Below are 72,089 nucleotides of genomic sequence, written 5' to 3' on the forward strand. Positions count from 1 at the left end.
CTCTATACTTTGCCATAAGATTCCCAAATATACGGTTATAGAAGTGAGAACCGTTATCACTGATGATGGCTTTCGGTGCTCCGAATCTTGGTAGAATGTTCTTATTCAAAAAGTCCACGATGACTTTATGATCGGTCGGTCTTTGTAGGAACTGCTTCAATCCACTTTGAAACACAGTCCATAGCCAGTAGAATGTAGGTGTAACCAAAAGAAGGCATAAATGGTCCCATGAAGTCTATACCCCATACATCAAATATTTCTAAGATAAAGATCGATTGTTGAGGCCACTCGAACCTTTTCGAGGTCTTACCCAAAAATTGGCATCTCGGACATGCTTTGCAATAAACATTTACATCTTTAAAAAGAGTAGACCAATAGAATCCAGCTTGTAATACCTCGTCTGTAGTACGCTGCAGGCCAAAGAGTCCTCTGCAAGGCTGATCATGCCAGAATGATAGAATGGATTCCTGTTCCGATTTTGGGATGCATCTTCGAATAATCTGATCCGAACACTTCTTGAATAAGTATGGATCATCCCAAAAATAATATCTGGCCTTTGAGTAGAATAAATCTTTTTCTTGCTTGCTCCAATGCAATGGTACCTTGTTGATCACAAGATAATTTGCGATGTGGCCGTACCATGGTACTTCTGATATATTGAACAAATGTTCATCAGGAAAAGTCTCACAGATTTGTAAGCTGTCTTTCGCACTCTCCACTAGCAATCTAGAAAGGTAATCAGCAATGACATTCTATGTTCCTTTCTTATCACGTATCTCCAAATCAAATTCTTGTAAAAGTAGTATCCATCGGATCAACCTAGGCTTGGCATCCTACTTAGCGAGTAAATGACGCAAGACAGCATGGTCAGTATAGATAATCACCTTTGAACCTATCAGATATTGTCAAAATTTGTCAAGAGAATAGACAATGGCTAAGAGTTCCTTCTCAGTGGTAGAATAATTAATCTGAGCTCCATTTAGAGTATTGCTAGCATAATAGATTACGTATTGCACTTTCTTGTCTCTTTGTCCTAGAATGGCTCCTATAGCATAATCAGATGCATCACACATGATCTCAAACGGCTGGCTCTAATTAGGCGCATGAATGATTGGTGCTGAAGTAAGTGTTTCCTTTAACTTCATAAAAGCTTCGACACTTGAGGTATCAAAATCAAAGACAATATCTTTTCCTAACAGATGTGACAGCGGTCTTGTAATTCTCCTGAAATCCTTGATAAATCGACGGTAGAATCCCACGTGACCTAGGAAGGCACGGATATCTTTGACAGTTATCGGCTTGGATAGATCCTTTATAATATCAATTTTTGCTCGATCTACTAGAATTCTTTCCTTTGAAACTTGGTGACCCAACACTATCCCTTCTTGTACCATGAAGTGACACTTTTCCTAGTTCAGAACTAAGTTGATATCGCAACAACGTTTAAGGACTAAGGAGAGATGGTGTAGGCAATCCTCAAAAGATGATCCAAAAACTGAAAAATTGTCCATAAAAACTTCTATGTATTTCTCCACCATGTCGTCAAAAATACTCATCATGGATCGCTGAAAAGTGGCCGGCGTATTGCATAGACCAAAAGGCATACGACGGTAGGCGAATGTTCCGAACGGACATGTGAATGTGGTATTCTCTTGGTCCTCAGGGTGAATATGGATTTGAAAATATCCTGAGTAACCATCAAGAAAGCAGTAGTAAGCTTGTCTAGCTAATCTTTCTAATATCTGATCGATGAATGGCAATGGAAAATGGTCTTTCCTTGATGCGCTATTCAGCTTCCTGTAATGGATGCAAACTTTCCATCCTGTCTGAATCCTAGTTGGAATCAACTCATTGTTCTCATTCTCGATCACTGTGGTTCCGGACTTCTTCGACACAACTTGAACTGGACTAACCCATTGACTATCAGAAATAGGGTAGATAATGCCGGCGTCAAGGAGTTTGATGACCTCTTCTCAAACTACTTCCTTCATCTTCGGATTATGCCTCCTCTGTGGTTGCTTAGAAGTCTTGGAATCCTCTTCCAAATGAATCCTATGTTGAACTATCATAGGTCTAATCCCCTTGATATCATCAATTGTCCAACCTATAGCTGACTTGTGTTCCTTTAAAAGTGCTACTAAACTGGATTTCTGCTCTTCAGTCAAATCTGATGCAATGACTACTGGGTAGGTTCCCAAATCTCCCAAGAAAACGTACTTGAGTGTAGACGGCAAAGGCTTCAATTCTAGCTTAGGTGGCTCCTTTTTTAGCTCTTTAGATGGTCCATCAGGCATAGGCGATTCAAACTTTTCTTTGAACTTGCTGTCATCCATTACAAGTGATGAATCCAAAATCGTATTGATTGCCTCGACACTAAGTTCCTCATAGTCTAAGTCTGTTAGATCTTTCAATAACTCGTCAGCAGGATATAAATGAGTCAGATAATCCTATGCTAACACTTCAATCATGCATACCTCGTTCACAGCACACACCTCCTGTGGTTATTGTAACATATGGAAAACATTGGTCTCGACTCTCATATTACCAAAGGATAACATCATATTATCGTGTCGGCAATTGATGAGTGCATTTTCAGTGGCCAAGAATGGTCTACCTAGAATGATTGGTATCTGCCTACCAGATGTAGGTTCTGTGTCGAGTACTATGAAATCAACCGGATAATAGAAATCTTCGATCTTGACTATGACATCTTCAATGATTCCTCTAGGTATCTTCACTAATCTATCTGCCAGCTGTAAAGTAACATCAGTTGGTTTAAGATCCTTCAAGCCCAACTTCTCGTAGACGAAATATGGTAGAAGATTCACACTGGTACCCAAATCTAATAAAGCTTGCTCCTCTAAAGAATTTTCAATTCTGCATGTAACAGTTGGACTTCCAGGATCTTTCAGTTTCACAACCGCTAGATTCTGTAGGTACGATGAACATCTTTGAGCGATAAAAGCTTCTTTCGGAATGTTGGTCTTCTTCTTCACTAGATCTCATGAATTTGGCATACAAGGGAACTTGCTTGATGCCGGTCAGAAATGGGATATTAATATGCAAATTTTGAAATACAACGCAAATCTCCTTGTACTGGTCATCCTTTCTGGTATTCACTAGTTTCAAAGGGAACGGTGCTGGCGGATTCTTCAATATCGGTTCTCTTCTTTTGGCTTCGGTTGGCTTGGTAATAGATAGTGGAGTGATAGGTGGAGTCACACGTGATGGCTTCTTCTTACTTACTTCCACAGTAGTTCATTCAGCTTCTTTTTCAATTGTTAGTTCAGCTGGTGGCACAACACTATATATATCTGGATTGTTAGAACTGGGTGGGATAGTGGGAACATAAGGTACCTCAGGCTCTGCAAAATCTTTCCCTGGTTCATAGAAAATTTTGTTATCAATTTTCTTGCCTGACCTCAAAGTGGTGACAGAATTAAGTTGGTCATTCGACTGAGTAATCTCCAGGTTATCCACCTGCAGACACCTCTTCCTTTTGGATTTGGCTATTGCTAGCTTGGTAATCTTCCTTTCGTTCTTTCCGTCAAGGCAGCAGTGATTTGCCCTATCTAACCTTGAATGACACTAAAGTTATTCTCCAGCTTCTGGGTTTTTTGATTTGTTTGTTTCATCTCATTGACAATGGTGGTGATAGCTTTTTCTAGATGTGGGATAATTGCTTTGCTCGACTAAGGCGTAGGGGTAATGTATCCACTCATAAGATATGGTACTAACTCTCTATTTGTGTTGGCTTGGTATTGCTGGTTATGGTATGACTGTTGATTTCTGTATGGTTGCTGGCGGTCTTGGAACTGATATTGGTTATTCTAGAACTGAGTAGACTGATTCTGGAAACTTGGAGGAAAATTCCTCTGATTTGTATTTTGTGGCTTCCAATAATTCTGTCTCTGATTGAATTGGTTATTTCTTCCTAAAGAGTTGATACTACATGCCTCTGCATTAATATCCAAATAGTACGAACACTCTTCAGTGGTGTGACCTTCATCAAAACATAGCTCACAAATGACATAACAATGCTTGGATGGCTGCGGTTTAGCTTTGAAATTATTTGGTTTTGGAGGACTCATATAGAACTGATCAAACTTCTTATTCAGAGTTTCAAAACCTGTTGATAAGCTTGCCATAATTGGTAGCATCGCTTGATCTGGGTCTTCACAAACTTGGTTACCAAATTGCTTCGGCACCCCCTCCACTCTAGCTACGTCCTCATTGCTAGTACTCCATTGTTGAGTGTCTTCAGCTAAATTCTTGAGAAAGTTGTAGGCTTCCTCTCCATCCAATGATGTAAACTTACCTTGATGCATCGACTGAATCATCTGCTTGTTCATAGTAGAAAGTTCTCGAAAGAAAAAATGTGCCAGTGTGCTCTTATCATAACCATGATGTGGACATGAGACTAGCAAATTATTGAATTTCTCCCAGCTTTGATGATATTCTTCAGTCACCTCCCCTTTAAAATTGTTGATGGCTTGATGCATAACATCTGTCTTCTGGGGTGGGTAAAACTTGTTCATAAACTTTGTTCTCAACTTCTCCTAGTTGTTGATTGAATTGATCGGCTATGCAGTTAACCATTCAGATGTTTTACCTTCGAGTGAGAGTGGAAAAAGAATTAACTTGATACTCTCATCCCTGATATTCTAGTTCTTGAAAGTTCTGAGAACTGATAGAAATTTGTTCATGTGAACATAAGGCTGAACCATTGAACTTTGGAAGCATAGAGATTACTGATGCTCTAAGTTCAAACTGGTTAGCTTCTGTCTCTGGAAAAATAATACTACTGGGTAGGTCTCCATTGATTGGCAAATAGAAATCACTCAGCTTCTTTCTCTGTTGTGCTTGCATGGGTGGGATAGCTTTAGGATTATTTGGGTCCATAACACCTCCATCATTGCGTGCGGCCATTGTATCAATCTCATATAGTATTCTCGTGAGTCGGTTGTAAAACCTTGTCCACTATTGTGTTCTTACTGGACGATGATATGGACAATAGGGCATACACTAAAAAATGCTATGCGAAAATGATGAAAAACTATCCTACTATGCTTGCATGCAATTAAACTAATATGCAACTATTATAAATTATACGAAAATGCAAAACTACTTTCCCTCAACTGGGTTGGGCTTTACATTTAGTATCTCGCCCGTTGTCTAAAACTGTTTCTTCTAGGGTTATGGTGAATCACTTGGATTGCTTAAGTACCACGACCCACAAACGATAGTCCGTTTGTCAAGATTCTGACAAGAAACACTAGAGTTTGATGTTTCGCTGTGTTGGCTTACAACTTCAATTGTTGAAAAGGTCCTAAATGCAATTATACTAGAAAACAATAATATTAAACTACGATGCACTATACTAAGAATGAAATAAAAAGAATGAAGATTCGACTAACCTGGATGATAAATCTTGTCTTCGAGATGTCCTTCAAGCTTCTTTATTTCTTAAAAGGATGGATAATGCGGCTAAAATTACCTCAAGATCCAAAGTTCTAATCTTGAAAGAAAACGTTAAACGTAAACAACTTAAAACGGCAGCAGCGCCATTTGACCTTGCTTCTTTTTGTGTTTATGAGATGCTATATAGATGATGTAGATAGATGATGGTCGTTAAACAAATAGAAGTGTATCAAAACCTAATTATCCCTCAATAAGTAAATGATGAGTAGGGTATCGTTCCACTTTTAAGTGTATGTTATGTGAAAGACAGGACTGGAAAGTGGGTTTGAGGGATTAAAAACTATGATTGTAGAGATTTTAGATTATAATGCTAAACTGAACTAAACTAACAAAACTATTGAGAATTTATAAGAGAGGGAATTCAAGAGATTAGAATCCCCCAATACTTTTGATCTATGACCTTCTTCTTCATGGTTGTTCTTACAAGTAGACTACAATTAGGCAATCGAGCGAGTGTCGATGCCCTCTTGGACGAAATATCGTTAACAATTAACTCTACTTAAGGTTGTTTCTATGTTTATGCTATTAATATCTTCTTTCCTTTTATGTAAGCTCGGGCAGCCATTCAATGTATTACTGAGAGTAACATCAAGGAGTACTTCCTAATGGGGCGGCCATTCAATGAATCACCACTTAAGGCAAACACAAAGAATACTTCCCCTAGGCAACCATTCCCTGAGCTACCCCTTCTAAGGAAACGCAAAGATTACTTCCCTAACTCTAAATAACTATACTACTAGAAGAAAAGTCAAGAACACCAGCATGATATTAATAGTGCAAAACATAAACCCTATTTTTTACTTCCATCCCTTGGTGTGGGCAATGGAACTAATAACTAAAAACATAAAGAACTAACTTGATTGAAGAGCACCATGAACTAGAATAATCATTAAACCTTAAGCACCGGCTTCATCTCCTCCCTTGAAGGAGAAGATTAGCCTTCCATGAAGAAGGAAGAACACGAAGAACGAGAAGAAGAAGAGTCAAAGAACATAAGACTAGAAAGACTAACTTATTAAGACTCGACTAGTTAAAACCGAATTTTTTATTATTAATCTCTCTCTGCCTCAAGTTTTGGAGACAAGAATATAAGTGAATTGGCGAGTTACATGAGACACTTAGGTCCTATATATATAGGGGTTACAATGAGTTCTAGAAGCATTCCAAACCGCCATTTATTTCCTAATACAAATCAACTTCTTTCAGAGTCTAACTTCGTCTCCAAAACTGAGAAGGAAGTAGCTACAGTGTCGGTTCATGCATCCGGGCCTTACGATCCTTGTGTCTCGAGGCGTGAGCATTAAGGTCACGGACCTTACGATCCTTGTGTCTCGAGCGAAAAGTCTATTTTCCCTCTTTTGCTCTATCCTTCTATCCTCTTTTGTGGGCTTTGGTCCAAGCAACGAATCCTTTTGCCTTGAGCTTCCAAATAGGTTTTAAAATAGGTCCAAGTCACATCTTTAATAGCTTCAATTCCTTGGCCTTCTCCATGATTGTCCACGGGATTCCCATGTGATCATTAAAGCTCCGAATTGCTCCGTTTTACCTCTTTTTATCTAATATTCCACAAAACTCTCTTTTTCATTTGTAGAATCATAAAACGTAACTTACAAATACTATTAGTCCACTAAGATGGCTAAAAAAGAGGCATAATCGAGGGTTAAATTGCACTTTTTGAACACTTATCACTATCTTCATACTTGATAACTTCATTCGACATGTCGATATCACTAGAAACAATACATTTTTTTATTAAAATTATATCATTCATCGATACTGCTATCGCTATATTCAGTACAATTGTATATTATATTATTTATTATACATGATAAGAGCCCAAAATTGTAGTTTGAACCCATTAACAGTATTACATTTATACCAACTATGTTTATAATAAATAAGAGTTAGTAATGCTTACGTGTTTTTGTGTATTTCAGGTCTTGGAATTAATTATGTGAAGAAATACGTCACTTTTGCAAGAGAAAAGAGTCAAATTGATTGCTAGAGAAATTATATGATTAAAGCCCAAGTTTTAAAGAGAAAAAGCCTAGTCAAAGTTGAAAAGTCAAAGTCAACGCGGGTAGAAAAAGAGTAGAAAAGTCAACAAAAATTTTGCAAGCTATATATTTGGACTCAGACTTCAGAATTGGGCTTATTATATGTCAAAATGACCAGCTTAGAAAGAGATTTCTAATGGTAAAAGCCTTGACCAAATCAGAGCTGTAAAAGTGGACAAAAAGGGTGTTTCAATAAATTCCCACAAATAAACCCTTTTTGGACTTAAGTAATTAGGTTTTAGGCTTGATTTAGTGGCCCAAAACACAGCTCCAAAGCCCATGCATGAAATTGTAAACATAACCTTCTCCTATATAAAGAGAGTTAAAGCTAAACAAAACTTAGCTACTCCCCTCTTTAGTTTAGTTGTAAATTAGGGTTCTCTCTCTCTCTCTCCCCTTTCTTTAGTTTAATATAGTTTAAGTAATTAGGGTTTATAATTGTAGCCTCCATAAAACCTCCATTAAAATACCTTCAAGTTATTATTATTATTCGATTCAATTGCTTCTCTTTCTATTATGTCTTATTCTCATTCTTTTATTTATGATAGTCCCATGAATCAAAGCTAAACTCCCATTAAAGGGAGTTTGAATGAAGCTTTGAGAGTACTTGATTTGTTATTATAGATTTGTTGTTTAGGGTTTCAAGTTTAGGTTTTTCTTGACTTAGAGATAAGAAGAGTTTAACCTAAACTATATAATAGTGAGTTTGCCATGAGAATGAGAACAAGCTTTCTCTTATGCTAATTAGTTTATGACTAGAGATAGTATAAAGCAATTAGGGATCATTAAAGGTCTAGCCTTTATATTTTAACCTTGTGTGAGAATATCTATTCTAGAGTTTTCTATACAAATCTATGCTAGCATGTTAAGAAATTAAAAAGTGGATTTCAATCTCTCTCTATTCTTCTCTGTATTTTATTCAAATCATATTCAATTGTTTTAATTAAATTAGTATAAGTTAAATTCATATATTTAGTTACGTAGCCTAAATTCACATCCATAAATATTGCTCTCACTATTGTTTCCTTGTGTTTGATTAGTTGAATTCGTTTAGTCTAGAGAGTTAAGAGTGGAACGATTCCATACTCTATATATTACATGAATATACATGTGAGAGTAGGAAATAAATAATTGATAACGTAAGAGTAAGGTTAGAGAAATCTAGTATTGATTTTATAGGTTATCGAGATTTTGTGGTGACAATGATGGGTTTCGAGGTGATAATGTGTGTCTCAAAAGCATACGTTCTTGACGTCGAAGCCAGGATCGTTTCGAGATTGTTCGCCTAAAATTAACACAAGTTTTTCTCCTAGCCATACTAAAACAAATCAAAATATATAATTTATAAATATAATTAATATAGTGGTTGTACAAATAAAACGTTCAAGTTCAAACCTTAACCCTAACCCTCTTAATTTAAGAAGAGGAACAGACGCGATATTAAGGATAAACAGATAAAAGGAAAAGCGATTATAATAGCAAATAAACATATTAAAGTTTTATTCTAACTAACCTGTCAAGGTTGCAGGAAAATTTGGTGAAGAGGACAGCGAGTAATTCCAAATCGAAGCTTTTCAGGTTTGTTAATGGTGGTGGGGTTTGAATGTTTCGAGATTTTTGCGAATAAGTGAGAGAAAGTGAAGGCGAGTTTTTATATTAGATATTTTGATGTGACTTTTTTGTTCCAACAGTAACCGTTTGATAATTTGAATTTTGAATTTGAGTATTTCAGATTGAATTTTTGGTTTTTCCCAGTTGTTTCTCGGAACATTCAAATTTTCGAGATCAAAATTTGAAAGTTTTGAGAGGGGGCGATGTCGTGGGAAAATATTGTCAACCCGATATTCCAGCCCGAATATCGTAACTAACTCGAGACATCGACATGACTGTCAGTATCTTGCGCATAAGTTTATGTTTTACAGGAACAAGCGGGAAAATGAAGGATAAGAATGAGAATGGACACGCGTCAGGATAGGATTAGGCACCACTATAGCTAGAGGACTATATAAAGCAATGATCAAGAGAAAGAAGGGAGATTCGGTTCATTATAGAAATACTTGTAAAATCAGAGCGAAATAGAGAGAGAGAGAGAGAGAGAGAGAGAGAGAGAGAGAGAGAGAGAGAGAGAGACTTTGTAACCTCTATTAATGATGAATACAAAAGCTTAAGTTTCACTTCTTTCCGATTATCAATTCAATCCAAACCTATTCAATTCACAGCTGATCTTAGAAGAAGACATTGATCACTACACTGCTTACGTACCCTTGCAGTATAGGATCAAATATCAAATTAGTTGATGATATTATTAGTCTTACTTGGTAGTTCGGCTTGGGTTTGCTCTATGATATTTGTAGGGAAATTTGACCGACTAATTGTTTGAAGGAATTCCAATGAAACTTGATTTTGTTTTTATTGGATTTCGATCTTGCTTCAACAGCAATATTGGAATAAAATCATTTTAGGTTTTGCTAATTTGGTTCAGATTCTTTCCCAACTCGTACAAGGGCTTTTCCCAGTAGGTTGGATGAATCTGGTCATGGGACTAGGGTGTTCCATGCCTGATCGATATGTTATCACTTATGAATTTGTTAATTAACGAATCTGTTGGGGGCCTACACAAGAGGAACCCAAGCAACTACAATGAATTTTCATTTTGTTTCAATTGATAAATTCTGTCAAATTAATTAGACTACATATTTATATTTACTAGAAAGTAGACCCGTCCATACGCACCGACTCTTTTAAAAACTTGTTCAACAATCATAACTATACATATAGAAATTTTCTAACAATTCATGATTCTTGTTTTCGTCTCTAACCCGTTTTAATTTTCTAATAAATTGTTTTAATCAAGTCTTAAAATTTTGTTTTAATTTCTCAACAAATTATTTTAATTAAATTTTAAAAATTTATTTTTAAATTGGGGGAGGGATCCCATTTTAATTTAGAAGTGTGATTCCCGTTTTTAATAGGAGAAAAATTCTCGTTTTAATTAGAAGTGCTAGATTTTTCTTTTCAATAGGAGAGAAATTCTCATTATAATAGGATAAGGATTTCCGTTTTAGTTAGAGGTGCTAGAATTTCTCTTTTCAATAGAAGAGGAATTTCCATTTTAATAGGAGTTGATGACGTGGAATTTTAAGAGAGCTAGAAAAATACCTCTAGTGGGAGCTTTAATATTAATAAGGTTTTTGACCCGGCCATATGGCCAGACTCATTTAGATATTTTCCATGATAGAAAAAGGCTTATGAAAATCACATCCTAATATACTAATTGCCATCAAACATATCTGGTTTCAGCCCCTTACAAAATAGTTGTTTTTGTATTGAATAATAAACCTTATCTAGCACTTGTTCCAACATTATTACACAGAGCTTTTCTTATATCCTCGACTCAATGTGGCTAAAAAAATTCTACTTTATCTAGTCCCTAGTGGTCTTGACTTTTGGTTCAGATGATTTTCATACTGTGTATTCTAAACTTGCATTTGTTGACGTTGAATAGTGAAGACTATATCATCAACATAACATATGATTCTTTTCTTCCAAACCTCCACTATTAAATGTGAATACCGCTTTTTTCCCAAAAAAACATAGACAGAGACATGCTAGATTATACTTGAACACAATAGATCTTATAATAAGGTACAAACTATCTTACATGTTCTCCTCGACATAATGACAATACTCATTAAATATCAATATTACTTTTTTCTATTTAAGTATGCCAAACTGATCTAATTCATTGAGTAATGCATATTTGAGTAAAATGATCTTTAGTAACATTATCTAGAATTGAACAATCCAAAATCTTTCTTGTTTCTTGTTTCCTATAATCGTATCACTCTAGAAGATGAATTGTACTCCTGCGTTCAAGGCCTTATAACCCCTGTTGCTTATATTTTCTCAATTGGTGCGGACTTGAGCATTACTTTGTTTAGAAGTCTAGAAATAGTATCATGAAGCGACAATATTTTTTACAATTCAAATTAACTATACTATATTTTGTCTAAATTTTGTAGTGGCATAAATTTTGTCTAAAGATTGTAGGGACAGTAGCATATACCACAATTCTTTAACTTAATTCAATAATATACATAGCCACTATGAGATTCGCAATACATCCTAACAATGCACTCCCACAATTAGAATCCTAGAATACATTAAAAATCCCCAAGAATCAATCACGATAAAACTTTTTTGAGCATAATCACAAAAACTTTATGTAGATTCATGAAAATGACATGAAACAATTATATGAAATTCACACACAAAATCGATATCATAAACATAAACAAAGAAAATACAGTACATTCAACTAATTAACAAAATATGTGACATCTTTTCCAGTATTTCTGTTATGCACGATGTGTCAATATCTAACATGCTTAACTAACCTTTCACCTCAAGAACATATAGCTTCAAACCAAGTTCTAATAAATCGATCAAACATGTACATATAATAGGCTTGCCACTGTTTACTTGGAGCTAAGTTATTATCTAATAATTCTGGTTTCATCATGGCACACATGCTTTATTCAAGTTGCCATCTAGGAATAACCTTGAATATTACTGAAATGAGCTTTTTGCTTGGTATTCAAGATGACAAAAGTAAAGGTTCAGTCTAGATGATAAAATGGACAATGTAACTTGATCTTGCATTCCCTAGCCATCTCTATCTATTTCAAAATGTAAATGCATGGCTCTGATATCTATAATTTATGTTTTCTTAGATATAGGAATTTACTTGCTAGCCAAGCAAAAGTCATCAAAGGATCATACTCGAGTGAATTTAATATCCCTTTGCACCACCATACACCTAAGAATGATTTTTGTTCTATCATGCCATATATTTGTTTTGTATTTATCATGCACACACCCAAAATATCTTTTTCATATTCAACATATAAGTTCCACGACTCATTTTGTTCTAAACATGATGTAACCACGAAAGATAGGTTCAAGCATGCATATGTTAGGTGGACTGAAATCCAAGTTTAAACTATACCTTTCAGCTGAGCACGATGGATAACATTTGAGTCATTTGCACCATTGCAAATGGCATAGTTCTTAAAGTAGTGCAAACCTGGAAAAAATGTACAAAATTATTAATTGATCCCTTCATGCAAGGAATAATATATTTATCACATGAACGTGTTCTTCGATGAATTAATGCACACAGAGTTATTTTTTTTAGGGCACTTCTCTTTTTAGTTGTGGTAAAACCTGATATTTAATTAACTATGTTAAACAATTAGTTATATGGTCTATTTAAAGAGAAGACACATTTGAGTTACCTAAAATTCTTTAATATTGCTTTCTAAAATATCAGAAACGGAGGAATGTTGTGATGGTTGACTTTCACTACAAAGATCTGCTAGCGCAATTTAATATTCATGACAGATAAACATAATATCACCTAGTGGAACTGAACCCTTAAAGTCAGATTGTTAGTAAAATATATTGAAAGTTCAAACAACAGTATCATCAATAATAGATCTAATCACCACATAAGTCCTAAAACTTTTTGCATTTTGAGTCTTGACCAACCCTTGCTTCCCACATTCCAAATTCAACATCAAGAGGAACACCTACTCCAGTCGGGTTTAACCAAACCATCTTCCTCGCACTTCCAGAACCTTCCTCAACATCAAAACTTCCACCAACTTCCATAGTTTTCTTCCTTTAAATTGCTTTGTGTTTGAAGAATCCTCTGCTACTCGAAGAATTCAAATTTTTAATAGTTGGAATAGCTAGGTATTTTGGGATTCATATGTGGTTATAAAATATTTAAGAGTTTGACGTATCAACACAGACAATCCTAACTACAAAAGCAAAATAGAGTAAATATCTTACCAATATAAGATCAATATATGCAAGTGAAGCTTTAGTAGTGGTGGAAGTATACTTCAGAAGAGTTTAGATAGAAATTGAGGTTCATCCTAAATTGTTTAGAGTTTGAGTAAGGGAGATAGAAGAAGAAAAGTAGACTCTTGAATATTAGAATGGTCCTAAGCTAATGAACTTGAAAGCTTTGATTGTTGATTAAAATGACTTGAAAACATGAAAGGAAGATTGATTAAAACATCGAAATGAAACAAGCAAACAAGATGAAGATTGAAACAAAGAACAATAACAAGTTGATTGAAATAAAGGAAATGAAATAACAAGAAATTAAAAACATAAACTGAAAAAAAAAAAAGACAAGAAAATAAACAAACAAACAAAATGGTTTGGATCCTAAGACAATGGATGAGTTCTCTCTCTTTTGCTTTTTGATTATATACCCTCTACTTTTGCCATTTACATATTTGTTCTCATCCATTCTAAACTAGACACCTCACCCCTTTCACTTTTACTTTTTCTTTTGCTTTATGGGTGTCTTCTTAACCAAGGTAGGTTTAGGGATAAGTCTTCATAATTTGAAATAAGGGCCTCCATCTTTGGTCTTCTGATTTGAGTCCTTTGACTATTGACTTTGACCAGTTGACTTTGACTTTTTTAGCACTTTTCCACAGCAGCTACTGGTCTTCATAATAAGTGTGATTAATGCTCCTTTTGGTGCTAAGACGCAGCTTTTATGATAAGTGGTCTGAAATACTCTTTAACCTGAAAAAGGCAGTAAAAGCTATGAGTTGTCTTTTCGTTAAGCGTAAAAAAGAATGTAATACAGTAAAATACGAGAAATAAAATGCACATTTGGGAGTTGATCACCACCCCCAAATAACATCTTTCTTGTCCTCAATCAAGGATGAGAGAGAGAAAAAAACTAAGATCACAAATAAGTGATTTATTATCAGTTATACTAATATCGTTTCATAGAGTGAGATTGCATTAACCATATGCAACAAGGCCTTAAAACCACTAGGAATTTTCTAGTGGACGAGCTTTAAGTCTCGTGGGAGTTTTCTAGTGAAGGTACTCACAAAATTCTTCTATTTAGTACAAAGAGTCTTGTTTCCTTATTTATTCTTAGAAGTTCATACATCTCATTAGAGGTGAATAAGGACAAGCTCCTTTGAACTTAGAATAACATATGTACAGTAATTTAAGCATCTAAAGATAATTATACAAAACATAAGCAATGAAATGCAAAAGCAGAGTTGTTTCCAAGGCTTTTGGAGAGCTTCCTTAAGTTGGGTTCTCACAGGGGTGTGTTGCAATCATAACTCTCTGATAGATTCACTCAAGGTTCATTTCTCTCAAGTGTAGTGGGCACTTATATTCCTCTCATACTCAAATGATGTCTAAAGGAACCGGGGTTGATTGATCACGCTTGCCACTTACTATCACACCATCTTATTCCTAATCGAGCTAGCGGTCTTTTATTAGGAGTTACGGGGCTAGGGTGATGGTTTAGAAAGAAAAAGGAAGGGAAAAACAAAATCTAATAAGATGAGAAACTGGGTCTTCAAGATACTTGTAACCAGAGAAGAACCTCGTTTTGTTCTTTTGCTTCCAAATTATAATACATTCTTTTATCCCTTTGATTTTGTGTCTCCATATGATTTTGAATTTTTGGGAGTTCTAACTTTACTTTTGATTCTTTTTGTTTTTGATATCGTCTCCTTTTGATTTTGAACTTTTGGGAGATTCGATTTTTTACTCCTTTAGATTTTTAGAGCTTTGGTTTTTTATAGGTATTTCTTTTCTTTTATTTCTTTTCTTTTTCCTTTGAAGAAAATAATTGTTCTGTTTTTGTACAAGGTCTTCTCTTCTCTTTTTCTGATAACTATCCAGTTCTCAACTCATCAGCTGGATAAGCTTTTTATTGTGTGTTGTGATGGGTTATGAATTATTGGTGAAGAATAAAAAGGCTTTTAGAAAGAGTGAAAGCTCAAGAGGGGTAACTAGAGGAAAAATATCTTTTTGGGTTTTTAACATTTATTTGGCTATATCAATCCAAAAATAGCCTAAATTCCCTCATAGGATATGGCGTGGTGATCAAGCAGGTGGACGTGTGGTCTTTCTATCCGGACATCCTTTGTGTCATCACTCAATAATCATTCAGATAAGGCTTTTGGCTAGATTCTCACAAGGTATGGGACTTAATTGTTCTAACCTTGGCTTCGGAAACTCACTGCTATATACACACAAACATTGATGCATGCCATTCATAAAAGGAAACAAAAACTATTGTACGTATATTAGTCTTAGTACGAATAACAAGTCCTTACTCTATTGCTAAAATGAGACTTCTAAACTTTTTATTCATCATAGAAAAAAGAAACAAGACTTTTTAGTACTAAACAGAAAAATATTTTTGGTCTTTTTCGAGATATTTTTTGGAAAAGAAGAAATATAACATTATATATACTATATAGAAAATGCCTAGTTTTTGCAAAATGATATTATACCAACTCTATGATAGAACTATGATTGTCATCAAAGTATGAAGATATAAGGAAAGCGATTACCATAGAAACATGAGCAAACACGGCGATAGACCTATATTCTGTTCTTCATGATGAAAATACGCCACCCCCAAATAAGTTTGGGGCGTGGGTTGTTTGATATAGAACGAGAAATACATAGTTTATTATACTAGGGATATTTATTTTACTATAAAATCTTTTTGGGTTTTTTGTATTTTTTTTGAAACATGCAAGAAAGAAAATGGAAAATTTTGGATGATGTATTTGTTTTACCTTCTATTCATAAACCAAATTCCACAAGAAAAACAAAATAAAACAGCAGATAATATTAAACATAAAGTTAAACTTGTACTACGTCATACACGTGAAAAAAAACATAAAAATAAATAGATCCAACTATATGGACACTAGGATTCCTAGTCAGAATCCGTGTGTGACTCGTCTCGACGTCGAGAAGATCCTTCTCCTAGCTGACGTCGAGGCCTAGCATATCTATCACTACGTATGAGTGCATCTCTGATGTGTTGCAGTGTTCTAGTGACACTGTGCTGAAAACCTCGTTGCTCCTGCTGGAAGGATCGTTGCTCCTCTCTAAGGGTACATTGTTCCGCTCTGATATTCCGCTGTTCCACTATGATATTACCCTGAGTTTCCCTGAGCTGGTAGAGATATGAGTGTAGAATCCTCTGGCCTCCATGGAGGAAGTGAATTCCGTCCATGGGCTGAGTGAACTGTCGAGTGACATATTCAGCAAAGTAATCCACCTTCTCAGTCGGGCGTGCTTGCTTAGCGACTCTGGCTTCAGGTGGAAGCCATATCTTCTGGACGCAGTGAGTACAGATAGGACTTGTGGTAGTGTCCTTGACCTCCACTAGGGCGTCTGGTGCTTGGAACCCCCAATGCTGCATGATCTTGGTGACCAGCACTGGTAGAGGGCAATTGTCTTCTTCGGTTTACAGAGTTGCTCGAAGATAAAGGAGACGATGCAGAAGCTGTTCTTCTGCTCTTGAAGAACCCATAAAAGATGAAGCATCACCTTACCTATATCTGAAGGCTTGGCTGAGCCTAGCAGGTTGTATGTTGTCCACTGAGATACTGCTAGATGGTTCCTTCGTAGCTAACTCTGATAAGCGCAATGAGACTTGGGGTTTTTAACCCCCTCGATAAGTGTCTCTACCATCATCACGTTGATGGTCTTACCGTCTGGAGACTATTCCGTCTGAACATAGGCTTTCAGAGGAATCCCTATAACACCATTCACCACCTCCTTGGTGAGCTCCAGTGAGCGGCCATCCTTAACAACCATAATGTGGTCATCCTCCCCTCTAATCATGCAATTATAAAATGAAAGAGTAAGAGAGGGAGAATATACTGCATCTTCAAACAAAACCAAGAGTTCATATCCTCTTCTTCTGATATCAGCCCTGAAGTGCACTTCAAACATATCGGAATAGAAGAGATCTTAAAAATTCTGATCCGGCACAATTTTGAAAATTCGAGCCATTTAAAGTAAAGATTTGAAAATTTGGGGTTTTGAGTTGGAATGGGGGTTGAAAATGGGGAAGGTTGTGAAAAAATTGTATGGTGGTGTGTTGGGGTGAGGCCGTAACCGCGAGTTAAGTGGGGCGGCTAGGGTTGGGAATTTGTGGGATGGAGAAGAAGGGAAGGGGCGATCGTGTGGTCTTAAGGGTTTGATGGAACGTGCCTCACACGTGTCTCTTTTAAGAATTTGAAATTTTGGCCCAAGCCCAAATGAATTAGGAAATTCCAATCTTGTCCTTAGTGCCTTACCAACTTCAAGAGCCGATTCATGCTTCGTTACTCATCCGATATTGACTCGTGAGGTACGAAAATGATCATCATAAAAAATGCAACATAACGGTATAGGATACACTCACATCTAATGGTAGATGAGAAACAAATGATGGAAAGAACTGTACAAGAACTATAGAAAAATATGTACAGATAACAGAAAGAAAATTTAAATTAATTTTTTTGGGTTTTGAATAAGTTGATAAATTTTTTAAAAATATGGGTCGTTTAAAGTCAGATTTCCAAGACTTGGAAGTTTTTGAAAACTCGAGTCAATCCCAACCAGCTGGCTGGATTACTCTCTTCAGTTGTGCTCGATGAGCAGGTGGCTGGCACATAAAAACAGTAAAAACTAAATTGTTATGAGGTTGAAGACCGGGGCAAGTTGGTGTTTGACAATTCAAGCACCAGCCTTCTCTCTTAGCTCGTCTCTTACGTGCATATGAACGTACTCTTACCTAAACCAGGAATAATTTTCAGTATATGTGTTCATATCTTAAGCTATAGTTCTCTAGGAAGTGCTTGCACATGATCATTGAAAATGATCCATCTAGTCTTTCTAGGTGGAGGGTTTTTGTTTGCTACAAAAGACATTTTTTTAAAAAATTTCATAAACGAGAGAGATTTAGAAGGGAAAAATATTTAAACGGAAGGGGAAAGATTTTTTAGAAAGAAAATTTTTGAAATTTTTTAGTCTTTTAACGTCAGATTCTCGACAAAATAGAGAGGTGGAGGCAAAAATATATAATTAAACTGAGAATAATATCACTTTGGGTTACTCTATTTGTTTAATTCTCGTTTGGAGGCACCACGCCTTTTTTTTTTTTTTTTTTTTTTTTTTATCATTCAAAATTTATCTCTATCCATATAGAGGTTTTGCCAAGAAGTGAAAATTATACGTTAATCCGGTATCATTTTGGTTACTCTGGACGTATAACTTTCATTGTTTATACCTTCTGGTTTTGAAAACTATGGAGAGATGTTTTAAGAAACTCATACTCAACAGCTGTGATTCTAGATGTTACTACTTTAAAACAAATCATAACAGATATTCTTAGGCAACTTTCGTGTCGGCTCTATGGCGAACCCAATTTAGACAGACAGAGCTTCAACTATGTGAATTGGGGGATTTACTGCGTAAGACATGGAATGTCATGACCTGGGTGAATAGCTCGGTGATATAGGCGACCCTTAGTAAGCAAAGTTGATCTCAAACCACCCCTAGATTGCGTAGTTCTAAGGGTTGGTCTGTGTAAAATCCATTGCCCGTTTTGAAAAAATCACTTAACTATTGATGTATCGAGAATCTATCATTAGTAGCACAAAGAAATCAAACATTTTTGAAAAAGAAGTGTAAAATAAAGAAAAGAAAATGTGTATACTCGCTCCATAGGTTCACACTTACTCCAACGACGAGTAAAAAGTGTTTTACAAAGAATATGCGAGATATATTATGGACTAAGGCTCTGGCACTTACAACCACACCCTCCAAGTGGCGAGATCCGGTTACCTTATTGATGTATCCCTTAAAGCAAAAAATGGAATGGAAAGGGAAAGGAATACATCAAAAATGAGGATTCAATCCTTGTAGATGAGATGATTAAGAAATCGTTTTTAGCACTCCATCTTCGTTCACGTCACTTGTTGCTTCAAAGGCTGTGTTTGTTGGTTTAGGATTAAGAATAGCTTGACTTAGGAATACACCTTTCTGGGTTTTATCTTGAGGTAACAAGTTTAGAGATTGTTACATGGATGCTAGGATTTGGGTTTGTTGTTGCATAAAAGATAGCATTATTTTGGTGAGCTTATCTGTTTGGACACTAGTTGTTGGTGTAACAGGGACTAGGTCTCTTTGGTTGTTGATAGGTGGGTTTTGATAGTTCTGGTTAAACTGGGATGGAACCAATGCTCTGTTCTGATTGTTATAGGTACCTTGTCATTGTCCTTGTTTGAAGGTATTTGTTGGTTTATTGAAACTTGGTGGTGTTTGTTTTTGTGGAATGTTGGTCCATGCGAAGTTTGGATGTTGTCTCCATGGTGCATTTGGTACATTAAAAGCACATACTTCTTCTGGCTGAAGTGATGATAGATTTGTGATCAAAGGACAGGTGACATCTATATGATTTAAGCTTAGACAGAAATTGCATGGTAATGTATTTACGTTCATGATAGAATAAGGGGTTTGGTCTTTTTGTTTGGTTAGTTGTGAGGGCATCTATCTTTCTTGTGAGGGTTTCTATTTGGTTTTGATTTCTGGATCTGATTTCACCTCAAAAATACCACTAGCCTTACTTGTACTGGGTTGGGCTATTCTGGAATTGTTTATGTCGCCCCAATGGGTACTACTCTTTTCAGCTTGGCTTTCAAGAAAGGTTAAAGCTTCGGTTGCACCTCTATCCAAAAAATTACTATTACTCATGATGTCGAGGGTTACTTTGTGTTATGGGAGAAGGCCCTTGAAGAAACATTGGACAAGAGTGGATTTTTCTAGTTTATGGTGAGGACATGAATGGAGTAGGTCAGAGAATCTATCTCATGCTTCGGAAAATGTCTCACTCAGACTTTGTCTGAAGAACTGTATCTTGCTTATTATCTCTTCTATTTTCTTCAGCAGAAAGTACTTCTTCATGAAGGAGAACATAACATTTTCCCATGTATCAAAAGAGTCGGCCTTCTATAAGAGAAGCCAAGCGTGACACTTGCCAATTAGAGTGAAAGAAAACACTCATAGCTTAACCCGATCGTCGGTGATGCCCGGATGATGAAAGGTATTACATACTTCATGTATCCGGCGTAGATGCTCGTACGGTAACTCATGTTCTAACCCGTGGAAGATGGGTAGAAGATTGAACACGTTCGGTGGAATCTTAAAATCGCTCGTTAACGGTGTGAGTCGTATACATGATGGAGGTCCATCTTGCAACGGTGTGCAGAAGTTGGAGAGAGGCTCTTCAGCTTGCACTACTTCATCAGCCATCTTAAGAGATGGAGGACTAGAAACAGGAGATTGTCTAGGGCGATGAACTCTCCTACGTGAGTAAGTTTTATTCTTGCTAATACTAGAAGTGCATGAACGCAGTATCATACACTTTTAACAAGACCCCAAAACTATCCTAACATGCGCAAACGGTGCAATGTATGCTCAAGCAATCGAAATTCGTTTTTGCAGATATGGAGTTTTGAAAACTTTGCTTTTGGTCTATAATTTACTATGCCCTGTTCAAAGAAACATTTGGGCGTGTAACTAGGATGGCTCTACTACACGTCTCAGAAGAGCAAGCAGTTACTTCACCAAGTGGTGTGCTACCAAGAATCTCACTCTTGATGAATCTATGGGAGGGGAGTGAGGAAGGTAGTTGGTCTATCAGAATCTGGTAACTGATTACTCTAAATCCTCGTGGCTATATTTTTGTCCTTTTCTGGAAGAGCGTGACTACTCGGGCTCTAGTTGATTGATTTTAATTAATTTTTTTGGTCTAGGGCTTTCAAGAATCAAGCAATGTCTAATTTACCTACATTGGGTAACGACTTCCCAATGGTTATTATGGCTTGGGTTCAGCCTTATATGCGAATGTAAATTGCAGTGCGGAAAGTAAATTTCAAACAATCAAGTAAGCATGCTTTAACACACAAGTATCCTCTTATTTGGGCTTCGAGGAAGTTTAGAATTTACCTATCAAGTCGTGCTTACACACTGCTTGAGGAGAAGGCGACGTCGGTTGGACTTAATCTGAGAATCAGGCCCAACCTTTCAAGCTTTACCCTGTTTTAAGTTACAAATAAAGGCCCACTTAAAAAGCCCACAAGTTGGGTTTTTGACAATTTATACAACTTTTCCTTCAAGGGCTTAAACTTTAAACTAAACTAAGATTATACTAATCTAATTAACTAGTTTTAGATTAATCTTCTAGATTAACTAGAGTCAATTGGACTTAGAATGTTCATTACCAAGTTGATTCAAAGTGTGTGAGCTATGATCCACAACTTGACTCACACACATGAACTACCCAAGGCAATCAAAAATCAAGTTTTTTTTTTTTTTCGTTTTTCTTTTTATCACTAACTATTAAAAACAAGTTCCACTGTTTTCTCCTACTCTATTACAAAATCTAGGCTCAGAGTACAACTGTGTGTCACAAATGAACTGGACCTCAAAAAAATTGCACACACTTGTGTTGAGGTGACCCAGCAGTCGCGCTCGTGCCGCCCACGCGGTTGCTTGCCGGCTCCGATAGACGGAGGTCGTCTTTTGCCTGTTGGATCAGCTCCCCTCCACCTTTGTTGTCCCGCAACCTAATTTGCAAAAAAGTATCTCAGTACAAAGAAACAATAAAAATAAAATGACAAAAAATTTAAAAAAAAAAATAGAAATAGAGAGGTGAGAATGATGCTCCCTTCTTAGATTCTCAACTAATCACTCTCACTCCTTCAATCAATGATGACAGCGCCATTTGAAGCTTTAGTAGTGGTGGAAGTATACTTCAAAAGAGTTTAGATAGACGTTAAGGTTCATCCTAAATTGTTTAGAGTTTGAGTGAGGGAGATAGAAAAAGAAAGGTAGACTCTTGAATATTATAATGGTTCTAAGCTAATGAACTTGAAAGCTTTGATTGTTGATTAAAATGACTTGAAAACATAAAAGGAAGATTGATTAAAACATTGAAATGAAACAAGCAAACAAGTTGAAGATTGAAACAAAGAATAATAACAAGTTGATTAAAATAAAGAAAATGAAATAACAAGAAATTAAAAGCATAAATTGAAAAACAATACAAGAAAATAAACAAACCAAATGGTTTGGATCCTAAGACAATGGATGAGTTCTCTCTCCTTTGCTTTTTTATTATATACCCCTACTTTTGCCATTTACAGATTTGCCCTCAACCATTCTAAACTAGACACCTCACCCCTTTCACTTTTGCTTTTGCTTTATGGGTGTCTTCTTGACCAAGGTAGGTTTAGGAATAAGTCTTCATAATTTGAAATAAGGGCCTCCATCTTTAGTCTTCTGATTTGAGTCCCTTGACTATTGACTTTGACCGTTGACTTTGACTTTTTAGCACTTTTCCACAGCAACTACTAGTCTTCATAATAAGCGTGATTAATGCTCCTTTTGGTGCTAAGATGTAGTTTTTATGATAAGTGGTCTGAAATACTCCTTAACCTGAAAAGGGTAGTAAAAGCTATGAGTTATCTTTTCGTCAAGCGTAAGATGGAATGTAATACGGATAATAAAACATACATTTGGGAGCTGATCACCAAGTCAGGTACATTGTTCATAAACTGGTCTTGTCCGGGCGTCCAACCTCCTTGAATAGTTTAATCACCCTGATTTGTAAGATAGACAGTTTTCTACCTCCGTTCCCACTTGCAATGGAGATATATGTTAGATTGGGCAGCATTGCATGGTAGCAAAAGAATTTGCACTAATTGAAAATGGAAATAACTCAGCAACTCCAACTCACAATATTAATCATTGTACAAAAATAGTTCGTTGTTAATTTAACTAACTTGATAATTGTCTCTTTTAAGATATTTACTTCAACTCAAGTTGTGTATTTTTCAATTATATCAAACTTGGGTGGCTTGACAACCTCATCTTGTATGGTATGTGGTATATACATCAGTATGTGATCAAACTTGCAACAACTTTAAAGTCATTTCAAGTGAAAATTGTTCCAAAATAACATTGATTACTATATGATTATGGCTACCATGTTAATATGAGTTTAATAATGTGAGCACATAGATAAAACCATACCTCATAATATATTCGAACTTCTTAATTATTACTTTTCAGGACACCTAAACCCAGAAGCAATGATTCCAAAATTTGTCAAGTAAGAAAAAAAGTTCGTTCAGCAAAATAGATTAGCCTACCTTAATAATCATGCATGAACTCATCCACAAATTCATATGATAGAAGTAACAAATCATCATGGCAGTATGAGCAAAATAGATTAGCCTACCTTAATAATCATGCATGAACTCATCCACAAATTCATATGATAGAAGTAACAAATCATCATGGCAGTATGCAAGTACAAAGCTTGAAAGCGAAATCCTATCAAATAATAAATAGTTAAACACTCAAATAAAGAAGCGAATTCTGCCAAACAATCGAATACACTTTTGAAAATTTTATATATTGATATCTTCAAACAGTTATTTAGTGAAGAAAATTGGAAAATAAATTCAAATGATTTAAAGGGAAAAAAATGAATACCTTGATGCTAGAAACCTAGACCAATATAATCATCTGAACCCATGACCGAAAAATCGTGTGTCCAGCAACCCCAGATCTTACTGTCGTGCCCATCAACAGATCTCTTACTTCCACCGGGAACTACTTTTCCCAAATTAGGCTTAGGTTGTTTAGGTCTTCTACGCGCAGGCATATTAATAAGAGCCTAAAACTATAGTTTTAACCCCTTAATAATACTACATTTAGACCAATTATTTAGACCAATTACGTGTATAATAAATAAGAGTTAGTATTGTTTACGTGCTTTTGTGTATTCCAAGTCTTGGAGTTAAATATGTGAAGAAATATGTCACTTTTGCAAGAGAAAGGAGCAAAGGTTGGTTGTTAAGAAGTTCTATGATTAAAGCCAAAGTTTCAAAGAGAAAAAGCCTTTTTAAAGCCCGATCAAAGCTAAAAAGTCAAAGTTAACGCGGGCAGAATTAGAGCATAAAAAATTAACAAAACTTCCGTAGGTCGTATCTTTGGACTCAGACCTCGACATTGGGCCTACTATATGTCAAAATGACCGGATTGGATAAAACTTTATAATGGTCTAGGCCTTGATCCAATCAGAGGAGTAAAAGTAAATGAAAATGCTGTTGCAGTAATTTTCAGCAGAGAAACCCTTTTTGGATTTAAGTAATTAGGTTTTGGGCTTGATTTAATGGCCCAAAATATAGCTCCAAAGCCCATGCACGAAATTGTAAATCTAGCCCTCTCCTATATAAAGAAGACTAATGCTAAACTCAGAAGATCCTTTCTAAGTTAATAAATTAGTTTTCTTCTTTAGTCAAAACCCTAGTTATTGTTTTATTAGCCTAATCACCATTAATAAAGCCAAGTTATTATATTGTTTAAATTATGTCTTATTCTTATTCTAGCTTATTCTTCTATTGATGATAGTCTAATGAATCTTAGCTAAACCTCCATTAGAGGGGTTTGATGAAGCCTTGATGAAGACTTGATGTGTTAGTGTATAATAAGTTGTAGTAATCTATTCCACTCTAGAAGGTAGTTAATTTACCATGAGAATGGGTTTAAATTGCCTCACATGCTAATTATTAGTTGGTAGAGATTGTCATGAATAATTACGGATTAAAAAGACCCAATCTTTATATGAAAACATAAAGATTAGGATTACAACAAATCTATGCTAGCTTATTAAGTGTTAATCAAGGTGGAATCAAATCCCCCTAATACCTCTCTTCTCATTCACATCTTATAATCAAATTGCCATAGTATAAATTAGCATATCGTAATTAGCTATTTTCACCATATTAATATAATTCAATTATTGCTCTCATTGATATTATAGAATTGTTAATTTAGTGAAACTATTACGTCTAAGAAACTAGGAATGGAACGAATTCTTTACTCCACCATATCGCAAGATAATCGAGAGTAGAAACTTTGATAACAAACTAGTATAAATTCACGTGTTTACTTATTTTTAGCATAATTAGTCAAAAGTTTAGGTAAAACATATCTTTTTACTTTTATCAAATGGCGCCGCTGCCATCTTTGTTTTGTTAGACTAGTTTCCCATTGTGTTTAAAATTCTACCAATATCCCATTTCACCCACCCACCCGATTGTTTGGTTCTAACTGTGTTGGTTTTTTTTCTTCTAAATTTTTTTTCTAGACATAGTGATCTTCACACTTTGCGGGTCTTAGAGATTTGATTTATCTACTCCGTTCGGTGTAAACTCAATCTTTCCTTACTCATGTGTCTTCGTGCGTTAGTTTGAGTAAGGATTCTTTCCACCTAAAGTCTAGGACAGCATACAACTTTCTTATGCTCATATTGAAGAGCAAAATACAAGTTTTTGACGGAAAACTTATCCTCTCTTCTCCATTATACCTTCCTTTCCAGGTAAATTCCTCCACTGCTCTACAGTGTGAGTTTTGGAAAGTTGGTACATTTCTCCTCTGCTTTTGGGCAAAATCCTCCACTGCGAACAATGTGAGTTCTAAAAGCCTGGAGATTTCGACTTTGCTTCTTCTATCTCTTTTCTTCCAGGATCCATCGCCTTTCATGTAAAATCCCACACTGATACACAGTGTGTGTTCTGAAAAGGTTCAAGCATGGACCTTTACGAGTTTGAGAAGCCCATACAACAGTTGAACGAATCTCAGCCAAAACATAACCAAACAACTCTTCCAGAGAAAGGCGCTGATGAAGTTCATACAGGAACTCAGAGAGTTTCATATGCGGAGGCCGCATCCCATCATCTTCGGCAACCGGTGGAATTCCAGGAACTCCCAATTCCAAAGAAAATGGGAGAATACCCAGCAATCACCATCCCAAAGAAAGCTTATGAAAAGGGATTGTTATATTGCAAACATTGTTTGGTGGGAAGAATAGATTTGCAAAAAGTTTTGCTGGAGAGAGTTCGAGCAATTGCTACGCAACTTTGGAAACCAATAGGAGAATGGCTTATCACGCCCATTGGAAAAGGATTCCTTTTTATCCGGCTTTCGAATGCAGACGATCTTAATCTAGTCTGGGCGAAAGGATCATGGGAGTTTGATAAAATGCCTATGAGAATAAGCCAATGGACTACAAACTTCAATCCTGACAGCCAAAGGCAATCTCACGACTTGGTATTGATTAGACTGCCTGGGATCGGACAGGAATACTGGGAGCCGGAGGCACTTATGTCCATTGCTCCAGGAGTGGGGTACTCTATGCAACTCGATGAGAAAACACTCAACAGAGAGTACGGATACTACACTAACATTTTGGTTGACGTGGACCTCTCTGAACCGATCCCAGATCAGATTGAGGACGAAGAATACCAACTTCTGGCAAACTATTGAGGTAGGCGAACTTCCTAAGATGTGCAATCATTGCAAGATTGTGGGGCATTTGGTAATGGAATGTCGTAGGCTTAGGAGTGATATGTAGCATAACAAAGATAAGGGAAACAAGGATAAAGAGGTTGTAGTGGATGCAACTCCCCCTTTGGAACCTGTGGGCAGAAAAAGAACTAGAAGACATGGGAAGAAAAAGAATTCGGGAGTCGAGTAAGCAAGGGGAGGCAATATGGAGGGAGAAACACACTGCAAAGCCCAATGAAATGTAGACAAAAAATCGGTTTGAGGGGCTTGAAGTGGATGAGATTCACACGGTCGTTGACCATGAACATGAGGGTGATGCTGATCATGAGGGAGCTGATGCCGAACATGAGGGGGCTGCTGAGATTTCTAGTGCTGCCAAACATGAGAGGGTTGCTGACGAACATGAGGGGGCTGCTGCTGAACATGAGGGGGCTGCTGCTGCGAATTTTAGCGCTATGGTTGAGGATCAGGAGGATCTTGAGCACGAGCATGAGGGTAGTGCTGATGCTGTCCATGAGGGCACTGCGGTACATTAGGGCATTGTTGTCCATGAGGATGCGGAGCGCAACCCGACAGAGAAAGCTTTGGAGATAGCTACGGAGAAGGCAGTGGTGAATTCCACTGCAGAGAAATCTCACTCAGAGTGTCTGCGACAACTGCAGCGTCTGAAGGGGAGTATAACACTGCAGAGAAACACTCTTCAGAGGGAGTCACTGAGTATTTAACTTTAGAGGGTGCGAATTCTGCAGAGGGAGTTACTGCTGAGTGTTTTCCCTCTAACGTGCACACATTGGTAGCAAGCAAATTGCATGAAATCAGGAGGGTAAAGTCAATAGTGGATGTTTTAAAACTGCGAGTAGCTTGTGAGGTGGATGCTACGGCACTAACAGAGGGAGTTACTGCTGAGATTTTTTCCTCAGAAGCGCATAAATGGGCAGCAATTGTAAAGAATGATGTCAGGAGGGCAAATACAGTAGTGGACAATGATTTAAATCCTCGAGCAACATGTGAGGTGGCTAATTTGACACTGAATGAGACTGAGCCCTCTCGGGATGAGGCTACTGCGGCAGTTTTTGGGGGTAAGGCTACTGCGGCTGCAGCACCGCTAATATCTCCAGCTGCGGGGATTCCGGCCTTTCTAGTTTCAAAACAACTCACAACCAATATAGTGCCTAACTTTAGATCTAATTATGAAGAGGCTGTTGGTTTACAAGTATTGAATACTCCTAATGTGGGCGAGATCTCCGTCTCACCCCCAGCTCATGGGCATTCCCCCAATATAGTGTCTAACTTCACTCATGAAGAGGCTGTTGGAGCTCAGGCATCGCAAAGTAGAGTCTTTGATTCCTATTCAGCATCGTCAACAAGAGCAGAGTCCTCGTTCTCCATCTCAGATGCGGACAATAGTATAAAAGTAGTGAATGAAACCAACTTTATATCGAGTGCGGTGAATTGGGCTGACTTGATTGACGAGGAAGAAATATCGGATGACAGTGACGAGCCATGGCAGACGATACCCAAGAAGAAATATAAGCCACAATGGATGTTGCAGGAACACTCTCCTCTATCCACAAAGGCAAGAAAAACTCCAAAACAGAAGAAATGAATATTCTCTTCTGGAATGTTCGCGGCTTGAGTAGAACCTCGCCGAACAATTATCTAGAAGAAATAATCTAGGAGTATAAGCCTGACCTCATTGGATTGGCTGAACCTCTTATTGCCCCCACAGTGACTCCAAAGGTCTTTTCAAAATATGGTTACAGTAAAGATTTTGCCCATAACCATACGCTGCTTCGTAAAGGCAATATTTGGATTTTTTGGAAGCAAGAGTTAATGGTGAATGTGATTGCTTCATCCAGCCAGCAAATCACGGTGGCAATAGATTTGCATACCATCTCCTTTATACACGCCAAATGCTTTTATATTCAAAGAAGAGCCCTTTGGGAGGAGCTTGGTGTTTTTGGTGCTCTAAACCGGTCTTGGATGGCAATTGGGGACTTTACTATTGTTGCTACCAGTTTGGAGAAGAAAGGAGGTCGTCATCCGAATCAGAGAGCTAGGAATGAGTTCGTTGACTTCATTAATAATAACTCCCTTCGGGATACTACCACCCTTGGCCTCAGGTACTCTTGGTGCAATAGGAAGATAGGGAATAAGAGGATTTTGGCAAAGCTAGATAGAGCTTTGGTAAATAACATCTGGCTTTTAGAGAATAAGAACTGGAGATGCCAAATTCTACCAAGGAAATTTTCTGATCATTCTCCAGTTATCGGATGGTGGAAAACCAGGGCCAGTTATACTTTAGGTTTCCTTAGAGTGTAGCAAGAAGCCTTATTGTACCCTTTTGTTCCTTATGTAGCAAGTCACTCTTGTAAGTAACCTTATATTTATAATATATTCATATTTGCTTGCAAAAAAAAAAGTTTCATATTGATTTGCTAGCTAAGTTTTGCTTTGTTTAAATCCTAACAGATGCTTAAAATATGAAATACAAAAAACGAAAAAACTAAGATTTTTCACAAGATATTCAAAGAGAAAGAAGGGGTAGAGGATTATGCTACTCATGCAAAGTCTCATTATCATCTCTTGGAATCGGATTACTACCATCTCTAAGCTATTTTGGGTTCATTATCAAACCCGAAACAGATTGAGCGTCGATCCCTAGCAAGATAAACTCATCTCTAAGTCCATTTCCCTAGCATAAGGAGTTGAACTGGGATTTCATCTCTGAAATACCATCTCAACTCCTGGACTCATATAACATATTCCTGTCAAATATGGAAATAAGAGGTTAAATAAGACTCGTGTGCGTGGCTAGCCCAGGCATGAAAAGGGAAGCGCACGCAAATCCTTCTTAACTTCCAGGCCTCAAGTTTGGCCGGACACTACCATTTTGGGGTAGTGTGCTACATGTGTTCTTAAGTCTAGGAAGTGAATCCTACTTCTAAGAAATTTATACGAATCCTCACATGAGCATCATTAACCCTCCACCTTTGAGGGTTTTAGCTCATGATCCTTGGATTGTTTGAAAGTTATAAGATATATAGGTTAAAGAGAGAAAGAAAGAAGAAAGGAATGCAAACAAACTGATTACCTAAAGAAAATGATGAACTTTTATTTAATAACTAATAATGTTCTCCATTAACACTATTACAAGCTTTTTCATCAAACTAAAAACTAAAACAAGACAAGGAACAAAAAAAGGAATCTAAAAACTGAGAAGTTAATGCTCCAAAATCAGCCCCCTTATACATAAGAGAGTTTTCTCTCCTCCCACGTGAAACACCCCCCTCATTCACTTTCCTCTTATCCAAACACTAAACCCCCTTTTGACACCTTGCACTTTTACATAATTCTCACCTAATTCCAACTAATTTCATTAATTGCATGCAAGGTGTCAACTTTGTGCCAATTATTTACACCTTTGTCTTAACTTATATGATGACTCATTAAATCTTACGGGCCTGCATAGTGGGTCCATGTGTAGTGTCTAGTAGTGGTCTGGTCTTTTGGCATTTTTACAACTTCCCGCCTATGCATAGAGTTCATCTCACTGATTTTCTGAGCAGCTCACTTGTCACATTTGGAGTCCTAGTTCAAGAGATATGAGCTTCGGAAGTTTGATGCTTCTATGCACGTAATCCTGTTTCTGACTTGATTTTGTACTGTTTGAGTCTTTAGGCTTTAGTCCGGATTTGTTGGGCTTCACATGGGCTTAATCGGAAAGCTTCCCTATTCCATGCTTAAATGCTGGCTTTATCATTATTTTTTAGTTAGTTTCTCCAACCTGCATAAGCACGAAAATGTGATTATTTCCTGATTATTAAACACCTAATTAACCAAATTGCTATGTCTCTATGGGGTCTAATATTACAGTTTTGGGTGCTTATCACATAGTACTCGGAGCGCGCCCGCGCCCTCTTAACTCTATCATTTGAGCGAGCCCGCCCTCTTGTTACTGGAAAATTTTTTGCGAACAGTACCTTGAGCGCGCCCGCGCCCCTTTGAAGAATAGCCCGATTTTTGCAGATTAATCACCGACTCTCGTTTTGTTCAAATTATTTTTACTATTCAGTGTTTTCAACTTCTTAAATATACTAGGATTACATATACAAGATGTTATTCATACGCGAAACAAGGAGGCTTTCAGGTACTCTTTCCTTCACTCCTCGCCTTTTCTGTTTGAGGATTTTTCATTCTAGCATATCAGGGTTGTTTGACTGCTGTTAGTGGTTTGTATTCATATTGGCCTTAGCCTTGCACGAGATTAAGGTCCGATAAGAATAAACCATCTTCTGTTATTTATTGTAAACGTCAACGCACACGCCTATCTAGAATATCACACACTACACCTGCATTAATGGCTGATGAAACAGAGACTCCTCTCTCTGACTTTTACAAAGCCCTATCACCTTAAGTCATGCATCGTTATTGCAGAACCAGTGGGGGATTTTCTAATTCCCCCGAATATATTTAATTTGTTACCGATTTTTCATGGGTTAGACCATGAGAAACCTTATCAGCATATGCATAGGATAAAATAAGTTCTTACCACATTTCATCATCTTACCGTAGGTTCAGAACAAATTAAACTAGGAGTGTTTCCTTTCACCCTAGCCGATAAGGCAGCATCTTGCTTAACTGCCCAAACGCCAAATTCTGTGGACTCAGGGGCCAAACTTGTTCAATTATTCATAGAACAGTTTTACCCACTTATGAAGACATATGAAATGCTTCAAAAGATTCATTTCTTCTGCCAGAATCCTTATGAATTCTTTTCAGAGGCCTGGAATCGTTTCACTAATCTTCTTATCGAGTGTCCACATCATAACCTTGTGAAAGACACGTTTGCTCGTGTCTTTTTCAAAGGGCTTTTACATCACCATAAAGAGGTTCTTAATATAATGACTAGGAGTAGCCTCCTTAGTAAAGGAGCCTCCGAGGTTTATAGGTTTTTAGAAGATCAATCTAAGCATAATAAAAACTGGGTGGTAATAACATCCCCTGCTCCGCTAATTCTTCTTTTACAGTTAAGGCTGCCAGTATGTTTGAGGTTAAATCTGATCCCGAGCTTAGAACTTTAATAGAATCTCTCACAAAAAAGGTCGAAACCATTTCTATTCAACATAAGCCTGCTCCAGTCATGAACATCAACTCTCTTCCATGTAATTTCTATTACAGCCTTGAGCATACCGACTCCTATTGTCCTCTCATCTATGAACAACCATCCGCATAGCCGAATAATGTTTGATCAATTAATAGCGAACCTAACGCACCTTGGAGACAAAACCCTAACTTTGGTTGGCGAAATAATCAATAAGTTACACCTCCGAGGTTTAATAATCAATATGTTAGGCCAGCAAACAATGACAACCAAGCTCCACCGAGACAAGAACAAGGTAATTATAATAATGATAATAATAATAGAGGTATCGTTCTGGTTAATAACAACTATCGCAACCCACTAGTTAATAATCAACGTGAGATAGTTCCAACCACACCACCTGTGGCCACTACACATCCGCAACCAGATCGTTTTGATGCCTACATGCAAGCTCAATAATAGATTCTACAACAGATTCAACGATCAATACAACAGTTAACCCAAGAGAAAGCTTAACCAAAAGGTGTGTTTCCAGGTCAAGTTATCCCAAATCTTAAAATGCCAAACACAACCTTTGAAGTAATCGGTATTACTAGTAATAATAATTTTATCGTAGGTGAGCTAAATGCCATCACCACTCTCCGTTCGAGTGGTTGATAACGCCATAACTATGCCCGTTGTTACCCCACCAGTGGTCATTACGAATAAAAATTTACTAGATACCGAAATAGAAACTGAATATCCTACTCCTGTAGATGTACCAGTTAAACCACAACCCAAGAGGAAAGCGGCCAAGGTTAAAACTCCTATTGATACATATGCTAAATATAGATAGAAACTACCATTTCCCCAGAGACTAGCCATGTTAAACAAGGATACAAATTTGGACGAGATTAGGGAAGTTTTTAAGAATATAACAATAAACCTACCTTTTCTTGATGCTATTAAAAAATTACCACAACATGCTAAGTTTCAAAAAGAGTTGTACACTACTAGGAGGAAAACAAACATTCCAAAAGACGCCTTTTTAACTGAACAGTTTCCCACTCTATCTGAATATAATGGAATCGTTAAGTACAAGGACCCTGATCATCCTACTGTATAATGCACCTTAGGGGATACCCATATGACGACTGCGCTATTAGACCTGGGGGTGAGTGTTAACTTACTCCCTTATTATCTTTATAAACAAATAGGTCTACAAGAGATGGAACCAACTAAAATAACGTTGCAATTAGCTAATCGTTCTATTAAGTATCTTAAGGGTGTGGTTGAAAATGTGTTGGTTAAAGTTCAAGATTTTTACTACCCAGCAGATTTCATTATCCTCGATACAAAAGTCGCTAATGACTCTGTTCTTATCATCTTAGGGCGTCCTTTCTTGGCAACTGCCAAAACGCTCATAAACTGCCGCGATGGGTCGATGTCCATGTCCTTTGGCCATCTTTCTGTTAAGATAAATCTTTTCAAAATGATGCAACAGTTACCTAATACGACTATCGATGAAGATGTTAGCATGATCGAGAGCTTAGTTCAAAATTATTTCAAAAATACGTTTCCAGAAACTCAGATGCACCAATTCTTTTCCTTCGAAAGTTTCGACTTTGCCGATGACTCCTAGTTTTTAAGTCTACTCCTATCTTAGATCCTTCTGTAGCTCCATCTTCCGAGTTTGAGGACCTCTTACCTAAACAAGTCTTCACTACTCAAGACGAGGACCCTCCGGAAGCCTTTTTACCCATTCCTCATACCCTTGTGCTTAAACCTCTTTCTGCTGAGTTGAAATATATCCAACTTGATCCGGATGGTAATCATTCGGTGATCATATCTTCTCAGTTATCTGCTGATGAAGAGGCACATTTGATTCGGGTGATTAGGGAATATCGTTCTGCGATCGGTTGGTCCTTAGACGACATTAAGGGGATTGACCCTAGTGTATGCACACATCGCATCCATTTGGAGGACAATGCAAAGACTTCACAAGAACATCAGCATCGCTTGAACCCTGCCATGAAAGAGGTGGTCAGGGAAGAAGTCTTACGGTTACTGATTCGGGCATCATCTATCCCATATCCGATAGCGAATGGGTAAGCCCCATTCACGTAGGTCCAAAAAAATCAGGAGTTACCATTGTGCGTAATTCTATGGGTGAATATGTTTCCACACGAGTTCCCATGAAATGGAGGATCTATATTGATTACCGACGCTTAAACGCTATGACACGAAAGGATCACTTTCATTTACCTTTTATAAATCAGATGCTCGAACATCTAGCTAGTCATGCTTATTATTGTCTTTTAGATGGCTACTTGGGCTATTTTCAGATCATTATTGATCTTAAAGACCAAGACAAGACTACCTTCACATGTCCTTTTGGAACATATGCCTATAAATGAATGTCTTTCGGCCTTTGTAATGCTCCTGGTACCTTCCAGCGGTGTATGCTTCATATCTTTAGTAACATGGTGGAGTGCTTCATATAAGTTTTCATGAATGATTTTTCTCTATATGGAGGCTCTTTCAGTGAATGCTAGTCTAACCTTTCCAAGGTGTTGATAAGGTGTGAGAAAAATAATCTGGTTTTAAATTGGGAAAAATGTCATTTTATGGTAAAAAGAGGAATAGTGCTAGGTCATATTTTATCTACTGAAGGTATAAAAGTAGATAAGGCCAAATTAGATAAAATAACATCTTTACCTATACCACAGACTATCCGTGACATTAGAGCCTTTTTAGGCCATGCAGGTTTTTTATAGATGTTTTATCAAGGATTTTTCCAAATTAGATAGGCCTTTAACTAGTCTGCTTTTAAAAGATGTCATATTTGATTTTAATTATGACTACAAGCAGGCTTTTGAAACTTTAAAAGCTGCTTTAATATCTGCACTGATTATACAGCCTCCCGATTGGTCTAAATTAAATCTTTCGAGCTTATGTGTGCCGCTAGCGATTATGCTATTGGTGCTGTGTTAGGCCAGAAATTAAATGATAAGTCCACTGTTATTTATTATACTAGTAAAACTTTAAATGATGCTCAAAGAAATTACACTACTATAAAAAAGGAATTTTTAGCTGTGGTTTATGCTTTAGATAAGTTCCACCCTTATTTGGTTGGTTCAAAGACCTTAGTCTGCACTGACCATGCAGCTCTTAGGTATCTTCTCGCCAAGAAGGATGCTAAACAGAAATTGATCCGATGGATTCTTCTCCTGTAAGAGTTTACCCTTGAAATTAAGGATAAATGAGAGGTCGAAAATGTAGTTGCCGATCACTTATCTAGACTAACCAATGACAGTGATAGTGATTCTGAGTCCATACCTGATTCTTTTCCTGATGAGCATCTTTATTCTATTTTTTCTGTACCTTGGTATGCCGACATTGTGAATTTTTTAGCTTCTGATATTATTCCTGATGTTTGGTCAAGAAATGAGCGTAAAAGATTTTTAGCCAGAGTTAAGCTATATTATTGGGATGAACCCTACCTTTTTAGGTATTGTACGGATCAGATTATTCGTCGTTATATTCCCCAGTGGGAATATAAGGAGGTTTTATTGTTCTGCCATGACAAAGAGTGTGGTAGCCATTTTAGTGGTATAAAAACGGCAGCTAAAGTTCTGCAATGTGGTTTTTATTGGCCTACCCTTTTTAAAGATGCCCAAGTTCACTGCAAGACGTGTGTTCATTGCCAACAACTTGGACGTATCACTAAACGTAATATGATGTCTTTAAATCCCATTATGGTAGTAGAAATTTTTTATGTATGGGGCATTGATTTCATGATTCCTTTTCCTGTTTCCCACGGTTTTATTTATATTCTTATTGTCGTGGACTACGTTTTCAAATGGATAGAGGCCATGGCTTGCCTTACTAATGGCCATAAGATAGTTGTGTTTTTTGTTAAGGAATACATTTTCTATCATTTCGGCATCCCTAAAGCCATCATCAGTGATGGCGAACACATTTTTTCAATAGAGTTGTTACTTTGTTAGTTAAGAAGTACGGAGTTACTCATAAGATAGTTACTCCTTATCATCTACAGACTAGTGTCCAAGTACAAGTCTCTAAAAGGAAAATTAAGAAAACATTAGAAACAACAGTCAATCCTGATCGAAAAGATTGGTCTAAGCGTCTAACATATGCCTTATGGGCGTATACGACAGCTTTTAAAACTCCTATAGGAATGTCTCTCTTTAGACTTGTGTTTGGAAAACCTTGTCACTTGCCCGTTGAATTGGAGCACCGTATTATGTGGGCTATAAAGAGGCTTAACTTCAATATTGATGAGGCGGGTGTCAAGAGCAAATTACAATTAAATGAGCTTGAAGAAATCCGTAGTGATTCTTATGATCTAGCAAAAGATTATAAAGCTAACATGAAACGTGTTCATGATAAACAGATTTTGCATAAAGTGTTTGTGGTTGGTCAAAAGGTTTTGTTTTACAACTCCCGTTTGCATATTTTCCCAGGAAAATTAAAAACCCGTTGGTCTGGTCCTTTTCTGGTTATTGAAGTCACCCCTAACGGGGCAATCACCTTGGTAAATCCCAAGGACAACAGTACATTTCAAATTAATAGCCAACATTTAAAATATTTTCACAAGTTAATGTCCCCAGATATTGAGGATGTCCTTTTATAGGACTCTGTCTATGAGGACTGACCTTTGATGTTTAGTGTACTTCCTTTTATTTCCATATATTGGTGAATACACCATTCAGGTAACTGGGCCCTCCTTTGGAGTGTGTGGCTATAAGTACCGGATCCTAAGTCCACGTTTAACATAATTCACGCTTTCCACTCTTGCATGTTTTCTCAGTTTTTGAGTCATGTTTCTCTATAAAGTGATTTATGTCTTTATTATTTTATTGTTTTCCTTTATATTAAACTTATTCATAAAAAAAATAAAAAAAATATTAAAACCCTATAAACAGTAATCTAGCAAGTCTCTGGATCTGACTTTAAAAGAACCACGTTTTTAAAACAATTTTTCTAAACTATGTTTTCAAAAATTTGTTTGGGGGTGGGGTGTTTGGTCTTTCCTTTCTTGATCGCTCAACTTCCTACTCTTGTTGTATATGCCGTTTAGTCTTATTTTGATTCGGGTTGACACTATCTATGAATTTAGATTTCTTGTGATCATATAACTTATGTCATATACGTGTTTCAAGGCATTTTCCATCTTTTTATATGTCAACCATGGTTAGATTTCAGTTTTCTATAGATCATTGTATTGTATTTTCTCTGTTGATCGTTTTCATAACTCATTCGCCAAAATTAGACTGTTAACGAATTGGAAATTTTAGTTTTAAATTTTACGAGGCATAGGACAGGATCGGTATTTCAAAATTTGTTTTGGGCTTGGGCCCAAAATGGTTTAACCCTACGTAGTCACGTGACTCGCATGTGATTTCCAAAAACAAAAGAGAGAGAGAGAAAAACCCTTTGCGAGTTCTTCTTCTTCTCCGCCTCCAAGAACACCGACCAAAGGAAAAAATTTTAAAAAAAAAAAACCCCGCAACCTAACCTCCACCCGAACCCACTCCAAATTTCGATAGAGTGTTAATTCACTCTTCCCCACCTTACATTCATGTAATGCCCGTATTTAAAATACGTATTTATTTATTTATTTATTTATTTATTTATTTATTTAAAATTCGCTGGATTGGATTTGGGATACGTGGGCCTGATTTCTGGGCCCGAGTCTGTGTTGGGCTTAGGTTTCAAACCCAGGTATATATACTTTTTTTTTCCAGAGAATAGGGTTTTTTTAGATAAAAATAAAATAAAAATGGAGGCGGAGATAAAAGCTCACTTGCTAGAGTGTTGGAGGACGACAATTCGGACTATGATGAATTCGTGGAGCTTTTTATTAAGTGAGTAGTTATTTTTGCTATTTCATTGAACCTATAGTTGTTTTACGTGTATACAGAGATATTTATGTCTATCCAAGGTTCCATTTTATTTCTGCTTATTCTCCTGTTTTATTCGGCGTCCTGTCTGTCGTGTTGTTAAAACTCGAAACTCTGAAAGTTGATATTGAACTGTCGAACCTTGTTTGGGCCCGTTAATGGCGGCTAAAGCCCCAAAGGAAAGAATCGTCATGTACGTTCTGGATTGAACTTGTATATAGTTGTGTATATAGTTTTGAAGTTTGGTTATTGTTGTTTGGATGGGTGCTGGAGAGGGGCTGGCAAAAATCGAAGAAATCGTTAATGGCGGCCGACAAGAAATCGCCCAGTTTTATTCAAACTTTGTTGTTGGGGTTTTGGTTGTGTATTTGAATGGATTGTTGGTGATGGGGTTATGAGGTTTGATTAAGGGGATGATGGCTGTCGAATGAGGCCTGTGGGGGAGCTTGAACAGCCGGCAATGGCGGCCGAGATCTGTTGGAGAGTGATCTCGACAGTTGCCAAAACCGGTGTTGGTGTGAATTAAAGATGTCGGGTTTTTCTTTAGGAGTCCAACCACTTGGTTGAAAAGGGGTGATGAGTGGAGGTTGTGGTGGCCGATTTGGTGGCTGGTGGAGGGAGCTGGTGGTAGCTGATGGAGAAGACGACCTGTTGGGGTTGGGCTTGGGGCTTGGGCTTAGTTGGTTTTCCTTAGGGCAGTTCTATTTTGTTAGTGATGGGCCAATATTAATCTTTTGAGTTGGGTCGTCGGTTCTATTTTTGGTTGGGGCCTGTTCTAATTTTGTTTACATGGGCCGGTTTTCTTTTATTTTTGGTGGGCTGGTTCATTATTGTTTTAAGTGGATCTGTTCCCTCTAGATATTTCTAGTTGGGCTAAATCTATTGTTGGGCCGGTTTTTGGTTTGGCTTTTATGTTGGATCCGGCTAACATTATTTGAATCTTTGGTTGAGTCATAGGCTTGGCTAGTTAGGTCTAAACCATGACCTTAACCATTACCTTAGTCATGAGCCCATGAGCCATGCACCTTGACCTTAACAATGAACCATGGCTATGACCCTGAACCTGTTGAACATGGAAATGACAGGTTGACTTTGACATTGACCGTTGACTGTGGAATGTTGACTTTTTCCAGATTTCACATATTTAAGAATATGGACAAATGTAGTAATAAAATATTATCGAAAATTGTATAACTTTGTTTGTCATTATCTAATTAAAATTTGACATGAGTAGTGTGTAAAGAATATAAATACTAGCACGTAACAAGAGGGGAATTCTTATAAGACTTAGATATATATATATATATCGTTTTTATGAGAATTAAACTACATACGGACTCAGATTCATGGACTTTAGTATTGGGCTTTTGACGGTTGATCAGTTTGACTTGACTTGTGATTTGGACTCGAATAATTATGCATGATGTTTGGACTTAAGTTGTTCTTTCTTTTTAAAGTCATTCCATTTTGACATTGGTAGAATGGACATATATTTTGATTATTTATTTAATATTCGTATGGTGAACAAATGGAAATAATGCGTGTCTTTGATGGGGAATTGAGTTCACATAAATATATTGAACGAATACATTACATGATTGATTACTATTATGAGTTGCTACTTAAATGAATTGTAGTATTTATGAAGGCTTGATATATTCCATATGGTGTAGTGCAATATATGATTGGCACGTGAAATAATAAGTTTTGAGATTGGATATAGAGATGCTTGGATATCATGCAATGAATAGTATTGGCATGTGATAATGTGGATTGTATTATAATGAGAAACGTTGAGCTTCAGTACAATTAAGTATAATGGCATGAGATAGAACAAGAATTATTCTGAGATATAAATGTATGACACTTGAATAAATTACGTAACGAAAATCCTAGAACCTAACTACCACAACTCATGTGATTTGTCCCTTGTGATGGGTGTATGTGATATAATTAGCCCTTCTGGCGTTTTAGTGAATCTGAATGGCCCTTCTAGCATAGCCGAATAGTGGCTTGATTATTCCGTTCGCAAAATTAGAACAAGATGCGCGATATTTTATGCCGTATAATGGCAGTACTCACATAATGGCTTTCGTGTGAGGGTTACCTAGTATGCGATATCCCGCTTAGGGTAGCTATGCACAGAGTGGTTCGTTATGTGAGGGGAGGCATGTGGATGTACATGTTCGGCGTTGGGTAGCGATTGTGGTAGCCAGGGAAGCTAGGTAAGACATAGATACGACGTGATTTTAGGGACACGCAAAGAAAACCTTAAATAATATAATTATGGTAATATGTTGGTTAATGATATATCTTTAAATATATGATTGTATATGGTTTTGCAGAAGGGTGGGTCAACCTAATTACTTGTGCAGAGACGACCCACTCTGTAATTGAGCATGAAATGCGGTAAGTATAGAATATGCTTGGTTGGTTAGTAGTTTAGTTAGAACCTAAGGCGCCTCGGTGGAGGAACTAAATGCCTTTGCATTATTGTTGGGAAGCTAAGGCGCCTCAGTGGAGGAACTACCTGCCATAATTATTGTACTTAAGGATGTTGTATTATTCGTTGGATATTAAGGCGCCTCGGTGGAGGAACTAACTGCCTTATTTAGTGTGTAAATATATGTATAAGTATATATTGTATTTTAGGGCTACTCACACCAGCATTGTTTATAATGCTGACCCGATTTGCATGTTTGCTTATCGGGTGTGTTCATTAAATGAACATAGTTGATAAGTCTTGATAGGTTTAGTGTTGAAGAAGGTTGGTTGCTGCTTGTGGTTTGCATTAGCGTCACATTCAGGATATGTTTTGTTTTCCCTTAAGGTGTAATAGATTTTAGTTGAGACAAATGTGGTTTTGTATTTTTAGTTGTAATTATAATTAAAGAGGGTGGAAAGGAGATTTGTAATTTAATCATATTTGCGAGTTTTTGGTAATGAAGAGGACTTTTGTTTATCTTAAATTTTTATTGGTTTTTAATTATCCGCGTATTTAAACTGATTATAGGTTTTTGGGAGTTGAGAGTGCATCACACCTCGAAAATCGAAGAGTTGGGAACAAATATTGTTTTTTTTCCGAATTCTGTCGAAATTCGGGGTGTGACAATCCACCCCAAATTCAAAATCCAAAACCTAGTGGCTCCTCAACCACCAAAGATTCTTCCGGAACAAGTTTTTACTCAAACACAATTTTCACCCTTTTTCAGTGCCGAAATGGTTATTAGGAAATGGAATGGATTATGGTATTCTCTAGAGGATTTTTATCACACTGATTTGGTGTATGATTTTTATAAAAAGAGGGAGATTGCTGGTGGTCGGGTTTTTGTTAAGGTGAATGGTAGTTGGAGGGAATTGACTACAGCAGAATTGTCTGAGATTACTGGTATTGACCAAAGACCCATCGTAGTCATAATGCAGGAATCTCAGCTTGGTGGAATCGGTCCTTTGATGAAGGAGACTTTCTTAGAAGGAGTTTACAATCCGAACTTGCATTGTGTTCGTCAGACGTCTCTAAGAAGAAACCAGCTGACTGTGGCTCAGTGGGTTGGTAGGAATGTTATTGCCAACACGAAAGCCAGTAGGTAGGTTACAAAGATTATTACCTACATATTAACCTAAGTTTCTAAAAACTATTCTAATGCAAAAACTAACGTGGAACTCTAGACTATTATCATCATAGAAAAAGAAACGATACCAGTATTCCTAAGTGTATAGCATAAACTTTTTATTATATTTTTTTTAATTTTTTTTTTAATTTTTTTTACTAGAAAACAAATGCATATTGTACATATCTATATCCTAACAGGTGCTTTAAATTACGCGTGTTTCTATGACACCCCCAAACAAAAGCATATTTTGTCCTCAAAGTATAGAAATAAGAAGGGTAGGAAAATACTATGGAAACACGTGAAATTTTAGAACATCTGCAAAACAAAGTTAAAACATACTAATATAGATAAATAAAAACATACGCAACTCTATATGAGTTCCACCCGTTATAGGGAAAACAAAGATCAAATTGCTTGGGACATAAGCAGACACGAACAAAAAGTAAAACTTACCTCATATCCAGCATTTAGGCGTTGTCAACCTCTTCTATAAAGAAATGAGGTTCCTTCGCATCCTGCCACTCCATGATGATTTGCCAGGCCTCACGCCATTTATCATCTACATTTGCTAACTTGTTAAGAGCCACTTGGTCGGATGGGGTGTAAGGGGCAACCCAATTAGGTTGTAGCCTCCACCCCTGCCAAGTCATTACACAGAATGAGCGTATAATGCAATTGGTGGGTCTTACAATGTCAACCCCAACCTAATCCGTGAAACGGGTACAAAAAGCAGGAAAGAAACACAACAATATGCGGCAAACTAAAACAAGCATAAGAAGGTACTTATGCCTCATACTCTGGGCTCGTGCTAAACTAGACATTAATGTCTTGGGAAGGTCATATAGTAGACGTCCCTCAGCTAAAGCAAGGAAAACATCGCAAGTGGCGTTATTCGCAGAAGAAAAACGCCACTCCCCTAATATGTTTAGCATGATAAAGAACATCACCGTGCCCACGTTAAGGGAGAAGCTACCAAGGGCTAGGTTATAATGCCCTTGGTCCTCTACACGAAAAATTCCTGCCCCATATGTCTCATGCAAAAACTCATAGTTGTAGGAAGAGAAATTATCAACTAAATAGCCCCATGAGTCTGTGATTTCGGCAGGCATAGGAAGGTCAACAGCAAAAGCCAACAAGAACTTAGTTATGTCTATTGTTTCATCACTAATGGTGATAGAGAACACGTGTTCACCATCCATCCGATAAAAGAATTTACAATGTTCATAAAAATACGTTGTAAGTGCAAGAGAGTAAAGTTCATCATAACTTACCATTAGAGACTGCCATCCTTCTTGTATGATCACTTCACGAAACCAAGATCCGTACGTGTCACTTGAGAACAAATCTTCGAAAGATTGCTCCGGTATGAGTGTAGGAGACTTCATATCAAACAACACACTCTAGAGCTGCTGGAAACAACCTCAGAAGAACCCACAAATAAAAATCAGAAGTGGAAGTGCTACAAAGGCCAAGGCACGGGGCGCACTCGAAAATTGGCTGTGAAGGGCGCCAGCTCTTGTCTGACTCAACTTCCAGGCACTTGAGGGTGGGGCGTGCTCAAGATTTGCCTATGAAGGGCACATGGCTTGCTCTTGTCTTACTCAACTTCCAACCACTTGAGGACGGGGCGCACTCAGGATTTACCAATGAAGGGCGCTGTGGGCGCTCTTGTCTTACTCGACTTCCAAGCACTTGAGGGTGTGACGTGCTCAGGAATAAGCAAACTAGGGTGCAGGGCGCGCTCCGTGTACTTTGAGTGCTCTAACTTGAAAAGTAAAAAATAAAAGTGAGAGATAACAATGAGAGGTGCAAAGTGAGAGGTGTGGTGTGGAGTGTAGGGTGAACCAAGGATTTATAGAAGTTTAGTTTCTTAATCTAGTTCCACAAGTTGCCCAGATTGTTAAGGAAACTTGATGGAAACAGAATATTTCTAAAACCAACCAGAAACAGACCAGATTCATTATTCCAAAAACAACCCAATAGCCTAATGGCTTGAAATTAAAATAGCAACCTTCTAATTTCATTCCTTAAAATTTTCACTAAAACACTAGCTAATCCTAGCTACACCAAATTAGTAACACTCTCGCATAATCAGATTCTCACAAACTTGTAACAAATACTTCCAAAACGGTGAATAGAGTAAAAAAAAAAACAATGATGAACAATTAATGCCACCCCCAAACAAATTGGGAAGGTGGGATTCATGAAAAACAATAGCATGCTTGAACAAAAATTTAATTAACTTAAAATTCAACTACAACCAAATATTCGCAAACAATTACATAATCCAAAATTAACCACTTAACTAAACAACTAAAAATAAAATTCTACTAAGAATAGAGAAAATCCTAAACACAATGCAACTAAACTACTAGCCATGAGATGAGGATAGGTCAGAGTCATCAGTCCTGCGTCGACGACGCTCATGCCTCTCAAAATCGTCAGAAGTAGAACTCTGATAAGGTGGCAAGCGTCATAGAACTTCTACTTGGAACTTCCGCTGACCCTCTATATATGCGTTCATGGATTCCTCACGCGCCTTATCACGCTGGACTAGGGTCTCCATGGTAGCTTGGAGCTCCCGATTACTAGCACTGAGCTCCTCAAAATTCTGATGGATGTTAACCTGCCTAGTCCGCAGATCCACACAAATGGTATTGAGAGAACGCAAGCCACGATGAAGCAATGTCATGCGTTCTATATCAGAAGTAACCTTTTCCAAGGCATCGACCTCAAAACATGTGGTATCTTCCTCATCATCATCTGAATCAACAACCCTATCCTCAGGCAACCGCCACGTCTTCTGAATGCATTCCGAATAAATCTTTGCATTTGAATTCAACTTCAACATAATCCAATCAGTTTTCGGAATAACTCCAAAATGCTGCATGATCTTAGTAATCAATACAGGGAAGGGTGCAGTATGGCTTCCAACGCCTCTAATCATATTTAACACACAAAGTCGAGGATACAAAAATAATACCTCTTTTCCTGCAATACCCAGAGAACATGTAGACAGTTCAAACTGATGTCATTGACTTTCGAGGTGCCAATGATGTTCTTACCAACCCACTGAGCTATAGCCAGCTGGTTGGTTCTCAGAGACGATTGTCAAACACAATGCGATCTCGTATTGTACTCTCCTTCCAATACAGTCTCTTTCATCAATGCCTCGATCCCACCCCACTGCGATTCCTGTACTGTGATTACGAGGTTGTGTCTTGTATCAACGTCCATAATCCTAGGCAACATACCCGTAGACACTTCTCTCCTTGTCCCATTCACCTTCACAAAAATCTTCCTACCCTCAAATTCTCTCTTCTTGTAAAAATTCAAAACCAAATTCGGATGGTAAAAATCATTCTCCGTATACCACAACTTCTTCCACCTCCTACGCATCATCTCATCACCATAAAAGGGGGAAAATTGGTCGAAGGTGAAAACTTGTTTGAGAAGAATTTTGCAATTTTTAGCAGCCATTGAGATTTTTGAATTCGAAAATGGGGTTAGATTAAGGTGGGGGGAGAGGTGAAAACTTTTTTTTTTTTTTTTTTTTTTCACTTTCGAATTGATGGAGGTGTGAAGTGAAGAAGATGAACGCGAAGGGTTTTTGGCTGTTTTGGAGACGGAGACTCACGTGCAAGGCACATGACTGCGAGGCTTTGGGCCCAAGCCCAAACAAATTCGAAAAAAAATGCCCATTATGTCCTTATGCGCGCAAACTTAAAACTGAAATTCTCAATTCGTTAACGGTCCGATTTTTGCGAATGAGCTATTAAAACGATCAGCAAAGAGAGTACAATCTAATTATCCATAAAAAAATTTAAATCTAACCATGGTTGACATATAAGAAAATAGAAAATGCTTCGAAGTGTGTGCATGACATAAGTTATGTGATCAAATGAAATCTAAATTTATAGATATTGTCAACCTGAATCAAAATATGACTAAACGGCATAAACAACAAGAATAGGAAGTTGAGAGATCAAGAAAAGGAAATACCAAACACCCCACCCCCAAACAAATTTTAGGCAACATGGTTTAAAAATTTTGTTTAAAAACGTGGGTCTTTTAAAGTCAGATTCCCGAGACTTGCTAGATTACTATTTTTATGGTTTCCTTTATTTTTTACTTTTTATGAATATGGATTAATATATATAAGGGAAAAACAATAAAGCAATAAAGACATAATTCACACCATAAAGTAGCATAACTCAAAAACCAAGATAAACATATAAGAGTGGAAAACGTGAATTATGTTAAACGTGGACTTAGGATCCGATACTTACAGCCACACTCCAAAGGGAGGGCCTGGTTACCTGAATGGTGCACTCACCAATATATAAAAATGAAAGGAAGTACACCAACAACAAAGGTCAGTCCCCATAGATAGGGTCCTGTAAAAGGACATCCTCCACATCAGGGGACATTAACTCGTGAAAATATTTTAACCGTTGGCCATTGACTTGAAAGGTACTGTTGTCCTTGGGATTTACCAAGGTGATTTCCCCGTAAGGGGTGACTTCAGTAACCATAAAAAGACCAGACCAACGGGTTTTTAATTTCTCTGGAAAAATATGCAAACGGAAGTTGCAAAGAAAGACCTTTTGACCAACTACAAACTCTTTATGCAAAATTTGTTTATCATGAACACGTTTCATGTTAGCTTTATAATCCTTTGCGAGATCATAAGAATCGCTACAGATTTCTTCAAGCTCATTTAATTGCAATTTGCACTTGACACCTACCTCATCAAAATTGAAGTTAAGGCTTTTTATAGCCCACATAGCACAGTGCTCCAATTCAACGGGCAAGTGACAAGGTTTTCCAAACACAAGTCTAAAAGGAGATATTCCTATAGGAGTTTTAAAAGCAGTCATATACGCCAATAAGGCATCAGTTAGACGCTTAGACCAATCTTTCCTATCAAGATTTACTATTGTTTCTAATATTTTTTTAATTTCCCTATTAGAGACTTCTACTTGGCCACTAGTTTGTGAATGATAAGGAGTTGCTATCTTATGGGTAACTCCATACTTTTTAACTAGAGAAGTAACAACTTTGTTACAAAAATGTGTTCTGCCATCACTAATTATGGCTTTAGAAATGTCAAACCGACAGAAAATTTATTCCTTAATAATAAACACAACTGTCTTATGGTCATTGCTACGGCAAGCCATGGCCTCTATCCATTTAGACACGTAGTCCATGGCAACAAGAATATAAATAAAACCGTGGGAAACAAGAAAAAGACCTATGAAATCAATGCCCCATACATCAAAAATTTCTACTACCGTAATGTGACATTTAAAGGCATCATATTACATTTAGTGATTCGCCCCAATTGTTGGCAACGAACACACGTCTTGCAATGCCCTTGGGCATCTTTAAAAAGGGTAGGCCAATAAAACCCACATTAAAGAATTTTAGCTGTTGTTTTCATACCACTAAAATGGCCACCACACTCTTTGTTATGGCAGAAGGATAGAACCTCATTATATTCCCACTGGGGAATGCAACGACGAATAATCTAATCCGCACAATACTTAAAAAGGTAGGGCTCATCCCAGTAGTATAACTTAACCTTAGCCAAAAACTTCTTACGTTCATTTCTTGACCAAACATCAGGAATAATATAAGAAGCTAAATAATTCACAATGTCAGCATACCATGGTGCATAAAAAATAGCATAAAGATGCTCATCAGGAAAAGAATCAGGTATTTACTCAGAATCACTATCATTGTCATTTGTTAGTCTAGATAAGTGGTCGGCAACTACAGTTTCAACCCCTCTTTTATCCTTAATTTCTAAGGTGAACCCTTGCAAGAGAAGAATCCATCAGATCAATCTCGGTTTAGCATCCTTCTTTGCGATAAGGTACATAAGGGTTGCATGGTCCGTGTAAACTAAAGTCTTAGTACCAACCAAATAAGGATGAAACTTATCTAAAGCATAAACCACAGCTAAAAATTCTTTTTCCATAGTTGTATAATTTCTTTGAGCATCGTTTAAAGTTTTACTAGCATAATAAATAACAGTGGACTTATCACCTTGTTTATGTCCTAATACAGCACCTAAAACATAATCACTAGCATCACACATAAGTTCAAAAGGTTTAGACCAATCGGGAGGCTGTATAATCGGTGCAGATGTTAAAGCGGCTTTTAAAGTTTTAGAAGCCTGTTTGCAGTTATAATTGAAATAAAAAATGGCTTCTTTTAAAAGCAGATTAGTTAAAGGCCTAGCTATTTTTTAAAAATCTTTGATAAAACACCTATAAAAACCTGCATGGCCTAAAAAGGCTCTAATGTCATGGACAGTCTGTGGTAAAGGTGAAGACGCTATTTTATCTAATTTGGCCTTATCTACTTCGATGCCATCACTAGATACAATATGACTTAGAACTATTCTTTTTTTAACCATAAAATGACATTTTTCCCAATTTAAAACCAAATTCTTCTCTTCACACCGTGTCAAAACCTTAGACAGGTTAGACAGGCAGTCACTAAAAGAGTCTCCATAGATAGAAAAATCATCCATGAAAACTTTCATGAAGCGCTCCACCATGTCACTAAAGATATGAAGCATACACTACTGGAAGGTACTAGGAACATTACAAAGGCCAAAAGGCATTCGTTTATAGGCATATGTTCCAAAAGGACATGTGAAGGTAGTCTTTTTTTTGTCATCAATATCGATAATAATTTGAAAATAGCCAAAGTAGCCATCTAAAAAACAATAATAAGCATGACCAACTAGACGTTCAAGCATCTAATCTATAAAGGGTAAAGGAAAATGATCCTTTCGTGTCATGGTATTTAAGCATCTGTAATCAATACAGATCCTCCATTTTATAGGAACACGCGTGGAAACATATTCACCCTCATTACGCACAATGGTAACCCCCGATTTCTTAGGAACTACATGAATGGGACTTACCCATTCACTATCGAAGATGGGATATATGATACCCGCATTGAGTAACCGTAAGACTTCTTCCCTGACCACCTCTTCCATGGCAGGGTACAAGCGATGCTGAGGTTCGCATGAAGTCTTTGCATTATACTCCAAATTGCTACGATATGTGCATACATTAGAGTCAATCCCCTTAATGTACCACTACACCAGAATTTAAGAATTAGGACACACTCTTGGGACTATATACCCCGTCTCTAATTAGGAACAATAATTACCGTCTTAAATTGTTTGAACCCCGTCGTCTGCCTTTTTTAGGTTGACTTAGGTTGACTTTGGTTGACTGAACGATATTAGTTTTCATCCCAAATCAGAGACTAGACATTACATGCTTTTCTAGTTCGGTGACCGTCGTAGATGATTTTCAGAGAGAAAGTGATTCACTTGTCTTTTTCGCACTCAACATTTCGTGAATATTTGACTACCCCACCCATTATTTCTTTCTTTCACTAACCCTAGTATAAGAAGAAAGTCAGGATTTGGTGGGAGGGCTCTGACAGTAAATCTTTGGTGGTAGTGGTTTGAGCGTTTGATAGTAAGAGGTTCAAATCTCTCTCAAAATTGACAAGAGCTTCATCTCTCTCTCAAGTTTTGGTAACCCACACACACTCTCTCTCTCTCGTCAATTTTCATTTTTGTTAGAACCCCAATTTCTAGTCAAGGGTTGTGGAAACTTCTTAAATTTTTGGGTTTATTGTGTTTTTATTATTGTCTAGGCTTTCTTCATCCCTTCAAATGTAAAAACTTATGTCTTTGTTGTGTATTTTTATGTGATTTTATTATCTGACCTAATTAAATTTTCATGGATTTTGTTAGAAAAATAATTGAATGTTAACTATCTCATTTTTTGCTAGGTTATGGAAAACGAGGAGCAGCGTTGCTCTATAGTTAATTCTTCATGTATGGGTTTTAAAGGTGCGTCCTTTCTTCTCCATCAATTTTTGTAATCAGTTCTTTGTTACAAGATTTTATTTTTGACGTATATTTTAGTTTGGTCGTTGCTTTTTGTGTACATATTTAATTTATAGGTTAGGGTGTATTGAATTGATGACCAAAAATGTGTTCTTTTTTCTTCTTTTTTTTTGTAAGTTAATGCTTTGCTATTAATATGATTTGGTGTTATTTTGGGGTGTTTGGGATTACACCTGATTTTGTGAAGATTTGTATCATTTGATTAAGATGGTGGTTGTAATTTGAAAGCATTTGGAGAGGAACAGGAAGGATAATGATAGCAAGTTTTACTGCTTGCACCTGATTTGTTTCGACTTAATTGTTATTACAAGAGGACTAAAAGGCTTCCTCTTGTCTGGAAATAGAGAGTGGGCTAGTTGTTCTTCTCATGCATAAGTTTTTATTTAAGACATTTGCATGTTTTTCTACCTAACAAATTTTCAGGAAGACTTAAATCTACCAAAAAAATCAAAAGTAAAACCCATTATCAAATGATATGGTTAGTGTTTATTACTTTGATGAATTAGATAGTTTCATTTTTGTAAGGGTAGTATGATCAAAATGTTTTCTTTTGGTTTTGATTAATGGTGAAATTGCTTGTTTTGGAGGTTTTATGTGTTTGATTGGTCAAGTTTTAGGTGAAAGTGTTTTTTTTTTATGTATTTTTTAGGTTGTCCCTTGTGATGGTGTTTCTGGTTAGATATTGATATTCTGTTAGCATGTTAAAACATGAAACCTATTTGCAGTTCAATAGTTTTTGTTCTTATGGAGTTATTCAGTAAATGTATTTGGTTATTTGAATGCTAGTTTAATAAAAATGTGATGAAGTGACCATGGACTGTGAAGTTGTTGAATTTAGGATACATAAATAAATGAATTTATTCCAAAATTAACATACGTCATTTGGTAGTACTACTAAATTAACATGATCTTTTTAATAATGGGATTGTTCAGAATTGGGATGATATGGGCCATGTTTAGGATCATGCATTTTTCAATGAACTAAAAGTATATCTTTTCCTTGGTCCTAACACTCTTTTATATATTTACACTGATAGATCCAACATAATGTAAGATTTTACTAACTGACCTACCTCTTAATCCTTCAAAGAATCGTGAAAAAATGGTTTAACTGTTTATCTTTCGACCAAACATCTCAGATTAATGCAATAGCTGGTCCAGAGTCAAGATACCTGCCCTGTTGTGGTTTTATATTTGTCAATCTTGTTATGTTGGGTATGTGTGGTGTGTGTGTTTTTATTTTCAATATGCAAACTTAAGGTAATGTGATTATGTGAGCAGTGATTAGCTACTAATGCATGTCTAGCATATTGCGTACGAATAAGTTTCATCTAGTGGTGTCTTGACTGCTGCAGCTAATAACTTGTTGCATATTACATGTTTAGCATACTCCTAACTGCTGCAGCTAATAACTTGTTGCGTCTCAAGCTAGCCAAGGAACTTGGGGTCAAAATTGGAAGTCCATGGGTTACTTTGTTCAAGGCTGAAAGCTTATCGGCATTTGTTTCTCTGTTACTCTTTTAGCTAATCCATATATCCTATATAAGATTTTTCCACCTGAAACTGAAGAAGCTCTAAATGCCCCTGCTGTAGCAGCTTTGAAACTAGAGCATATGGGTCTTGTGACAAAGAATGAATCGGTGATGGTGGGTACAATGCTTTTTGCAATTTCATTGTGGATCTTTGGGTGAGTTTTCAGCTCCCTACTTTACGATTTTGTTGCTCGTCGTGACAACATCTTTATAAACATGCATGGTTGACAATCGGATTAGTGTGTATTTGACTTTTTAAGCAATACAAGCGAGAAGCAAAAATAAGGAAGGAAGTGTCAGGCTGCTGACATGTATATTTGGACCCTGTTATGTGCATGAACTTAGTGTAGAGTCCCTAGAAAATTGAGTGTCTTTATTTATTATTTAATTTTTGTGCTCCTGAAACTTAATGGTAATAAGCTTTGGCTTGGAAGTAGCCTGAGTTCGAACACAACATGGTTATTTAAATACCCTTGGAAGCTTTGGCTTGGAATTTAAAAGATGAAGCTGACTTTCGGTTCACGGAAGGATCTCATTTTTGTATGAACCATAGAACTGGTAGTTATTATTCATGTGACTAAAATGATGTTATGATCTTATTCATAGCTTGCTAAAGATCCTGCTAATCCCCCCTTCCGAACTAATATAAGAATAAACGAGTCAGACACACAACTTTTGAAAAATATTATATTCTGAGGTATTATATCTTTTTTCACTTTCACGTTTTTATTTTCCCTCCCCTACTCAAACTATGTTGGATTTTTTAATGGGAATCTCTTGTAAACATGACACTAAGTTGCAAAAGCTATCGATGATAAATCCAGGAGGAAGATTGTGTTGTCAGAGATGTGGAGGAAGAGTATTAGGAGGTAGCTACCTTGCCTGTTCGGATATTCGCAAAATGCACTGAAGTTGCTATGTTTGCAACCAATCACATATGGGTAAGTATAAATTTCTATTTATGATTCTAAGCACAAATTCTGGGATTTGTGTCTCACATTCTCTCAAATGGACTGATCAATCATGGGATTTGAAACTTTCTATTTGATTAAAAAAAAACACTTCAGCCATTAGATATCTATGATTCACTTTCAATGGAGTGATGTTCTTTCATTTCTGTTTGTTGTGGGACGAAATGAGTGTAGACCAGCGGTCGGTTCTTGTTAGATAAGGTTGAGAGACCAGGAGATGAAGCTAGAAAAACTGCTAAAGAATATGGAGTTATTAGAGTCTGGAGATACTGTAAGAGACTCTATGAACAGTTAATTGGAGGTATGAAGTTCATTTTTCTTTTTCTTTTTCTTTTTCTCCATAAGTTTTTTTTTTTACTCTACTGTTTTTGCTTCTAAAATTTAGCTAGTATAGGGAATCAAATCACATTTATTAACATTAATTACATAATCAATTTAATCATCCATTGTATGTTTGTCTGCTATACCTTTGTTTAGTTTAAGTTTCTTAAAATTAATTTTGATTCTTATAATTAGTTTTTGTAGTCAAGCAAGTCAATGTATACAATTGAAGTTGAGGGAGTAAACTTCATGGATGCCTATAAGAATGGTCGTCTGTTTTTTTTAATTGTGTGTACTCCTGCTTATCTTTGTCAGTATTTTCTTGACTTGCCAAAAAGCACTTTAAGACAATGCATGCATGAATCTCAATGTCGTCTGCCTAATAATTTCTTGAACAATTCCACATCTAGTACCTGTAAAACTGGTAATCTTTTTGACAGAGGTATGCCAAAATCTGTACAAAAAGTATATAATTAGATGATCGGGCTATCATTTTATAATGTGTTATATGTTTTGGAATATAGCTTTGGATATTGGATACCACTACTACTAGGTGAAAGCACTTGAGTCTGACCATTTTCAGACCTAACCAGTGAGGGTACTGGATTTTTTGTAATTTGCTAAAAAGGTGGGGGATTAATTGTTTGGCATCCTATAAGGACTACGAATTAGTTGGTCATTTCTACCTAGGATCCAATAAGCACTTGAAAGTGTAAAGTTAGTTTCAAATTTTACACTTAAGTAGCTTCTAAGCTTCTCATACATACCTATTCCAGATTCCATAAGTGAAAGAACTCAAAGGCTTTTTTTCAATTGTGTGTGCCATCTTAGAGCCTAATTTAACTATTTTTTTCAATTATTATAAGCACAGAATGACAGGGACGTAAGTATTGTGGTAGGGACTAACTTTGATAAGATTGTATTTGACAATTCGAAGGATGTTCTTCTTGACGTAACTATCTAACTTTTTTTAAAGTCCCATAGTTGTTCTACTTAAGTTTGTGATTCTATTCCTCAAATTTGAATAAGATCTATGCACATGGTGTGGCCATTGCCACGCACTGGAGCCTAGCTACTTGCAACAAATTATCATAGCATCTATGTGGTATTGATTCTCTACTTATTGCGAAGATAGATGATACTGCCAATGAGCACCCTTCTATACGTAAAGGTCAATTTCATACTTTTGATTCCATGTATTACTAAATGTTCATCAGGATTGAACATTTGGAATATAGTCAATATTAATGAATTGACAACATTCTGACGTTTATGCATGAACTTTCGTTTTGGACTATTAAGTTGACAAAAAAAGGTGGAAGAACTATATTATGATATAGATAGAAACCATGTTCTCTGGTTTGTAAACAAGTGTTAGATAAATTTACATAGTTGGGGACAGAACCTAATCATTTTTTTTATATTTTATCATATTAGTTGTAATTCCAACGAACATTACTAGAATTCAATGGTGCGTGTGAAACTGTTATAGCTTGTTATTAGATATTATGATGCACCGTGTTGCTAAAGTTCATCATCAGAATCAGTTCAGACCCTGCTTATACCTATTTCTTTCCTGTTATTGCAGGTTAGTGGATTCCCCACACTTCTCTTCTTCCCAATAGGACATAATAGCACAAACCCTGTAAATGAACTTGAGGACGTACTTCTCTAGCGTGTTGGTTTTGTGTCAGTAGTATGTCTGCAAATCTTATCAACACTTTCAATATGTTGTTCTCACTCAAATTAAGGGTATTTTTATACATTTGCCTTAAATGGAGTCTATTCTTTGAGCAGATAAATGTGGAAGTTGGTCACACAGTAGTCGGATTATACAAGTTCCTCAAGAAACATGCCTAAATACCTGTCAAGCTCCAGAGGCCAACCTTAATTTCTAAATCAGAAGACATTTTCCTTGAACCCACATCAACATCTAAATCAGGGTATATTGTTGATAGTAATACTCTCGAGAGCAATATTATTGGAGCTGCGTTGTACTGATAATGCTCCTGGCGTGTTGTTTGCTTCTGCTTGGGTTAGAAGCTTGTTCCATCTCTAGAAAACTCTCAAGGTTGTTTACCCTCAAAAAGGTTGTGCGACACTCACATGAAAGAACAAAATATGCAAAGGTGGTGAAGATAGGAATTTCAAAGTACGAATTTTTTTTTTTTTTATGTTTTTATTCTGCTTTGTGTACTTTGAAAGCCTAGTTACTAGCAATCAACAACTTGAAAACATTGTAAATTTTGGAAAATACCAATGTATAATATACCAATTTTTTAAATGTGTTCTTTTGGTATGTTGTTTGTGACCTTGTGTAATTGATTTTATGATATGAGAAACCTCAAATTAGGTAGTATTTAGCATGGGCGTATTAGGCAAAATAAATTCTACCAAATAATATTTATTATTTTTTTAAAAAAAATTAAACCAATACGACGGCAAATAGTGTCGTTACTTGACTTCCTGAAGCAATATACGACAGGTGGTTATGTTCCACATTTGAAAATTTGCAATTCCATTACAAAGGAAATTTGCGACAGTTCAGAGTGTCTTATATTTAACGACGGCTTATACTGTCACACGCCCGTCGCATTTCTAATTCACCTTGCCATGTTTTTTCCCGTCGTTAATATTAATGACAGGGCGATTCGCGACGAACTCGAGAACACTATTTCCCGTCGTAAATCTCAATTTATGACGGATTTTGCCATCGTTTTTGGCCATTTCTGATGTAGTGGTCATCTAGGGACCAACCAATCACGGAACGATGTTCCCTAATCACCCTAATCAAATGTTCATCTTCATCAGCAGACAACAAAGAATATATAATTACCGGATGACTACCATCTGGATCAAGTTGAATATACTTCAACTCATAAGAAAGAGGTTTAAGCACAGGGGTGGGAGGAATGTCGATAAAGGCTTCCGGAGGTTCCTCATCGTGAATAGTGAGACTTGCTTAGGCAGAAGGTCTTCAAACTCGATAGATGGAGCGACAGAAGGATCTAAAATAGGAGTAGACTCGAAAAGAGCATTGACTTCCTCTACGTAGGAGTCATCGTCAAAATCCGAACTTCGAAAAGAAAGGAATTTATGCATCTGATTTTCTGGAAACGTGTTATTGAAATAATCTTGAGCTAAGCTCTCGATCATGCTAACATCCCCATTGATAGTCGTATCAGGTAACTGTTGCATCATTTTAAAAACATTTACCTCAACAGAAAGATGGCTAAAAGACATGGACATCGAACCACGCGGCAGTTTATAAGCGTGTTGGCAGTTGCCAAGAAAGGACACCCTAAGATGATAGGAACAGAGTTGTTAGCGACTTCTGTATCGAGGATAACGAAATCAGCCATATAGTAGAAATCTTGAACCTTAACAAGCACATTTTCAACCACACCCTTAGGATACTTAATAGAACGATCAGCTAATTTCAACGTCATTTTAGTTTGTTGCATCTCTTGTAGACCTATTTGTTTATATAAATAATAAGGGAGTAAGTTAACACTCGCCCCCAGGTCTAATAGAGCAGTTGTCGTGTGACTATCTCCTAAAGTGCATTATACAGTAGGACGCTAACCAGGGTCCTTGTACTTAAACAATTCCATTATGTTCGGATAAAATTGGAAACTGTTCAATTAAAAAGGCGCCTTTAGGAATATTTGTTTTACGCCTAGTAGTGCACAACTCTTTGAGAAACTTCGCATGGTGTGGTAATTTTTTAATAGCTTCAAGAAAAGGTAGGTTTATCGTTAGATTTTTAAAAACTTCCCTAATCTCATCAAAATTCGTATCCTTGGTTAACATGGCTAATCTCTGGGGAAACGGTGGTTTCTCTCTATATTTAGCATATGGATCAACATGATGTTTAACCTTGGCCTTTTGTTTCTTAGGTTGTGGTGTAACTGGTACCTCTATAGGGGTAGGATCTTCAGTTTCTATTTTGGTATCTAGTAAGTTTTCATTTGTTATGACTACTGGTGGTGCAACAACGGGCCTAGTTACGGCGTTATCGACCACTTTGCCAGAACGAAGAGTGGTGATAGCATTTAACTCACCTACGTTTCCATTTTCATTACTAGTATTACCGGTTACTTCAAAGGATGTGTTTGGCATTTTAGGATTAGATATAGCTTGACCTGGAAACACACCTTTTGGTTGCACTTTCTCTTGGGTTAACTACTATAAGGAATGTTGGATGAACTGTAAAATCTGTTGTTAGGTTTGCATGAAGGTGTTGAAATGATCTGGTTGTGGAGGTGTGGTTGTTACAGGTGGTGTGACATAAACTACCTCACGTTGATTATTAACGGGTGGGTTATGATAGTTATTATTAACCAGAACGATACCTCTATTAGCATTATAATTATTATTGTTATAATTATTATAATTACCTTGTCCTTGTCCTTGTCCTTGTCCTTGTCCTTGTCCTTGTTATAGTGGAAGCTTGGTTATAATTGTTTACTGGCCTAACAGTTTGATTATTATACCTTGGAGGTGTAACTTGTTGATTATTTCTCCAACTAAAGTTGGGATTTTGTCTCCAAGGGGCGTTAGGAATAGGATAGCTATTTATGGAGCAAATATTATCTGACTATGATGGTGTTTGTTCATAAGCGAGAGGACAATAGGAGTCGGTATGCTCAGGACTCAAACAAAAATTACATGGAATAGAGTTGACATTCATGACAGTGGTAGGCTTTTGTTGAACAGAAATAGCTTCTACCTTTTTAGTGAGGGATTCAATTAGAGTTTTAAGCTTAGGATCAGATTTAACCTCAAACATACTGGCAGCCTTAACTATTGAAGAAGAACTAGCGGAGCGGGGGATATCGTTACTACCCCCTAGTTATTATTACGCTTTGTTTGATCTTCTAAAAATCTATAAGCCTCTGAGGCTCCTTTACTAAGAAAACTACCCCCATTCATTATATCAAGAACCTCTTTATGATGGTGTAAAAGCCCCTTGAAAAAGGCACGAACTAACGTGTCTTTCACAAGGTTATGATGTGGACACTTTACAAGAACGATGCAAGACTTAAGGCTATCATTCAAGGCTTTGTAAAAATCAGAGAGAGGAATCTATGTTTCTTCAGCCATTGTTACAGGTGTAGTGTGTGGAATTCTAGATAGGCGTGTGCGTTGACATTTACGATAAATCACGTTAGTCGGTTTTTTCTTACCGGACCTTAATCTCATGCAAGGCTAAGTCCAATATTAAAGAAACACAAACACCCAGTCAAAACAATCCTGATATTCTAGAATTAAAAATTCCTCTGACAGAATAGGTGAGGATTGGAAGGAGTACATGAATGTCTCCTTGCTACGCGTTTGAATAGCGTCTTGTATACGCGATTTCAGTGTATTCAAGAAGATAGCAACACTGAAAAACTTGAACAATTGAAAGTTTGAACTAACCTGTGAAATCGGGCTTATGTAGAAAAGGGCGCGGGGCACGCTTGAAATTAGCCTAATAAGGGCTTGTGGCGCGCTCTTGCCTGACTCGAAGTCTAGGTGCTTAAGGGCGGGGCGCACTTGGAATTGGGCTAAAACGGGCACGGGTTGCGCACTTGCCTTAGACAATGTCTAGGCACTTGGGCATGGGGCGCGCTTCAAATTGGTCTAAAATGGGCGCGTGACGCGCTCTTGTATTTCTGCGAAAAAATCAGTTTCTGAACCACACAAACATAGTTAGAACCAAACAAGGGTGGGTGGGTTTAATGGGATTTTGGTAGGATTAACACTACTAAAGGAAATGAAGCTAAACAAAACTAAGATGGCAGCGTCGCCATTTGATAAATGTAAAAAGTGATTTTTACTCCTACTTAACTAATTAAACTTAAACATAAGTAAAGCATACGAATTTACACTATTAATCGAAGTTCTACTCTCGTGAATCAGAATATAATTGGAGTAGAGAATTCGTTCCACTCCTAGCTCGTTTAGATGTGAAAATTTCCTAGTTTATGTAATTCTAACAAAATTGATGAGAGTAATGAAATGAAAATATACTAATGTGGTGATTGAATACTGATTAAAATGATGTAATTTATACTACGGCAATTCAATACTAAGATGTGAATATGGGAAGGAATTAGGGGGATTTGATTCCACCTTGATTTATACTTAATAAACTAGCATAGATTTGTTATAATCCCAATCTATATGTTTTCACATAAAGATTAGGTCTTTCTAATCCCTAATTATTCATGGCAATCTCTGCCAACTAATAATTAGCATGTGAGGCAATTTAAACCCATTCTCATGGCGAATTAACTACCTTCTAGAGTGGAATAGATTATTACAACTACTTCTATACTAACATAATTAAGTTTTCATCAAAGCTTCATCAAACCCCTCTAATAGAGGTTTTAGCTTCGATTCATCAAACTATCATTAATAAATGAATAAGAAGAAGACATTCTTGAAGAAATGTAAAATTACTTTATTAATCTAATGAAAAAGAGTCTAATGATTCAAAACTGTATTAAAAACTAAGTACTGACTAATTAAGTCTAATCTATATTATGAATCTAATTTAGGAGAGATTAAGAGTTTGGCCTTAGTCCTCTTTATATAGAAGAGGCTAGGTCTACAAATTCGTGCATGGGCATTGGAGCCATGTTTTGGGCCATAAAATTGAGCCCAAAACTTGATTACTTCGGTCCAAAAAGGATTTCTCTACTAGAAATTACTGCGACAGCCTTTTCATCCACTTTTGTTTCTCTGATTGGGTCAAGGCTTGGACCATTAGAAAGCTCTTTCCAAGTCAGTCGTTTTGACATATGGTAGGCCCAATTCTGAGGTTTGAGTCCAAAGATACAGCCTTCGAAAGTTCTACTAACTTTTATGCGCTATTTCTATCCGCATTGACTTTGACTTTTCAGCTTTGACCGGGCTTTAAAAAGGCTTTTTCTCCTTGAATCTTGGTCTTTAATCATAGAACTTCTTAGCAACCAACATTTGCTCCTTTATCTCGCAAAAGAGACATATTTCTTCACATATTCGACTCCAATGCCAGAAATACACAAAAGCATGTAAACAGCACTAACGCTAGCTTATTTATTAATCACATAATTAGTCTGGAAGTAATATTGTTAAGGGGTAAAACTACTATTTTGGGCTCTTATCATGTAGCTAGAATGAGCTACTCTTGGTTTGTGCAACCTCAAGGATTAGAAATTGGATGATTGCTATTTTTATTTCTAGCCTAAAAGCTATTGGTTTGATTCTGGAGTCTGCACCTTATCTGTTTCTATTTTGGATTTAGAAATTTTCTTTTTCCATCATCCTGCCTTAACAATTTGGGCAACTTGTGGAACTTAGATTAAGAAACTAGTCCTCTATAAATACATGGTCACCTTTAAACTGCTCACTTTCACCTCTAAACTCCATACCAGCAATAGCACTCGGAGCACGCCCGCTCCCAAGTTACTGGAACGTAGAGTCAGAGTTGAGCGCGCCCGCGCCCTTACCTTAACAAGACTTCCAGTTTTTAATTTTTTCTAGTGTTTTCCGAGGTTACTTCCAGGAGTTCAAGAGTGTGTTTGTTTGCTATAAAATCTCCTCAAATCATACCGGAGTAGTCCTTTGATGAATTGCTCGATAGTGATACTTATGGATACTGGTTCCGCGATAGGATTGTGCAGTCAGGATGGCAGAATCTACTGGTAAGTGCCAATGACTCTTATCCTCCTACCCTTACTTCTTATTTCTATGATCATTGTAAGTTCTTTTATCAACCGGATGGGGAACAAGTGTTCTCTGTTACCATTGATGATATAACAATGGATTTCAGCAAGTTTTTGGTAACCTTTGCTGTTGGGATGCATATGTTTGCCCCCTAAAACTCATGGGGTTATATGTCTGATAATATATACCTATATAACTATGAGTATTTCCAAGAGACTTATGGGGCTGGGATTTTTCGTGTAGAGGACCAAGGGAATCTTAATGTAACCCTTGGTAGCCTATCTCTTAACGTAGGCACTATCATGTTCTTTATTATGCTGAATATCTTAAGGGAATGGCGGTTTTCTTCTGCGAATAACTCCGCTGGTGACGTCTTCCTTGCTTTAGGTGAGGGACGTATGCTATATGACATTCCCCATACCTTAGAGTCCAGTTTAGCACGAGCCCATAGTATGAAGTATAAGTACCTTCTTAAGCCTATCTTGGTTTGTCGCATCATGGTATGTTTCTTTCCTGATTTCGCATTCTGCTATACGGATTGGGTTGGGGTTGATCTTATACGACCCATAAACTGCATTATATGTTCTTTTCATGCAATGACTTGGCCGGGATGGAGGCTACAACCTAATTGGGTTGCCCCTTACACCCCATCAGACTAAGTAACGCTTAACAGATTAGCACAGGTTGATGATACATGGCATAAGGTCTGGCAAATTGTCATGGCATGGCAGGATACAAAGGAACCTCACTTCTTTATAGAAGAGGAGGACAACGCGAAAATGATGGATATGAGATAAGTTTTACTTTTTGTTAGTGTCTGCTTATGTCCCAAGCAATTTAATTTTTGTTATTCCCATAACGGGTGAAACTCATATAGAGTTGCGTCTATTTTTATTTATCTATATTAGTATGTTTTAAATTTGTTTTGCAAGTGTTCTAAAATTTTCACGTGTTTTCATGGTATTTCCTATCTTTCTTATTTCTATACTTTGAGGACAAAGCATGTTTTTGTTTGGGGGTGGCATAGAAACACGTATAATTTAAGGCACCTATTGGGATATATATATATGTATAATATGCACTTGTTTTCTAGTAAAATATATAAAAATATATATAAATAATAAGTATTTATACTATGAACTTAAAAATATTGGTATTGTTTCTTTCTCTATGATGATATTAGTCTAGAAGTTTCACGTTAGCTCTTAAATTAGAATAGTTTTTAGAAATTTAAGTTAATATGTAGGTAATAGTCATTGCATCTTCCCATAAATATATTGCATGAGCATCTATGTTTGTATTGGCAGTAAGTTTCTAAAATCTAGGCTAGTATTCTTATTCTACCAAACTTGTGAGAATATGGCCTAAAAGCCTTATATGAGTGAAATATTTGAGTAATGACACAAGAGAGAAGTAAATTCTGAATAGAGAAATCACACGTCCACTTGCTTAATCACTATACCATATCCTAAGCAAGAATTTAGGCTCTTTTTGGATCGATATAGCCAGAAATTCAAATTTATATGAAATTATTTTCCGCTAGTCGTCCCTCTTAGCCTTTCCTTAGCCTTTTCATAAACCACAATCCTTTACCCTTTTATAAGAAACAAAACAAAATAAAAATTAGCCTACCCATTTTTGAATGAGTTTGAGAATAGAGATGAAATGAAGAAAAGAAAAGAGAAATACCTGTGGAAAATCAAGAATTTGTTAGTTGCTTCAAATAAGAAAAGAAGAGAAAGTTTCCATCCAAAGAAAATAAATAAATAAATAAAATAAAAAGTTAGAACTCCAAAAATATAATCAAAGGAGTCAAAAGCCAAAAGGAAAAAAAAATGGCTAAGGATGGAAACAAAGTGTAGAAGCAAAGTAAGAACAAGGTTTTCTCTAGTTACATATTTTGAAGACTATATTATCTCATATTTATCCTTTTGAATATCCATTTCCTTCATTCTTAAACGATCGCCTAATCCCTGCAACACCTAATAAAGACATCTAGCTCAATTAGAAATAGGTTAGTGTGATAATAAGTGGCAGATGTGTTTGATCGACTTCAGCTTCCTTATGCGTTGTTGAGATTGTAAGGTAAAGTGTGCCCACTGCATACTGGAGTGAGCGAAACTTGAGTGGAAAAATCAAAGTGTTTTTGTCTTAACATATATGTGAGAACCTATTTAAGGACTTTATTCCAAAGTTTCAGAAACAAACCTGTTATTGTATTTCATAGTATAGTTCATTATATATATGTTTATCCGTAGATGATTGAATATTATGCACATTAGCTTAGATTTCGAATTGATTATTCTGTATTCATTGCTAGTGAGATGTATAGATATCATTGAATAAATAAGGAAACAATAATTTTATTTCTTAATCGTTATAGTATAGATGAAGTTTGTGAGTACCTTCTCTGGAAAACTCTCACAAGGCTATAACTCATCCACTAGGGAATTCCTAGTGGTTTAAGGCCTTATTGCATATGGTCAATGCAATCGCACTCGGCGAAACGGGATTAGTTAGAACTCTATTTTCGGTCACTTATTTTAATTTCTCATATTTGCTTGAGAACAAGCAAAATGTTGTTTGGGGGTGGTTTGATAAGAGCCCAAAATTGTAGTTTTAACCCACTAATAATATTACATTTAGACCAATTATGTGTATAATAAATAAGAGTTAGTACTGTTTACGTGTTTTTGTGTATTTTAGGTCTAGGAGTTAAATATGTGAAGAAGTATGTCACTTTTGCAAGAGAAATGAGCAAATGTTGGTTGCTAAGAAGTTTTATGATTAAAGCCCAAGTTTCAAGGAGAAAAAGCCTTTGTAACGCCCGGTTAAAGCTGAAAAGTCAAAGTCAACGCGGGCAGAATTAGAGCATAAAAGTCAATAGAACTTCTGCAGGTCGTATCTTTGGACTTAGACCTCATAATTGTGCCTACTATATGTCAAAACAACCGGCTCGGAAAGAGTTTTCTAATGGTCCTAGCCCTGATCCAATCAGAGGAGTAAAAGTAGACGAAAAGGATATTTCAATAATTTCTAATAGGGAAACCTTTTTTGGATTTAAGTAATTAGGTTTTGGGCTTGATTTAATAGCCCAAAACATAGCTCCAAAGCCCATGCACAAAATTGTAAACCTAGCCCCCTCCTATATAAAGGATAACTAAGGCTAAACTCAGAAGATCCTTTCTTAGTTAATAAATTAGTTTTCTTCTTTAGTTAAAATCCTAGTTATTGTTTTATTAGCCTAATCACCATTAATAAAGCCAAGTTATTTATATTGTTTCAATTATGTCTTATTCTTATTCTTATTCTTCTATTGATGATAGTCTAATGAATCTTAGCTAAACATCCATTAGAGGGGTTTGATGAAGCCTTGATGAAGACTTGATGTGTTAGTGTAGAATAAGTTGTAATAATCTATTCCACTCTAGAAGGTAGTTAATTCACCATGAGAATGGGTTTAAATTGCCTTACATGCTAATTATTAGTTAGTAGAGATTGCTATGAATAATTAGAGATTAAAAATACCTAACCTTTATGTAAAAACATAAAGATTAGGATTACAACAAATTTATGCTAGCTTATTAAGTGTTAATCAAGGTGGAATCAAATCCCCCTAATACATATCTTTTCATTCACATCTTATAATCAAATTGCCATAGTATAAATTAGCATATCGTAATTAGCTATTTTCACCATATTAGTATAATTCAATTATTGCTCTCGTTGATATTATAAAATTGTTAATTTAGTAAAACTGTTACGTCTAATAAACTAGGAGTGGAACGAATTCTTTACTCCACCATATCGCAAGATAATCGAGAGTAGAAACTTTGATAACAAACTAGTATAGATTCACATGTTTACTTATTCTTAGCATAATTAGTTAAAAGTTTAGGTAAAACATATCTTTTTTACTTTTATCATATATATACCCTTTCTTCTTCTAGCTAGGGCTGAGACAAAGACTTATACAGTATTAGTATACCGACCACTCCTTTACTCGATAACCCCTCGTTAAGTACATTTCCTTAAGTAACGTACACTCCCCCTTTTTTTTTAATGGCAATTTATAAAATTGGGAAGAAGGCTTGCTTATCACTCGAACCTGCTGGAACCGAAGGATTGCTTCGCTAGGCCCTCGTCTTCATGAAGAACAGAGTAGATTCTTTCGAGTGCGAAGGGTTTTGAGAATTGAGAGAGAGGGTACGTGAAACTTTGTGCGAAGGGTTTTGAGAATTGAGAGAAAGGGTACGTGAAACTTTTAATTGAGTTTTTTCCACGAAAGAAATCGACCATCCACGTGGCTTCACTGCCTCTTGATAGAGTGCCACCTAAGATAGGGATTGCCACATCAGATGTACTCTACTTTAATATAGAGAGAGGTGATAGTAGATTTAGCAAGGTTTTCTTATTGGAGTCGAATAAAATTTCCTTGCCAAATGTTGATTGCCTTATTAGAATTGTCATGTATTAGGAAACTTCTTAAGATTAAGAGTTCATGTTGTATTAGGAAAGTTCTTATGATTTACGAGTGTCCACTTGGCAAACCTATGTCTCAAGAATGCGCCACCTAGAAAAAAGATTGTCAACATAAGATGTACTCTGCTTTAATATAGAGAGAGGTGATAGTAGAAAGTAAACCCGTGTATACGCACCGGCTCTTTTAAAAATTTGCTCAACAATCATAACTATACATACATAAATTTTCTAACAAATCGTGATTCATGTTTTTGTCGCTAATCCGTTTTAATTTCCTAACAAATTATTTTAATCAAGTCTTAAAAACCCGTTTTAATTTTTCAACAAATTTTTTTAATTAAGTTTTAAAAACCCGTTTTTTAATTGAAGGAGGAATCTCATTTTAATTAGAAGTGTAATTCTCATTTTTAATAGGAGAAAGATTTCCGTTTTAATTAAAAGTGCTAGATTTTTTTTTTTTTCAATAGGGAGGAATTTCCCATTATAATAGGAGAATGATTCCCATTTTAATTAGAAGTGCTAAAAATTTTCTTTTCAATAGGAGAGGAATTCACATTTTAATAGGAGTTGATGACGTGAAATTTTAAGAGAGCTAGAAAAATACCCCTTGTGGCCGTTTTAATTTCTCAACAAATTGTTTTAATTAAATTTTAAAAACACATTTTTTAATTGGAAGAGGGATCCCGTTTTAATTTAGAAGTGTGATTCCTGTTTTTAATAGGAGAAGGATTCCCGTTTTAATTAGAAGTGCTAAATTTTTCTTTTTCAATAGAAGAGGAATTCCTATTATAATACGAGAACGAATCCCGTTTTAATTAGAAGTGCTAGAATTTTTTTTCCAATAGAAAAGGAATTCTCATTTTAATAGGAGTTGATAACGTGGAATTTTAAGAGAGCTAGAAAAATACCTTGTGGGGAGCTTTAATATTAATACAAGATTTTAGACCCGGCCATATGGCCGAAATCATTTCTAAAATTCACAACCCATATTTGCGAGGAATTCAATGACGGATAATTATTAGCATAATTTTTTAGGGTTGATTTAGCGATTTGAGTTGTATAAAATTTCCTTGCGAGATGTTGATTGACTTATTATAGTTGTGGTTGTATTAAAAAACTTCTTAAGATTAAGAGCTCATGTTGTATTATGAAACTTCTTAAGATTTAAAAGTGTCCATGTGGCATACCTCTCTCTCAAAAATGCACCACCTAGGAAAAAGATAGTCCACATAAGATGTACTCTGCTTTAATATAGAGAGAGGTGATATGGATATAGACTTGTGATAAGCACCTAAAACTATAATACTAAATCCCGAGAGACATAGCATTTTGGTTAATTATGTGTTTAATAATTATGAAATAATTATATTTTTGTACTTTTGCAGGTTTTCGCAGTTAACGTGAATATGATAATAAAACATGCATCAAAGTATGGGAATACTGTGTATATTTGAAGTCTTCCCACTCAGCCCCAGTGAAGCCCAACAGAGCCTGACTAGAGCCGAAGTTTCCAAAGGGACAAAACCAGTGTAGAATGGGTTCACGTGTAAACAAGTAGCAAACTTACGAAGCTCACATCTTTCAAACCTGAACGCCGATTTTGGCAATTGAACTACCAAAGCAACCAGGGCGACGACCTCTACGCAAAGACAGAAAGTTGTAAAAATGTCAAAATCTAAGCCGCCACTGGACACAGCACGTGGACCCATTCTGCGGGCTCACAAGACATGATGAGTCATCATGCATCAACAAGTGGCAAGACACTTGTATGCCACCTTGCAAATTGGAAAAAGACAAAACAAAAATCAATGCATGATTTGATGTTGCAAAGGAAGAAAAAAACAAAACAAATTAAAACAAGAAAAGACAAACTTTGAACTTTGTAATACAAAGTTTGGATTGTTGCAAATTGGATAAAAGACAAAACAAATAAAGAGGGGAGATGCGTGGATAAACTTTGTAATATTAGTTCAGCCTGCTTGTACCAACTTTTCTTACCCTCTCATTGATAAGAGCCCAAAACTGTAGTTTTAACCCCTTAATAATCATACTGTTAGACCAATTATGTGAATAATAAGTAAGAGTTAACACCGATTCACGCTTTTTATGCATTTCGTGCTTCAAAGTCCATTATGTGCGAAATGTACCACTTTAGCGAGATACAGAGCAAAAGTCGCTAAACTTCCGAAGCCGTATCTTTGGACTCGACCTCCTCAATTGGGCATACCTTATGTCAAAACGACCGCTCGAAAGAGCTTTGTAATGGTCCAAGCCTTGACCCAATCAGAGGAGCAGAAGTGGACGAAAAGTCTGTGGAAGTCAACTGCAGCTGAAGAGGCCTTTTTGGACTGAAAGAATTGGGTTTTGGGCCTGATTCTCTGGCCCAACCCATGGCTCCAAGCCCATGCACGAATTTTGATCTGAATGTATAAGAACAAAAGCTTAGTTCATTGTTAATGGTAGATAGTTAGGTTAGAAAATAAATTAGATTAGTTAGCCTCCATTAAACCTTAATTCTAGATCTAGTTTTCATTAGATTAATTAAGTTTAATTTCATTTCAATTCTTGTTTTAGATTAAACTCTCAAATTATTGTTCTTGATTGATTAGATAATAAAAATAGTTATTTTGACAATTTCGATTTATAGATCTAAATTCCATTATTGTTTGTTATCATTTCATAGTTATTAATTAGATTTCGATTATTGTTTAGTGAAATCGCATAAAGTTAGAATCTTTTCATTATGTTTAGTTTATATTCAATGGGAAATGTTAGTTTAATGAATCAAGGCTAAAACCTCCATTAGAGGGGTTGATGAAGCCTTGATGAAAACTTAGTTGTTAGTGTAGAATTGTTTGTAGATTCTATTCCACTCTAGAAAGTCGTGTTTCGCCATGAGAATGGGTGGACGACTTCACATGCTAGTTAGTACTCGGTAGAAATGCCATGAACACTAGGGATTAGAACTCGAATTTCTTGCCGTAAGAACGTGAGAATCGAGATACAAGAATCTATACTAGGTTATTAAGTTGGATTCGAGGTGGATTCAATTCCCCTCTAATCCTTTATCTAGATTCAAAAACAAGCATATTCCCATAGTATTCGTAGTTAAATTCAACGTAGACTCATTTTAGTTTCATCGTAGTATAACACCCTTCATAAAGCTCTCATTGACTTAAGAGCGACTAGTTAGACTTAGAAAACAATCCGTGCTAGGGAACTAGGAGTGGAACGAACTTCGTACTCCATTTAGTGCAATTCGCATTGAGAGTAGAAGCTTTGATAATAGACACGTAAAAGTATTAAGTTTAGTTTACTTACGTTTGGATTCATCGTTCATTTCGTAGGTAAACTATTCATTTTACATTTATCAAATGCCCGCCATCTTAGTTGCACTTTTAGCATTGTTTTCTTTGTAGAAGTAGTCATTTTAAGTCCCATTAAACCCACCCACCCTTGTTTGATTCATACCGTGGTCGCCGCTTCAGTTTTGGAAAAATTCCGCGAGAAAACGACTGAAGGCCAGCGCTTCAAAAGAGACCCAGCGCTATCTTACATGGACTTCTCGCTTATATTAATCGAAGCCACGCCAAAGAGGCTTAAGAGATCGAATTTTCTAAGTTAAAGAACTCGAATTTACACCGAAGGCCTAAGATAAAGATAGAGCGCCTACTCACCGCTAGAGAAATTTCCGGATTTCCCGTGTTTGATTCAACTTCGAAGTTGTCAAGTTTTTCAGTGTTCTAATCTCTTATTTACACCGAACACGCGCGTAAAACAAGACGCTATTCAAACGCTGCGTAGCAAGGAGGCATTCAGTACTCCTTCTTCCACTCCTCGCATCTTCGTCGAGGAGTTTTTAATTCTAGTATAATCAGCTTGTTTTTCGTAGAAATAAATACAACACGCCTATCTAGAATTTCACACACTACACCCGATATTATGGGTCAAGAAAGAGAGAGACCTCTCTGACTTTTATAAAGCTTTGAGCGATAGCCCTAAATCTTGCATCGTTTAGCAGACCTAACGGGGATTTTCGATTCCCCAAACATATTTAATTGTTACCCGCTTTCCATGGTCTAGACCATGAAAAACCTTACCAACACATCGTAGGGATTGAACAAGTCCTTACAACATTCCATCATCCTACCGCTGGTACGGAACAGATTAAACCGGGGTATTTCCCTTCACCTTAGCTGATAAGGCGGCGCCTTGGTTAACTGCCCAAAGCCGCTTAATTCTCAGTGGACTCGTGGGCCAAACTTGTTCAAATTGTTTATGGAACATTTTACCCACCCCTAAAGACGGATGAGATGCTTTCCAAGATTCATTTTTTTCCGACAAAAATCCTCATGAATCATTTTCTCGAGGCTTGGAATCGCTTTCACCGATCTGCTTATAGAGTGTCCACACCATAACTTAGCTAAAGACACGTTAGTTCGCGCCTTTTTCAAAGGACTTCTACACCACCATAAAGAAGTCCTTGACATAATGAATGGGGTAGTTTCCTAAGTAAAGGAGCCAAATGAGGCTTACAAATTTTTGGAAGATCAAACTAAGCTTAATAATTGGGGTAGTGACGATTACTCCCCGCCCGCTAGTTCTTCCTCCACGCTTAAGGCTACCAAGATGTTTGAGGTTAAATCAGATCCCGAACTTAAAACTTTAATCAATCCCTAACAAAAAGGTAGAGGCTATTTCAGGCAACAAAAGCCTATCCCCGGCATGAATGTAAATTCAAATCCATGTAGTTTCGTTGAGTCCGAAAGCATCCCGACTCCCAATCGTCCCTATAGCCTATGAACATTCTTGTTCTATTAATAGTGAACCTAACGCCTTGAGACAAAATCCCAACTTCGGTTGGAGAAATAACCAACAAGTCACACCTCCGTGGTACAATAATCAATATGTTAGGCCAACACACGCTTATAACCAAGCTCCTCCAGACAAGGATTGTGGTCGGGTAATTATAATAATTATAACAACCAAGCACAACCTCGACAAGGTCAAGCACAAGGTCAATATAGTTATAATAATTATAATGCTAATAGAGGTATCGCTCGTAAATAATAACTATCACAATACGCCTATAAATAATCAACGACATAGTTCCAAATACACCACCCGTGACTATTACACCCACACAACCGATCGCCTTGACACCTTCATACAAGTGAGCCAACAACTTTTCCAAACCATGGCTCAATCTAACCAACACATTCTACAAACTGTTAATAATTTAAACCAACAGTTAGCCCAAGAGAAAGCCAAACCAAAAGGCGTGTTTCCGGCCAAGCGATACCCAACCCTAGAACAAACCACACCTTTGAGGTAAACGGTAATACTAGTAATGAAACTACAAACGAGGTGAGCTAAATGCCATCACCACTCTCCGCTCGAAGAGTGGTTGATAACAAAGTAACTATGCCTATAGTTACCCCATCAAGATTCCTACAACGGATATCGAACTAGATAATCGGGGAAATAGAAACTCAAGAGCCTACAACCGTAGAGGTACCCGCTTAAACCACAACCTAAGAAACAAAAGCCAAGGTTAAACATCCCGTTTGATCCATATGCTAATTATAGAGAGAAAACACCGCTTCCCCAAAATTAGCCATGTTAACTAGGGATACAAATTATGAGGAGATTAGGAACGCTTTCAAAAATCTAACTATAAACCTTCCCTTTCTCGAAGCTATTAAAAAGCTACCACACCATGCTAAGTTTCTTAAGGAGTTGTGTACTACTAGGGCGTAAGACCAATATACCAAAAGACGCCTTTTAAACGTAACAATTCCCAACGCTTATCCGAAAATAATGGAATTGTTAAGTACAAGGACCCCTCGGTCGCCCCATCAGATAATGCACCTTAGGAGATTCTCACACGACGACCGGCTACTAGACACGGGGGCTAGTGTTAACTTACTCCCCGCTTTTATTTGTATAAACAAATAGGTCTAGAGGAGATGCAACCTACTAAAATGACATTGCAATTAGTCGATCGGTCTATTAAGTATCCTAAGGGTGTAGTGGAAAACGCGCTTGTTAAAGTTCAAAATTTCTACTATCCCGCTGATTTTGTTATCCTCGATACGTAAGTCACTAATGACTGCACCGATCATATTAGGGCGCCCCTTCTTGGCTACACGCCAACGCCAGCTTTATAAACCGCCACGATGGTTCGATGTCCTTGTCCTTTGGCCATCTTTTCGTTGAGGTAAATGTTTTCAAAACTAGGACACAAGATCCCCGATTCATCTACAAATGGAGAGGTTAGCATGATCGAGAGCTTAGCTCAAGATTACTTCAAAAACATGTTTCCAGAGAAACAGATTAACAAATTCCTTTCCTTCGAAATTCCGACTTTAACAATGACTCCCCGGTAGTAGACGAAAATAGAAGAAGAATTCCTCGCAACTTTTGCACCGCTTTTACCACTTCATGAGTCCCCTTGCCAACAACCATACATCCTTTGATGCTATGACGGAAGATGAATTTTTCAATCTCTATCCCAGTGATCCTTTTGACCCAACTATTGAGGAATGTCTTGCACATATCAAGATTTCGATGATATGGACTTGAGAGCTCTAGCTGAGAATCATTCACCTTCCTCACCAATATTCCCCACCTCCACCTTTTCAAAGGAACCTCGAAGTTTGCACTCGATCCTTTAGTTTCTCCCCGGTGGCTTCATGATTTTTAAATCCACCTATTAAACAAATACTTCCCAAGGATAAACCACTAGACACCTTCATTTTAGACTTGAGATAGTCCCCTAACTACACCATGAATGAGTTTTGTGCTAAACCCACATCCTCATTTTTTCCATGCTTTCCTTTAAAACTTATCCCAATCCACCATATCTTCCACAACCATTCACTTTTCCACACTTATTCACTAGGACACCCTCTCATTCAAAGATGAAACATAAGGTGCCTACTTTGGTTATGTTATAGGTCTATCCGACTTCGCTTTCATTCCACTAGGGTGCGTCGAGGGAAATCTTGGTGCTTGATTGTGTTTGGATATGTTTTCTTTGATATTTATTTATGGAACGATCCACAACTATTTCGGTTGTTGATATATGATAAACTACATATTCATACATATGTTTAGATAAAGTCTCGAAAGTATCCCACTATAAACGACTCAATTCTTGTGTTTGGTGCATTTCCTTTCATTTCCTTATATTGGTGAATGCACCATTCAGGTAACCGGACCCTCCCTATGGAGTGTGTGGCTGTAAGTACCGGATCCTAAGTCCACGCTTCACATAATTCACGCTTTCCACTCTTGCATGTTTTCTCGGTTTTTGAGTCATGTTTCTCTATGGTGTGAATTATGTCTTTATTTATTGTTTTTTCCTTTATATTAAACCTAATTCATAAAAAGTAAAAAGTTTAAAGCTATAAAAATAGTAATCTAGCAAGTCTCGAATCGACTTTAAAAGACCCCGTTTTAAAACAAATTTTTACAAACCCTGTTTTCAAAAATTTGTTTTAAAGGGGTGTTTGGTTTTTCCATTCTTGATCACTTAAATTCCTATTCTTACCCCACCTCGCTCCCTTGAAGAGTAGCTAGATTTCTACTTGTTTGTTGTTTTGATGTTGTCTTTTTATTATTTTTAGTAGATAGGATGTTACGCTGTTAAATTCAGTAGTTAATTTTGACTTTTGTAGTGAAATGTTGTTTGAATGACA

General features: G+C 36.7%; 2 protein-coding genes across 2 annotated transcripts; both read left to right on the plus strand.

The window, feature by feature from the left end:
• The first annotated feature begins 26,054 nt into the window (after positions 1 to 26,054).
• Positions 26,055 to 26,789, plus strand: LOC147498658 (uncharacterized). Its single transcript, XM_086563307.1, has one exon. It carries the CDS (start codon positions 26,055 to 26,057, stop codon positions 26,787 to 26,789), a length of 735 nt encoding a protein of 244 aa, XP_086419433.1.
• A 1,854-nt stretch (positions 26,790 to 28,643) lies between these two features.
• Positions 28,644 to 29,132, plus strand: LOC147498659 (uncharacterized). The gene has a single exon (XM_086563308.1). The coding sequence runs from the start codon at positions 28,644 to 28,646 to the stop codon at positions 29,130 to 29,132; it is 489 nt and encodes a 162-aa protein (XP_086419434.1).
• Positions 29,133 to 72,089: the final 42,957 nt, after the last annotated feature.

The sequence above is a fragment of the Coptis chinensis genome, chromosome 5, assembly GCF_015680905.1.
Source record: "Coptis chinensis isolate HL-2020 chromosome 5, ASM1568090v1, whole genome shotgun sequence".
NCBI classification, from domain to species: Eukaryota; Viridiplantae; Streptophyta; class Magnoliopsida; order Ranunculales; family Ranunculaceae; genus Coptis; species Coptis chinensis.

Bases quoted from the DNA above. Each gene is read 5' to 3' on its own strand.
- LOC147498658 (XM_086563307.1), top strand. From the start codon at position 26,055: ATGGACCTTTACGAGTTTGAGAAGCCCATACAACAGTTGAACGAATCT.
- LOC147498659 (XM_086563308.1), top strand. From the start codon at position 28,644: ATGGTGAATGTGATTGCTTCATCCAGCCAGCAAATCACGGTGGCAATA.